At 42.8% G+C, this 72089-nt stretch overlaps 2 protein-coding genes across 3 annotated transcripts; both read left to right on the forward strand.

The window, feature by feature from the left end:
- The first annotated feature begins 27212 nt into the window (after positions 1 to 27212).
- On the forward strand, positions 27213 to 47546 carry MFSD1 (major facilitator superfamily domain containing 1). 2 transcript variants are annotated; one of them, XM_042459428.1, is made up of 12 exons: positions 27213 to 27324; positions 31912 to 32014; positions 33808 to 33906; positions 34716 to 34827; positions 37574 to 37630; positions 38896 to 39052; positions 39541 to 39638; positions 40025 to 40137; positions 41229 to 41276; positions 43066 to 43126; positions 45506 to 45617; positions 46707 to 47546. In XM_042459428.1, the coding sequence occupies exons 2-12, from the start codon at positions 31927 to 31929 to the stop codon at positions 46764 to 46766; spliced, it is 1005 nt and encodes a 334-aa protein (XP_042315362.1). In that variant the 5' UTR covers positions 27213 to 27324; positions 31912 to 31926; the 3' UTR covers positions 46767 to 47546. The 2 variants fall into 2 exon arrangements, with proteins under 2 accessions (XP_042315362.1, XP_042315363.1); XM_042459429.1 differs by lacking the exons at positions 45506 to 45617; positions 46707 to 47546 and adding an exon at positions 44621 to 45369.
- Positions 47547 to 58490: 10944 nt separating this feature from the next.
- Positions 58491 to 58949, forward strand: LOC121926515 (60S ribosomal protein L11-like). Its single transcript, XM_042459544.1, has one exon. The coding sequence runs from the start codon at positions 58491 to 58493 to the stop codon at positions 58932 to 58934; it is 444 nt and encodes a 147-aa protein (XP_042315478.1). The 3' UTR covers positions 58935 to 58949.
- Positions 58950 to 72089: the final 13140 nt, after the last annotated feature.

Here is a 72089-nt window from a genome sequence, read left to right on the forward strand (position 1 = left end):
AAATTTAAAAACAAACAAACCAACAAACAAAAAACATACAAGTTAAAAACTGACCAGAAGGTCAACAACATCACTCAGCAATCAATCAATGGGAGTGGCAGTATCTTATTCCCAGACATTTTTCTGAGGCCAGGTTCTCTATTCTGGGAAGGTCTGCTGGAAGAGATCCGTCTTAACAGCCTTTTTAAAGCTGTCTAAGGATGTAAGTAGACGGATCTCATCCGGCAGGCCGTTCCACAGTCTGGGGGCGACGATGGAAAATGCCCTCTGGCAATGACAAATCTCCTCTGATGAAACATGTCAGGAAAACCCCATGATGGGTTTACGGTAGGGTTGCCAGAAGTGGGGAATTCCTTCAAGGCACAGAAGAACAGCAACAACCTACCATGCTCATCCATTTTAGGTCACATGTAAGATCTATCATAGATTTCCTTGCCTTCTAATTTGGATCCTTTCATAGAACTATCCATGCTCTATTATTGCTCCTACACCCATGAAAGGGGTTAAATAGACATAGAATTGCAGCCTTACTGTTTAAAAATCCAAACCAAGTATGGCCACTCCAAATATGGCAAAATTACCCACATGCCTGAGGATTTTAGGGTTCAAAAACAGCACTTGGGGCTGTTTTTGGTCAATGGACCACATTTTTCTCACCTCTGCCCTATAGTGATGTCTTCAAGGAGAGTTGACAGACAGACAGACAAACAAAAACACCAGCAGGTGTATTGTAAAGCTAATGGGTCTTGCCCACTCAAGACCAAGCTACCTCCAAATTCTTTCGATTACAACAGGGATACCTTATCATAATACACTGTTATTGGGAAAATCAACTTCAGTCAAACACACAGAAAACAGGAGAATATAAGGGGGGGGGGGTGTTGCTGGGGCAAGTGACCTTGTAGTCACTGCTAATCCAAGCCTCCTGGGCTTTGACTTTGCATCCCCTGGTTCCCTTATGCCACTGTACCTAACATTTCATCTGGTAACTCTGCAGCCTAATTTTTAATAGAGATATATGGAATGGTATAAATATGAAGCTGCACAGTTTCTTTTTGCATTGTTCATGAAGAAAGAAATGTTTTGCTTAGATTAGAAGAGGAGTCACTCAGCTGCTTTCATTTCGGCTGAAGCCCAACAGAAGCCAAAACAACAGAAATGATAGGAAGGGAGGGAATTTCCTGTGGTTAAACTGGGAGGAATTGTCTTCTGAATTGCACCACAGGTCAGTGTTGAAATGGATTTTAACTCAACCTCATTTAGTCAGGGATGTCCTGTGACATTTCCACATCTGTAGTGGTATAATTTAGAAGACAGACAAATGTATCTTTTAAAAACAATGTAACAAGGTCAAAATGGTCTGACCTAGAAAGCTTGAAGCCGTCCAAGTTACATTGTGCTTTGTTAGCTGAACAGCTCTATCCTTCTGCCTTGCCTTTCCCTGCAACTTTTACTCATCTCATCTGATGCAAAAAATGATTATGTATCAGAAAAGCCTGTTTTCTGATGGTTTGTGTAGTTTTGTTGTGTATATTTGTGTGAATGCTTGGCATAGAATCATAGAATCCAGACCCTTCACTAATTTTGGTCACCCTCCTCTAGACACATTAGAATACATTTTAAGTAGTTCTAATACATCCAGTCTATTTATTCAAGTTTAGTTAGATGAGTTATAAGTGACACTTGAGTTTCCATTTTCTTAGGACTTTATCACATGGGGGAAAATCAGTGGTTTAAAAAGGTATATTCCTGGGACAGTTGCGTGATCGCAGCAAAGATTTTCCCACGTATCACGCTTAGAGAGGACTTATCCCAGGAAGAACCAGGAATGCTCCAGCAACTAATCAAGGTTTGAGGAGGGGCACAACATTGATTGAAGTACAATATATAACTGATCATTATACATAAGTTAAAAGTATAAATATAAAATTAAAATTAGCATCTCACATTAAAACCATTTAGATTAAAATATACCAATTTAAAATTTATAGTTTAAAATCGGCTGCCAGAACAGAGAGGTCTTTAATATTGTTTTAAATTAGTACTGTTTTATATTTAAACATCTAGACCAGGAATGTGTTGCATGGAAATGAGTTTATATTTTCAGCCGGGGAACTGCTGTAGTTGGGCTGACTTGCAAGTAAACACGCATAAGACTGAGTTGTGCTTTGTATGGCTGGTGGGAAAATGTCCACACTACTAAGGAGGACACCTTGTCCCACCCATTTTACCTCAGTGTTCTCAGTCCCACCTGCTTCTCAGTCCCCAAGTAGTGCTGGCTGGTGGCTCCTGTGTTAATGGGACAATGAATCCACTCAGGGGTTTAACATGAATTTTATATGCGCTATCCAGGGTGCTGAACCTGTTTTGGGGGAAGGTCTCAACACTTGGGAGAGTTCCATAGTACAGTGGACCCTTATTATACACTGGGGTTTGGTTCCAAGATCCCCTGTGGATAACAAAATCCGTGGATGCTCAAGTCCCATTAAATATAAAGACTTAGCAAAATGGTGTCCCTTATAAAAAATGGAAAATCAAGGTTTGATATTTGAAATTTATCCTTTTTTTGAACATTTTCAAACTGTGGATGCTTGACTCTGTGTATAAGAAATCTGTGTATAAGAAGGACCAACTGTACACGGTAAACTCCAAAGGAAATTCACCATTGTATTGACTTGGGACCTGCCTTTACCCCTGGGGATCCATCCCAAATTGAAATTCTGTTCTTTGACCAAGATTCTTTTCCCTGTTGCAGGCATTTGCACTAAAAGCCTGATGGTTTGGAAAAGGCCAGTTAAAAAGGTATGCTTTCTCTTGAGTTGCCAGTTACTTCTTGCCATAATCTTATGGGGTATTTGATTATGACGATGACCACGACCACGATGATGATAATTATTTCATATCTCCCTCACTCCATTGATTGAGGCAGGAAACACCAGCAGATTAACAAAGGCACAATACCAATTAAAACACAAACATCAATTAAAAAAAACAACAAATAAGACACATACATATTAAAACAGTTCACATTAAAAATAATAATTTAAAATAATTTGGATAGGCCTGTCTGGAGAGTCTGGATTCCTATTTGGTTCCAGACCGGTCTTGAACACAGTCAAGGATAAAAGTGTGAAGCAAATAGAAAAGTAACTGACAGATGAGAGGTTAAGTATTTCCTACTGACTCATCCCTTCTCCCATGTAAGCTGTCCTCTCCAGAAGAGTATTTGAAATTCAGTGTGTGTGTGTGTGTGTGTGTGTGTGTGTGTGCGCGCGCACACACACGCACACATGCATGCACACACCTTCAAATTGCCTCTGAACTTATGGCAGCCCATGAATTTTATAGAGTTTTCTTTAAAAAGGAATATTTACAGGTGGTTTTCCATTGACTTTTTCTGAAATATGGCTTACAGCACCTGGTTTTCCTTGACAGTCCCCCATCCAGTCCTGTTCCTGCTTCGCTTCCAGGATTAATGGGATCTGGTGCCTTCAGGTTATTCAGGCTTGCTGAAACTCATTATATATGGCCTTAGTGTAAGCAAAGCTTGGAAAAGCTACTTTTTGGACAGTCATAAAAGTTACATGGCTTGGAAGATTCTGGGACTGATAATAATAATAATAAAAAAAGGAATTTATGTAACTTCTCAATGTGCTATAAATGTGCTTGGACTTAATTACACGTGGCTTTACTGTAAAGTTTAGCTTGATCTTCAAACAGACAGACTGTATGTAGCACAATAGAATCTTATACACTGTATATTTGCTCAGAAGCAAAACTCACTGAGATCAATATGATTTTGTCCCAGAGGTGTGCAGGTCTTATAAACCGTGACACTTCGATTTGGCAGCAAAATGGCATCAGGCAACTTTTTAAAAGTCAGTGCCTCATTGGAGTCGTGTCATATTTTGCAACACCTTTGCTAGAGGCTATAATAATTTTTTAAAAAGAGTAACTCTGAAAGCTAATAGTTGTTTTGCCTGAATATTTATTATCTGGAATGCTCAGCAAACTTTGATTGATCAAGGCGATGCAAAAATGTGCGACTGGAAGCCCACGAATTTTATGGCCCCTATAAAGTGCTGTATACAGTTTTTGCTCAATTTTATGCCGTTAAACCTAACATTTGGTATCATATGGCACTTTGAGTGCTTTGATTTATGTAAAGACAGCAATTGCTTCAGTAATAAACTTTCTAAAGTGTGGGCTTAAGAGCAGTCTACTGTATTTATTTGTGACATAAACACTTACCTGCAATGCATTTGAGAATCGTCTCAGATTTAACTCATATCGTACATTAAAAACATTAAGCTTCAGACATTACAAGGTCATCTCCAAGGTAAAAGCAACTGTGATGGAAAACCAGGCAAGGATAAAGTGGTAACTATTTTGAATTTATACTGATAGGGAAAAGCATTCAATTTCTCCAGATAGATATTCTCAGTTGAATCGAAAATTCACAGTAAGGTATTATACTTAATTTAGTTTTTAACCTAAGGAGATAATTTCCTCCCCAGAACAAATTAATTGCATCTGAAAACCACTTTTAATCATGTGGAAAGAAGCATATATATCACTTTAATTCAGGTATGCTACATCACTTCTTCTTTGTTTGGCTCAGTATTGATCCCAATAAACATTAAAGGTAAATCTACAATACAGTCTCAGAATCAGTTCATTGCCATTCATTTGTTCCTGGGAATTTTAGGAAGTAGGTGAGAAGAGAGTCCTTATGAAATTACATTACCTAAAACAAAATTATGCAATAGGGAAAGATATGACAGTTGAATCAGTGCCAATGTGCATCATAGATAAACCAATGGTAGGCAGTATAGTACCTATTACTATTACTATTACTATTATTGTTATTATTTTATTTATTTGTATCCAGCTCTTTTCCCAGAACTGGAACCATGAGCAGCTCACAATATTAAAAGAACAGTACAATTAAAAACATAGAAAAGTGGTACATTAAAATAGAATTAAATTATTATAATATTAAGATAGATTGCTTGTTAAAAGAATAAAATACAGTTAAAAAGATAAAACTATTTAAAACACTTTAAAACAATAAAACACCCTACCTATCAGATAATTTGAACTATAAGTCCCATAATCACTGCCCATGCTGGCTGATGCTTACGTGAATTGTAGCCCACAACAACTAGAGGGCCCCAGGAATATTGCATCCTGAAGTAGTCTTTTAAATTGAATTTGAAGCATCAAAATGCCAAGAGAGACAAAATACATTATGGGGCAGAAAGGCCATTGATACTTAGTTTTTCAAGAATACAGGTGAATACAGATCTTTTAAAGTGTAGCTGAAATAAAACAATGTTCAGATCCAGTGGTATCACAACATGTGTATCCAATCCATTAACCTTTAAGTATGTTCCAGAGATCTTGGAACAGAGGAACGAAACTCTGTTCCTGTCACGCAGGATTTACAGTAACTTCCTCTCCATTTGGAACCCCAGGAATTGTAATCTTGAGGAAAGGCAGGTTAGAGATGTCTAGTGGGGAATTCTTAGTATGCATACAAAACTACAGTATTTTAAAAAATGTCTACAGTGTGAGTGCATCCCTTAAAAATGTTGCAGAGATCTTGGAAGAGAGGACCATAATTTCTTAGTCTAGACCTTGGAAGTGTAAAGAGGATGACGTGCTCTTTCAATCCGTGCCCATCATGGTTGACCGTTAAGGGGAGATGTAATAAAAACTTTGTTACATTTCATAATTAACACACCCCTTAATTGAATTGAAACAAGTGATATCAAACCGCTATTAAAAAAAAACTCCTTAGATCCCCTGATAAGAAACAATTACAGACTGGTCTCCCTTTTACCATTCTTAGGCAAAGTGATTGAGAGGGCAATCACCCTCAAACTCCAAGCAGTATTGGATGAAACTGATTATCTGGACCCATTTCAAACCAGCTTTAGGACAAGATATGGAGTTGAGGCAGCCATGGTCGATGAGGGAAGTGTGACCTTGGTGCTATTGGACATCTCAGAGGCTTTCGATACCATTGACCACGGTATCCTTCTGGAATGCCTGAGGGAGTTAGGTATTGGGGGCACTGAGCTTCAGTGGTTACATTCCTACCTCTCGGGCAGATTCCAGATGGTAAAGCTGGGGAAGACTTGCTCTTCTAAAAGAGAGCTGACATCTGGTGTCCCTCAGGGTGCCATCCTGTCCCCGTACTGTTCAACATTTACATGAAACTGCTGGGAGAGATCATCTGGAGACATGGGGCGCTGTGTTATCAATACGCTGATGACACCCAATTCTACTTCTCTATGTCTCTGACTGATGCAGTGACTAAGAATGGCATCTTTCCTCTGGACGCTTGTCTTAAATTGGTAATGGGCTGGATGAGGGAAAACAAACTCAAGCTGAATCCAGAGAAAACGAAGGTACTTGCGATAGATACCCCAAGTCCAGGTATGAAGATTGGTGAACCAGTCCTGGACGGGATCGCACTTCCCCTAAAGGACGAACTTTGCAATTTGGGGGTACTTCTGGATCCATCTCTACAGTTATCATCTCAAGTAGATGCAATGGCCAGAAGTGACTGGTATCAACTTCGGTTGATATGCCAACTGCGTCCCTACCTGGGCCGAAAGGACCTTGAAGCAATGGTACTTGTACTGGTAATCTCTCGTCTTGATTTCTGTAATGCACTTTACATGGGGCTACCTTTGTACCAATTTCGGAAACTTCAACTGGTGCAAAGCGCGGCAGCCAGACTGGTCACCGGAACACCTAGGTTAGACCACATAACACCGGTTCATTGGTTGCCAATTAGCTTTCGGGCGCAATACAAAGTGTGGGTTATTACCTTTAAGGCCCTACATGGCTTGGGCCCAAGTTACTTGAAGGAACGCCTCTCCCTACCCAATCCACCCCACACTCTCAGAACAACTGGGAAGAAGCTATTGGATTATCCAAAAACTAGACTAAAATCAACTTCCCACAGGGCATTTACTGCTATAGTTCCCAAATTGCGGAATGGCTTGCCGGAGGAAATCCGTCTTACTACCACCTTAGACGCCTTCAAGAAGGCACTCAAGAAGGATCTCGTCCAGCGAGCCTATCCCCCCTGACCTGCTATAACAATTATAAAAAGACACTTCATTTTGAGCATGTACTGGAAGTTAGATGTTGATATGGAATTTTTATAGGACTGATTTATTGTTGTGTTTTTATGGATTTTATGTTATATAAATGAATTTTAACTGAACTGTAATTTTAAATTTACTGTTGTACTCCCACCTCGATCTGCAGGGAGAGGCGGGAAATATATAAATAAAAACTATTATTATTATTATGCACAGATCTGTCTCCTGCAAACATTAGAAACAGAACAAATTCCTAATAGTGCCCTTTAAAATTCTCAAAGGCCTCATGCCATGTTAGAACAGAGATCCTCTTGTCAGGGAAAGTGCAACAAATCCATGGGCCAATTTTCCATCCTTGGTTCCATAGGTAGGATTTCGAATTTTTGGCAATTCATACCTTCCAACAGTTCTCATTTGGCAGGAGAAGTCCCAATTAATTTTCTGTCATCCCCTTTTCAGCTGCTTTTTAAATGTTCCAGCTTCTCTCTCTCCTTCCCACTTTTCCACTCATCTTCAGCTTACCTCAGTAGCTGCAAAGGAGTTCAAAGTTCAAAAATAGTTTGTCCACAGTTTAACTCAGCAGGAAGGAGAGGAAGGGCCAGACGTGTGCCCTTCCTGGTAAACTCAAGCAAAAGCAAACTGTTCCAACCCCTCCTAGCTCGCATATTTCCCTCATTAATAACTTTGGCTACCTTGAACACATTCTGATGTTGCTTGGCTGCATTTGTCCCAGTTTTCATCTGTGAAATGTTGACCGCTGTGAAAGGCTTGTGTTTAAATAATTTAGCTTGCAATATCATAATGATGATTATTCAGTTTATTCAGGGATTTGACAACAGATCTGTTGTACTGAGATCTGTCAGAGAGATGTGTCCCAGTGGAGAAGCAAGATGATCCTTTCAATGTATTTTTTAATTTCCTGAACTTTAGATTGTTTATAACCAATGTTTTACAGTGATAGATTGTTAACATTGGTCCTAGTGGGTTTTTAGGTATGAAAGGCCCTGCCTCAGTAAAGGTATGTTGAATTTGAGTTCAAATCAGATGAAAAAATACACAATATGGAAGAAGCAACTGAGTCAGAATAGGGAAGGTGTTCAAAGGGATCTTGTAGCACCTTGAGAGTTTCTCCAGACAAGAAAAAAATCTTTGGATGTCTCAAGTACTGCTTCTGGATAATTTTATTTTGGAGATCTATGTGACATTTTGGTAGTATTCCCAGGGAACTCCCAGCATTATCAAAGACTTTTGATTCCTACATCTTATGTCAGTTTAAATTAACACACTATTTCCGGACATGAAATGTACCTCTCCATGGCTTTCTGTTTTATCCCAGATAATTAGATATCTGTGTTATCCCAGATAACTAGATAGGTTGGCCACCACCAAGAAATATAGCAACTCTATGATTCTGTTATTCTAATTCTGTCCACCCCCCAACCTCAGATTCAACAGAGATCAAGTAAGGAAAAGCGGGATGCTAGCAATGAAAGAAAATGATCCTAATGCTTAACAAGTAAAATATTGTTAAACCCCTTTAACACTTATATTGTAACTCCCGAATAATCATTAAAAAGGGCGCATTGGAAGGGGGAGGTGGAAAAAGACAAGAGAGGAGGGAATGAGGGAAAGCTGGGATATTTCAAGAAAGAATTTGAATGCATAACCATGGACATGCAGGTGAAATCTAAACAAAAAGAACTGGAAAATGTTGATACTTCCAGGGACTTTTTCCCTTTCTGGATAAACCCAACGAGAAAGAGGTCTGTAGGATAAGGTATGTAGCATCTACTTCATTAAGTGCATGGGTAGGTACTGTCATCTTGGAAGAGTCTGGTGGCTGTTTTCCACCTCATGGCTTGCACCAGTCCCTTGTAGCAAAGCCAGACATGATGAGTCAGTAATTTCCATTTTAAAAATACTTAAAAAAAAACCAGAACATTGTACCAGAATGAAGGAACAACACCTTATTCCAGAGGACAACCATTCCTTTGGAGGCTTCTCAAAGCATGCTTTTTCCCCTTCTCCCCCCTTTTTTTTTTTTTTGCAAAAATAAGAGGGGTGATGGAAGGTGAACCACCATGGTGTAGCCGTTTGAGTGTTGGGACCTTATCACACATTGGGGGGGGGGGTTGCAGCTCAGATCCACAGTCACTCCTGTTCTAGCAATGCAAAGCGTGATGTTTTTCCACACCAGATCCAGAGTCACTTCTCTCTAGCAATTCGGATTGAGGTTAAAACATGATGTTTTTCCACACCTGGTTGCCTTTCTGTTGTCCTTCTGAAGTGAGGGAGAAGAGAAGTCAGTTCGATTCCAAGCAAGTCACGTGATGCGGACTCAAGCAAAGGGGAGTGAATGCACATTGTATTACCACACCAGAGCATACTGTGAGAGGTCAACGATTCGAATCGGCCCCCTTGCACATGCTCAGTGGGACTCTGGACGCTGTCCTCCTTCCCTGCCCCCTCCTTAGCTGTCATCCTTCATCGGGGTCTAGGAGAAGGCAGGGGATGATGAAATAGGTCGCTGGGGGTTGCTGGGGCCAGGATCAAGATGCAGGAGCAGTCAGGGGATGATGGGATAGGTCACTGGGGGTTGCTGGGGCCAGGATCAGGATGCAGGAGCAGTCAGGGGATGATGGGATAGGTGGCTGGGGTTGCTGGGGCCAGGATCAGGATGCAGGAGCAGCAGGGATGATGGGTTAGGTGACAGAGGGGGTGAGATGGGGATGCAGGAGCAGTCAGGGGATGATGGGTTAGGTGGAGGGGGGCGAGATGGGGATGCAGGAGCAGTCGGGATGATGGGTTAGGTGTGAGGGTGAAGGAGAGGAGCAGATGGGGGTCTAGGAGCAATCAGGGGATGATGGGACTGGTGGGAGGCTGAAGGAGGGGAGCAGATCAGGGTCTAGGAGAAGGCAGGGGATGATGGGATTGGTGGCAGGCTGAAGGAGGGGAGCAGGTCAGGGTCTAGGAGAAGGCAGGGATGATGGGATTGGTGGCAGGCTGAAGGAGGGGAGCAGATCGGGGCCTAGGAGGATGCAGGGGATGCAGGGGATGATGGGATTGGCTGGTTGGCAGAGAGGAGGAGATGGCATGAAGGAGGAGGAGGAGAATGACAGAGCAGGACGCAGGGGCCAAGGGGGGTGGCATCGGAGTGCTTTCCCACACCAGGCCAAATTGCAGTGCAATCGAAGGCAGCCACGAAGTGAATTCTCTGAAGCCACTTTTTCCCATTTTAACCAAAATGAGGGATGACTTCAGAAACGCTGCTGAAGCAATTCGCAAGCAGCTCCCATAGAAATCAATGGTGTCCGATAAAACAGTCCGACAATGACTCTGGACCCCTGAGTTCGATTCCCTCCTTGGTCATGACACCCCCATCACATTGTCTCAGCCTCAGGAGAAGGCAATGGCAAACCTCCTCCGAACAAATCTTGTCAAGAAAACCCCATGATAGGATCTTCATAAGTCAGAAATGACGTGAAGACACACAACAAAAACTGGGACGGCACTAGTGTCTCTGAAGGCCCAGTGAGGTGCTAAATGCATCCAAAATCTGTGCAACTTCTACTCTGATCTGGGGGATCAATTCATAAATGATGGATAAGAAAGAGTTACATTGATGTAATCTTGTTCATAGACTCCCTATAACTAAGCGCTAAATTATGAAGCACTATGCTCAATTAATAAGATAAATATTTTTCCGCCAACTTCTATCACCACAGTGGATTATTGAAATCATGGTACAGAGGGTAGCAAGAGATTGAGCATGCAGCTTTTCAGTCATCAAAATGATGGCCTTTCCAAGCCCTAGGTCATGCTTGTTTGCTCAGCTCAATGTTATGTTTCCCTGACGAACCCATTGGGTGGGTCTTGGTACCTCTCAAGCTTTCCCATATTCAGCTGAGATGAAAAAGGAAATGAAAGCACACACAAACACAATATGACATCTAGAAAACCACAAGATGACTGCAGCACACACAGACAACTCAATGTGACAGTTGGAGAGATATGTGTATAATAGATTCTCATGGTAAAACACTATCTTCCTGTCAATAAAGTAGTTTATTTTTCTGGAGAATACATTTCTTTCTTCTTTTTTTAAAAAGCATAAACAGATAACACAGTAGGGACAACACAAAGCAGTTACATATACACTATACTAATACTGGGCTGTCATAGAACCCCCTTCAGGATAGATTCATTGATTTAATTAAACCACCAGCTACGTGATAATCCTTTACTCACTTAACAAAAGTTCAAAACACACTGCAGAAATAATCCAGTTTGAGACTGCTTTAACTGCCCTGGCTCAGTGCTAGGGAATTCTTTTTTTGTGAGACATTTAGCCTTCTCTGTCAGCAATAGTAATAGCAGCTTCATTTATATACCGCTTCATACTGCCTTATATACTGCTTCATACTTAAGAGACTAAGCAGTCTCTAAGGAGTTTATCAGACAAGGAAAATTGGAAGTATAATCCAATGGCAATCCGAACGCAATCATGGGGTTTAACTTTATTGCATGATAGACTACCACATGCAATTTCAGGCAATGGGAAGTCAGTTCGAACGCAATTCGAATTCATGTAAATTCGCTGAACTAGCGAATTCACGTGAATGTGTTCTGGCCCCACTTTCTTTTCATTCAAAATTAAGAGAAATTCCTCACATGTGATAAACTCCTAAGTGGTTTACAACTGTAAGCTAATTGCCTCCAACAAGCTGGGTACTCATTTTAGCGACCTTGGAAGGATACAAGCCTGAGTCGATCCTGGCTGGTATTAAGATAGGTTTGCCTTAGGGTCAGCAGAAATGACTGGAAGGCACACAACAAATAATATTCTAAAATCCATGTCATGCGTTAATCTTTGTTTGGATGTTAGAAAGAATCTGCATGAATGGTTAAACTAGCTCTGTTACTGATGCTTCTGATACAACATTTGAAAAGCTCTTTCTGTAGTATAAGCAGTTTCTACATCTGAAGTAGATACATTCCCTCAATCCACTGTTATGCAAACAATTATCTGAAGGCACACAAAATTACAATTGATTAGGTGTCAGTTTCGCCCATAGGTAGATAGAAAAGTATTAAGCCGTCCAAAAGAAGAGTAGGGATAAGCAGAATAAATAAATAAAGCAGAATACCTACAGCTGCTCTAACAGTGGCTGTAATTCCCAACCTACTATACTAGCAGAGGCCCATTTATTCACCAAGGGGTTGCTAGCAGAGTACTGTCATGACAAGGCTACTAGCTTTTATTTCTCAGAAGATATATTTCATATTTTTAATAATATTATATTTCACTCATGTATAAACATGGAAAGAAAATACAGAACTCTTTGCCAGATTTTTCTTCAACTACTTCACAGGTATAATACAGCTCCAGAGTGCCACCATCTGCTAAAATACCAGTATTAGCCTCTTAGAAATAAATGATATGCAGAATAATCCTATGTATGTGTGCTTGGAAGTAACTCTCAGTGTGCACACTCAAATATGTATACAATTGCAGCCACGCTCAAGTCAGGCTGACCAATACTGATTTCTGCTTTTCCACAGGGCAGATAATGAGATTGCTTTGAATAAGATATATTCACCTTGTTTAGTCTGAGACACTGAAGATACTGAAAAAAATGCAGACACCCTCCTCCCCGAAACTTCAGAACCAGGTTCTGTCAGATTCAGTTGAACTTTACTAGGCTGGTACATGTAGTAAGGCAGATTTTCTACCTCTGCACATGCAAAATCTCTTATATGGTCTTTGAATATGAAAGGGGAAAAAATACAATTTTTGCTGCACCCAATTAGGAGTACGACCCATTCAGTTCACTTGCACTTATTCATTACTTACATTCAAGTTTTTATTTGATTTATACCTACCAAGGGACCTAAGACTCGATCCGTAGGGAGGGGTGGGATATAAATAAATAAATAAATAAATTATTATTATTATTATTAGATGGCTCCATAATTATACACAGAGGTTTAGGCTGTTGCATGACAGATGTTTTCAGATTATACAATTATGGTACTTTGATACCACTTTAACTGCCATGGCTCCATCCTGCAAAAACCTTGTAGTTTTGTAGATGCATAGAATTCGCTGTCAGTTAGCTCTAGTGCCTCACCAAACTACAAATTCCAGGATTCTGTAGGATGCAGCCTGACAGTTAAAGTGGTATTAAAATGCTATCATTGGCTAGTGTGAAAGAGTCTAAGTACCCAGCTTCAGCGCATTAACCCCCCCCCCCCCACAAACACCCACACTTCTTACCATTGTACTATTTTTCCATCCCAGTACTCATTCAGCCAATACAGCTTTCCTAGACTGGTAACCTTTAGTTTCTCCATCTTGTGCCTTTTTTCATCCCTTCGGCTCAATCCTGTTTTTTATCCAGACTATCCCCCCAACCCTTGTTTAGTCTTCTCCATCCTGTAGATACTAATTCACCCTTATGTCTTGTCTTCCCTGTCCGTATCATAGACTACAAGAAAATCAGACAATCTACCTGTCAGGGCTGTCAGTTATTGGTTTATTATACAAATTATGTGGTTGGTCATGAAAGGGTTGTCTAGTGCACATATGTAAGCCACCAGTTTCTCAGAAGATTTATAGATAGAAAACAGAAGTTCGGGTTTTTGTTGGAGATCATCGTACTTCCTTTCCTCCCAGCCTCAGCGCGGACTGAAACTTTTGAAAACTTTTTAAAATGGCTGTTATAGCTAGTCTCTGTGCCAGTCGAGAGGCATCATGTACCCGATTTTAGCATCCCATCCCCAATTCGTATTTCTTTGACACTTTTTGAAAGAACGAGAATTCCCTTTCTTTCAAAAAGTCCCTGAGAAGTACAGATCGGGGATGGGATGCCTCCAGCCTGGGCATGGAGATGTGCAATAACACCTGTTTAAAAACATTTTTTTTTCAAAACTTTCAGCCTGAGCTGAGGCTGGGAGGAAAGGAAATGTGATAATCTCCTATTTTTGCATGAAATGCAAGAAAGCACAGCTGGTATGCCAAGGGGCTCTGTGCATTCTCATGACCCTTTCCTTTGCCAAGGTTTTAGTACTATCTCCTTAGAAAGTACCTGTTTCCTCCTGAGCTGTAGTAATATCGCCAGGAGAACAAGTGTACAGCTTTTTCAGAAATGGGGATTATACAAAACGTGGGACCCCAATGGTACCTATGTTTAGTGTCATCAGCATTATGCTTAGTGATGCACCACTGTTCCATAGCAAAACCAAACTCCTGTTGTCTTATAGCAGTGGTCCCCAAACTGTGTGCTTTAAGGGCTTTTGGACTCCAGTTCCCAGAATCCCAGACAATTGGCTGATATGGATGAGGCTTCTGGGAGCTGAAGTCCAAAATCTCTTAAAGAGCACAGTTTGGGGATCACTGGCTTATAGTAACATCAGTAAAAAAGACATAATATAAACAACATTTTCAGGTAATTTAATAGTGATTATAACTCAAGATTTAAATTATCACATGATAGTCTAAATCTATCCTCATAACAGTAATTGCCAATTTGTCTGCATACATCTCTATTAGCAGACAAAGGAGCTCCTTTTTCCAAAGTCTTTTTCTGTTGTCCTAGTGCCCCTTTCCTCCTCATTTTCTGTATAGCTGGAAGTTTCTTTTAAACAGCATCATTATTAGGAAAATGATGAAGGATGATTGTAGAAACAGAGACTTTTGTATCTGACTGCAACGGTATGTTGTACAATAAAGCTGGAGCTGGGAAAGAATTAGATACTACTCTAGCTAATTCTACGTGTGCGCCCTGCCCCAACAGGCAAGGTAAGCTTCCTCTAGAATAATGAAGCATGGCATACAGCAAAACATAAAGAAAAATCCCCATTTTGGTTTACAGCTACCATAACATTTTATATATTGATAAAATACAAAAATAAATTCCCTGAAAGAAGTATCAAAGACCCTGCTAATTTCTCATGAAATATCCTGAATTCCAATATTTAAGAATGCTGAAGTTGCTGTTAATTCTGATTTTCTCAGTTTAACTAACATCATAACTTGGGTACTCAGGTGGTGATGACAGTGACCTCAACAGAATCCAGATTATCTAGAATAGCAAGGACCCTCAATCCCTCAGTTTTAAGAGATAGGGGTGGGGAACCATGACTATTCAAGGTTTAGGTGAGGGAGTTTCATCCCTCTCTATAAGGGTAAAGTGAGAATATTCAGGGCAAAATGTATCTGTGAGACGGCAGCTTGTCCACCAATAGAAAACCACACTACAGTAAAAAACAGAATTTGCAATTTTGGGGAGTTATAGTTAGACAAGTAATGCATCTACATGCAACCAACAGATCACAAAGCATTGAATGCAATTGGTTTGGGTTGAAATGGGCAAGGTGGGAAAGATGAATAACTGACCTTCACAGCAGAAGCCTTCTTTTCTATGGGGATTATCACACAGAGGCACCTGTGTGGGCGAAACGTTGCAGAACTGTTTCAGAAGTGTGAGTGGGATGTCTGTCACGCTTCTAAAATAATTGAGGCTTCCCGCTTTCCTTCTGCTGACGAAGGAAGGAAAGCGGGAAGCCTCAATTACGTTTTTAGAAGCTGACGGACGATCCCACCTTCATGCTTCTGAAACGTTCTGAAACGTTTCACCCACACAGGTGCCTCCGTGTGATAATCCCCAATGATAGTTTTTCTGGATTCGGGCTGGAACATCAGTTATACTTCAAACCTGAGATAGTAATTGTAATTGACACTGAAAGGCTGTTGTTTCTCCGAGATGCAAACCATCTTAGCAATAGCAATGTTTCCTAAATTATGGAATGGTCTCCGGAGGAGAGCAGGGAGGCATTCAAGAAGGCAGTTAAGACAGATCTCTTCTGGCAACTTATCCACTTGACCTTGTGGAGATATTGTTCCACCTCTTTGATTACTATATGATTGCATTGTTATTGTAATTAACGATAGTGTAAGTTTTAACATAATTACTACTGTATGTATTTTATCAATATTTTTGTATGCATTTTATGGGCTGTAATCTGCTCGCTCCCACCTGGGAGAGGTGGGAAATACAAATAATAATAATAATAATATAATAAAATAGCAAGTACATTTCTATACCGCTCATCAGTGAACTAGCACTCCCTAAGCGGTTTACATCTCTAAGCCAATGCCTTCAATATGCTGGGTATCATTTTACCAACCTATGAAAGGATGGAAGGCTGAGTGGACCTGGAGCCTGCCGAGACCAAACTCACAACCTTGTGGCTGCAGTACCTGGCATTTAAAAACTGTGTCACCAGGCTCTCTTTGGAGTACAGCTTGTGGTGGATGGGTTGCACCCCCTGAAATCTCAGGTTCACAGCTTGGATGTACTCATGGACTTGGATCTAAGCCTGGAAGCCCAGGTTCCAGCTGTGGTCAGGACTGCATTTGTGCAGTCTGCCCATTCCTTGAGAAATCAGATCTGCCTACAGTGACCATGCCTTGTTTACATCCCATTTGAACTACTGTCACGTGCTCTACATGGGCTGCCTTTGGAAAAATTCAGAAAATCCATCATGTGTATGCTGTGGCCAGGCTGTTGACTGGGGCTTGTACAAGGATGCTGTTACTTGTCCACTGAAATGTTTCACTAGCTACTGAATACATCTGGACAGAATTCAAAGTGCTGGTTTTGATCTCTAAAGTCCTATATAGCTGTGTTCCACGACTACCGATCAGAATCAAGAGTTGAAAGAGACCACAAGGGCATCCAGTCCAACCCCCTGCCATGCAAGAAGCTGGACTTCAGGAAGCATGCATATATATAATATTCTTTTCTCTCATGGCTCTCTCTCTCTCTCATATATAATATCTCATCTCATAGGCAATAACTATATAAATTATATATATCCCTCTTATAGGCAATAACCAATATATATGTATCCTCTCATAGGCAATAACTACACACACACACACACACACATATATATATAATAGGCAATAACTTTATGAGGATCAAATACAATGCTGTGAAAATATGCTGTGTGTGTGTGTGGTGTATATATATAATCTAATCGAGTGTGTGTGTGTGTGTATAGGGGCTGTCAGAATTGGAGAAATAATCCACTTTGACACCCACTTTAACTGTCTTGCCTCAAGCTATGGAATTCTGGGAACTGAAAATCTTGTGTGAGGCATTTAGCCTTCTCTGCCAGAGAGCTCTGGCGCCACAACAAACTACAGTTCCCAGATTCCCTAGGAATTGTGAGCCAGGGCAGTTAAAACGGTGTCAAACTGGGTTATTCCCACCGCACCCCAACAGTTCAGCTCTCATGCGACCATCGGGGGAGAGGGGAAGGGCGTGGAGCAATGGTCACATACCACGCTCTCGCCGGCGCGTGGGCAAGGGTCACGTGGGCTTGCTGTCACGTGAGAGCCGGTTTGGGTCCAAGTCCCGTCAAGATGGCGGCCATGGAGGAGGAGGAGGAAGAACAGGCTCTGCTGGAGGGAGACTCGGCGCGGAGGGGACCAGGCGTCCTGCAGGGAAGAAGCCGATGGCGGCGCTGTGCGACCCGCAGCGCCTGGCCCACAGGCTGCTGGTCCTGGCCCTGATGTGCTTCCTGGGCTTCGGTGAGGAGAGAGCTGGGAAGGGGCCAGAGGGAGGGAAGGCAGGCAGGGAAGGAGTCTCACCTCTGTGGCTGCCTCCGCACTGCAGAAACAACCCAGTTTGACACCGCTTTAACAGGCATACCTCAGTGTGTGATCCTGGGAACTGTAGTTGGTAGCTGTGGCCCCAGACAGAGAGGAAGCTGGAATGTTGTGCTGTTTAAATTCCTAAGGTTTGTATTGTAATATATATATAACCCGTATATATATATATACCATAACGTTTTAACTTTTTAGCCCCTTTGTAGCCCGCTGCTCCCTTACGAATGCGGTTGCAGCAGACCACTCTGTACTAAATTTTTTCAAGGATTTGTTTCTTAATTTTTGTGTCAATTTGTCCATTTCGATCATATCTAATAAACAGTTTACAAATTTAAATGGTATTGTTTTCAATCTGCTGTTCTCCGCTTGAGTCCTAGATTGGCAGAAAGGCGGGATATAAAATATATAATACTACCTATTAATAAATAAAATAACTGCAGGTCCCCAAATTCCATAGCATTGGATCCAGGCAGTTAAAGTGGTGCCAAACTTCGCTGAGTCATTATTTGGCTTCAAGTCATTACCATGGCTTCCCCTGAGGCGGAAGAGAGTGTGACTTGTCAAAAATGGGTTTTATGGCTGAGCAGGGAATGAAATGAAATTATTACAGTCGATGACCAGCAAAAACAATAAAAAAAGTAAAAGACTAGTAACATGCCCAAGAGGGAACCCCCCCAATGCAACCGGTATAGTACAAAACATAGGAATACAGCTTGTAGGTCTAAATTCAGATAACATACAGAGTGAAATCCCTTCAAAACAAATACAGGAGTGGGACCCTTGTCTCCAGAGTCGTAATCAATGCTGAACCACACCGTGTTTTGGCTCTTCCCACAAAACTACAGATCCCAGAATTCCATAGCATTGAGTCACAGAAGTTAAGTGTCGTCGACCTGGATTATTTCTGCAGCATGGGCACAGCTTCTGTTTGTGTAGTCAAAGGAGTGGGGAATTATTTTATTTATTATTCATTATAGGAAGGAATTGTTACTGTTACCTTTAAAGAATTTTTTATTTTATTATAAGTATCCTGCCTTTCCTTCAAATGGGTCTCAAGGCAGTTAAACAACTGCAACTATAGAGATCGGGGTTTGTTTCTCCACTTGAGAGGGAAAAAACCCTTCACTGTGTGACTTGGGCAAGTCACACCTCTCAGCCTCAGAGGATGGCAGTGGCAATCCTCTAAGGAACTTGCCAAGAAAACCCTATGAGAGTCGTCATAACAACTACAAAACAGATTAAAACACTCCAAAATGTTAAGTAATAAAAATACACAATCAAACCATCATATATTAAAGCAATTAAAATATTAAAATGTATAAAACAAACGACTATATACACGACCCTTAAAGAAACTTTAAAGACCCTTACGAATAACAGGCCTGTGTGAAAAAAAAAAACCTTTTTTCAAATCTAGCTGTGTTTTTAATGTATTCTTGGGTGCTGAATTAGATAACACTAAAATGTCAATCACCACAGTTCTTTCACAAATTCATATTTTAGTTGTTACTCACTGTGATTAAGTGCAGATGCATGATTCCAGCGTGATTTAGTGATTTGAACAGCAAATTACAGTGGTTTGAAAATCTATAGAAATTTTAGGCCTTTCGTACACTTTGCAGGATAGTTTTTTTTACAGGATCATCTCATCAGTCATATGTTACAACATAGAAAAGTTAAACCGAGGCGGGATACAAACTGCCCTTGGGCGGCCTGCACCCACCCCTTTCCTCGACAGATTGGGGCCTCAGTGGCACCCAGAGGCCCCAATCCATCGCTTTTCCAGGCCGCAGGAAGTGCATAACGCTGCTTCACCGCGGCCTGGAAAGGGTGTCCTTGGGGATTCATGCCCCAAGGACACCCCGACAACGCAGGGAAAGGGAGAAAGGGGCCGCTCAGCCCTTTCCTTGTATCACTGGCACGGACGTTTAAAGCGCAACAGCGCATAGCCCCCAAAAGGAGCTCCTTCTGGAGCTGCTGAAAGGGCGTCACAAGCACTCTACAGTAGGGCCATGATGTAATGGCCGCAACTGGGCCATTGGACGCGATGTGGCCTTACGTCAAAATGGTGGTCCCGGTGAACAGGGCACGCCATTTCGTATGTACTCCATACGTACTAGGTTGCGGCATTAAAAGAGACACCCCCCCACCCAGGCAACCCAGTACGTACGAAATGCCCATCGGACAGGCCCTAGATGTGAAAAAACTATGCGAAGAAGCAATTCTGAGGTCATTTTTGGATCAGGATGCCAAAATTCCTATAAAACCAGCATACATTTTTTAAAAAAGTTTTTATGATCATCAATTGTGGACCCACCTAATTGATCTGGCTTGCCTCTCGAGAGTATTTGCCTCCCATGGTTTTGAAATGTCTTGGAGGAAAGACTGCAAGGAGATGCTTGCAGTCTAAATAGGGCCATTTCTCTCTAGTTTGATTGTTGGTCCTTGTTTTTCTTTTTTAAAAATCGCTATATAACCACAACATTAAAGGGGGGGGGAATAATGCAAATCTGGGAGCTGGGAAATAAAAACTCACTGATTTAAGGCCTTGCTGAGTGCAATTTTAATCCTCGTCCCTTACTGAGTAGATGTTGTTAAATCTTTTATTTTAATTGCTCATAAACTAAATTCTAATTTCTGTGGAATCACTGAGGAAAGTGTATGTATTGGGGTTTTGGATAAAGGGTTGGGGTTTTATGTTGGGGGAAATATGATGTGGGTTTGATTGTTAGTTGGTAATATGTAGTGTATTGTTTTATGTGTGTTATATGGTGGGTGTTGGGGGTGTTGGTTGGTGTGTGGTGTTTTTTTGTTTGGGGGTTTGTGGTTTGTTTGTTTTTGAGTGAGGTTTAAGTGTGTGGGGTTTTTGTATGAAAAAAAAAAAAAAAATTTTTTTTTTGTTTTAATGATATGAATTTGGGGGGGGGGGGGGTGGGGGGCCCCCCAACACCCCACCCCACCCACCCAACACACCCCACCAAACCCAACCCAACAACCCCCACCCAACCACACCCCACCCACCCCCCCCCAAGAACCCCACCCCCACCCCCATACATCCAAAACCACCCCACACCAATATGTGGATCCAGAGGTTATGCTGAACCATACTGATGGTGCATTATAGGTAACACTGCCTAGTCCTATTCTGTTTCAATTTACTACTGGCTGTTTTCGACGTCAGAGAAGGCTTTGCTCAGTTTCTACCCAAAATGTGGAGAGTGAGCCATGAACGTCTGTAAGCAAAGCATAAGCTGTCCTTTAATCTTTGAAATGGGTGGATATAAAATAAAACAAAGCAATACTATGTCACTGTGCATACCTTTTGCTGAGGAACATGAGGTGTTTCGTAACAGAGTGATAAGGAGACCGCAATAGTGGTGGAAAGGGGTGTGCAATGTTAAATATTCACACAGAAGTGGCAAATAACTTTAAGCCTCTGTTCTTGCTGGATATGAGATACGAGACTTCTGTTCAAATATTCTTTTAAGCTCAAGATTCTTCTGTGCCTGGGACCTTTGCTTCTAGATCTACCAAAAACTGAGGGTGTCCCTTCTCCCTCTCTCTTTTCCTCTTCATGTTATGATGCATTTGGGGGATCCAAGTTGTTTATCAACATTGTTGTTCAAAGCACTTTCAGTATACGTTATTGAAAAATGCTTTTGTTTCTAATTTTTCTGTTTAGCAGCTATTTTTGCTATGACAACCCGCAGCTCTTCAGACCAAGTTCAAAGGTGAGTGAAGAATGTACCTCTTTGCTAAAGTTATAACTTTAATTGTAGTTTTGTGTAACATCAACCCCCCTATACATAAACTCAAGAAGTTTTGTATTTTTCCAGATATTTTGTTAGTTTAACATTTGTCAAATACGGAAAGCTTTTACCGAATTAAATTAATATGATGGATACAGCAACGAGACGAAGATAGAGGTATTCGCGCAAAAGAACGTACTTGTGTAGATAGTTGTCAAGAGGTAGAAGACCTTGTTCATTACAGGTTATTTTGCCCTCTCTACCAAGAACAAGAGAAAGGTTCATTATACCTATAATAGAAACCATCCCAGTCAAACCCACAGATATGTTTTTTTATCTTCTATTGAACCTGAATAAATATGTAACCTGAAAAGAGCTTTGGCCTGTTACAGACAGCCAAAATAAGCTCTTCGAGTCACAGTTGGAGTTATGGTGTTTCAATGATGCATGCATCCTAAGAGGTCCAGAAGTCACAACCAAAGCCACCCTCCGCCCAAAGGACTTGAGTGTGGCTTTGGTGTGGGCTTCTGGACCTAGGATGCATGCATCATGAACCACATACCTCCCGGTGACTCGAGCAGCTTTATTTTGGCTGTCTGTAACAGCCGTTGTTTGCCTTAGCAGCTAAAAAAATCAGGAATAAGTATATGACAGGGATAGCCATAAACTGTAACGGTGATGACTATTTTGACAAATTTTAATGCATAATGACAATTGTTGCTGTTCGTTTAGAAATTCTATACCAGTATGGAGATACCCGTATTTTAGATATACGTAATTTTCATGTTTTTATAGTGTTATATTGTTTAATGTATGTTATATTGTTGTGCTGTCAATGACCTGTGTCAAAGCATAAAGTTTTGATTGGATTTAGTAACATAGGATAAACTTACATTGTGTTGAGCCGTCTATTTTTTTTTTAAGGGACGTGTGATTATAAGGCTTACTAGTTCAAACTCTTATATCAACATGTTTAATGAGAATATAATGTAAATGTTAATTTGGGAAGTTGGCTTGTTCTGTAGATACTTGAGAGGGAAACCTAGAACTGTCCAAGATGTGTGTACTTCCCATTGAGGTATCATGGATACAGTCTAATCTTCACTTTTATACAAGTAAATTTAGTTTTTGTGAAAATCCTTCACAATCAATCTTGGAATTAAACAAGTCAGGCTGGTCAGTACTTGGATGGGAAAACAGCCAGGAAATACCAGGTGCTGTAGGCTAAGTTTTCAGAAGAAGGCATGGGCAAACCGTTTTATCTTGCCCAAGAAAGCCCTATGAAATTGATGGGGTTCCCAAAGTCAAAAAGTAACTTGAAGGCACCCTACATAATAATCTAAAGAGATTGATAGGGAATAGCCTCATATAATACACAGATTTACTTTTGATCAGTATGCATAGGTGTGCATTGCTCAGTGAGTTTAGAAAAGTACTAATTGGTTATAAAAACAAACAAACAGCTTCCTTATATACCGCTTCAACTGAACTAACAGTGCCTAATCGAATTGCCCCCAACAGCTGGGTACTCATTTAACAACCTCGGAAGGGCAAGTCTGAGTCAACGCTTAGCTCCTTAGTTGGATTGAACTCACAACCTATGGTTTTGAGTGAAGGCTGCAAGCAAGCATTAACCACGCGCGCACCAGGGCTCCTAGCTGGATTAGATGCTATAGATCCAAGCCTCTGAGATACATTTTTTCTTTTCCCCAGAACATGATTGTCCTTAAGACAGCTTAAAGATAACTGTCAGGCCTTTCCAACAGCCTGGATATGACAGAAGAATGTGACTGAACAGAAATGTGCTCAGATTCACTGTGTTCTGACTTTAAATGTCTACAAAAAGATTTCCTCCTAGCTCTCCCAAAAGAGAGTGTATTCAACCATACTTGACAACTGTGGTAGTTAAAGGGGGCACTCCTAAAACTGGAGACTGGGAAGCAGCACATTATTTGTAAAGTTTTCGTCAAACAGTTGCTTTGGTAGTAAAATGCTGTTCGGAGACTTTGGAGGAAAAGTAATGTATATACTCAACTATAAGTCAAAAATTTATGCCCCAGAATTGACCCTAAAAATAATGGGACAACTTTATAAAGGTCAATACAGTAATACTGCTTAGAAAGGTCCTGAAAGAAGCACTGCTCCCATACCCCACTATCCGTGCTTCTGAAGAGCTGATTACCTGCTCAATCCAATATTAAAACCTTCTCTCCAATAGTTCTTCTTTCTTTCTGGATCTCTTCTACCTACATTTCCCTTCCCAATCTGATGTTAAATCCTTCTCTCCCATCCTTCTCCCTCTCTGACAGCAACACCCCACTTCCCTCCAGTTCCTTTGCAATTTGATGTTAAAATCTCTGCTCAGGACCAGGGAAGTGGTGTTCCCCCCTTATTGCCTTCCTTACTTGCCATAAGTTTTACCCTCGACTTATCCACAGGGTCAAAAAATCTATGATTTTTGCCCCCAAAACCTGCCTCGATTTATTATGAAGGTTGGACTGTACACAAGTATATAGTTATGTTATTAACGCATACCATTACCAGTTGAGGCACACAGGCCTTTCTAGCAAGGGTCAGTTTTTGTGGAAAACCTGCTTCCATATTCATACCACCCTGGTTTTCTTCTCTTCTTTCCTGAGTTGGCTGATGTTCCCTACAACCAGCTGCCGTGATCTTCTGCTGGATCCCATATGTGGAGCACTTAAACCTCTTCTAAGCAGTGAAGAAAAGTGATGTGCCAGAATCACCCCCCCCCCCGATGTTACTGTTAATCTTTTCAGGGTAACTGGGACAAGGGCCGCAGCTCTTTGTGGTTGGTTGCATGATGCACAGTGGAAGACATTACATTGGATGGATGTTTCTGTTACATATTATAACTAAAGTTAAGTTAAAACATGGTCAATTTGAGTGTTTGCTCTTCTTAGGAATAAAGAGGACACTGGCTCATTCATGGCACTGTATGCTGGTATTCCTGGCCAATGTGGTTCTCTGTTTCTTTGGAGCTTTGAAGACAGATATTTGGAATAAGGTAGGTAACTTACCCATTATTTAGAAGATTTTAATGGCTGAACAATTGTGAGTGTTTTATGGGTCTTGTCAAGGACTAATAATATTTAATATTTCCCCAGTGTTTCATTACCTTTTCAAAAGATTTTCTAAGGAGTGGAGCCCTTCCTGTCAAGTTACTGGCTATTCCATTTTTCTTTTCCTTCTCCAGATTTCTATGTTTAACCTACCACAGTCAGATAGCATTTTTTAACCTGCTGCCTTGTCTTTTCTTTGGGCTGGATTTATTGAAGTACTATGAGATGGGGTCATTTAATCCCGGCTGCATAAAACAATAAATTTCTCCATTAAGTTTGGTGAGAACCTTTACTTTTGTCCTTCAGGGTATTTCACAATAGCTGCTTAACTGTAGACAGGAAATGATCCATAAGGCAGTGAGATGTTTTTCTCTAGCCTTTATACAGTGTGCCCGCACTATGGTGGGCGCCCTGTGCGCTGCTTCCAGCTTATGAGGAGAACCACGCAATGGGAGAGTGAATATGGCGCTGCACCCATGGTGCACACAATCTGGCGCACCTCGAGCACCAGCTGCATTCATTCGAATGGGACGGAGCTTACATTTTTTGGCTTACGCGGGTGTTATGTTCAGAACGATCCCCCGCGTAAGCCAAGGGACCACGGTAAAACTTTTATAATCTCTCTTTATCTCCCTCCTTTCCAACCAATCATTCTATCGTATTCTCCAGCAATGTTGTTTCTTGTTTTTCTCTCAGCCAGCATGGATTTCCATTGAGCATGCCCGTCATAATTAGCTGTCAGTGGTAGCTCGGCCCCTTAGAGCAGGGGTAGGCAACCTTTTTGATCCGGGCCGGTTGCTGTCCCTCAACAACTGGGGGCCAACCGGGGGGGGGGAACTTCACCCTCCGGGGGCAGTGCCGTGTGCGCGGGGTGGAGCTTCCACCCTCCGGGGCAGAGCCCATGCCGGGGGGCGACTTCCACCTTCCGAGGCCAGGCCTCCTCCTCTTTGCCGCGCCTGACGGGGCCGCCAGGCCCATCAGAGGTTGGGAAAGAGCCGGCGGGGCCGCCAGCACTGGAGGCCTCCCCTCTTGGCTGGCCCCGACGGGGCCCCAGGCCCCATCAGAGGGCCGGCAAAAAAGCTAGCGGGGCCACAGCGCTGGAGGCCTCCTCCTCTTTGCCGGCCCCTGACAGGGCCCCAGAGGCCGCAAAAAGTCCTAGAGGCCTGCCTGCCGCCGCGGAGCCCTATTGGAGGGCCCCAGTGACGGCAACGGGCCCTCCCAGAGGCCCGATGCCGCACTGGAGCCCTGTAGCAGGGCCTCGTGACCAACACGGGCCTCCAGAGGCCCACTGCCGCCACATGCAGCCCTGTAGCAGGGCCTTGGCAACTGCAAACGGGCCTTCCAGAGGGCCGCTGCCCCGCCGCCGCAGACATGTTGCAGGGCCCTGGACCACGCAATGGGCCTCCCAGAGGCCACTGCCACCGCTGCAGCCCTGTACAGGGCCCCGGCAACCGCAGCGGGCCTCCCAGAGGCCCAGGCCATTTTGTTTGAAAATGGCGGTGAAGTCTCACGCGACTTTCCTTCGTCGCGTGAGACTTCACCTTTTCAAAAACAAAATGGTGTCTGGAGCGGCATGAGGGCGGGGCAGCAATCGGTGGCAGGGACCGCGCTGGGGCTGGTAGGAAGGCCCGCGGGCCGCATCCGCCCGTGGGCCAAGGTTGCCGACCCTGCCTAGAATTTAAAAAAATATTCTTGTGCAAACTTTGGGTTCCACACCCATCGCTAGTGTCTCACCTTATTTCTGCACCTTGGTGCGTATTGTTTGACGTGTAAAACAGTGACAATCAGGAAAGAACAGAAAACAGAAAATTTCTTTGTTTCAGTCCAATATGTTGAGCTCTGAAAGTGAATTTTAGTACAGGTGAATTGAAATAAGAAGTTCTTTCATGTGTCACTCTTTATTACAATGACTTAAATGATTTACAACTTCCTTGCGGTGGGGCACAATAATATTCAGCGTTTTGTCGGTATTGGACAGGTAAGTGGAATAGATAAGGCAGTTGCAAATATGGATCAATAGATGTCATAGATCATTCCAATGATCTCTGGACCATTAGATTACTTTGTTCTAAAATTAAAAATATAAGTGAAAATACATACCAGCTTTAGATGTTAAATAAAAATAATAAATAAATAGTAAACTTATTTATATCCCGCTTTTTTGTGACAAGACAACAAAGCGGCTTACAACACGTTAAAATGCACATTTACAATTTTCACACATTAACATTTCCACATTTACAAGGTTCTTGTTTCTTAGGTAATATTTGCTGTGGGAGCGATAAGTATGCTTTTTGGCTGATGGAAGCGGGCAGATTTGTATTGGGTAAGTTCTTTGTATCACACTCGTACCTCTTTCAGTGTTTAACTCCCCCCCCAGACAATTAGAGAAACTTTATTTAAAAAAATCTTATAAAGCATTTCAGTTCTATCTTGAAACAGAAGCATTATCATTTCCCTTTTGATCCAGATAACTTAGGTGAAACTTGTTATACTAACATGAATGCATAACTCTAAATCACAAGATAGTTGTGTCATGCATGTTGTTTTTTAAACATTTATTCTTAAACTCTCTTTCCTCATTTAGGATTGGTGGAGAGTCCTTAGCAGTGGCGCAAAATACCTATCTGTCAGTTGGTTTAGAGAAAAGAATTAAACCTTGTGTTTGGACTACAGCTCAGCATGGCTGAATTGTAAGTCTAAAACTCCTTTTTTGTTTCTGTTATCATCATAGTACTACAAATACTCCCACCATTTATCCTCCCTGTGATATTAGAGTGAAAAATACTTCAATTAAGAACATAGATTTTAAAAAAGAAGTTTCAGATTAGATCAGAGAATTCTAGGGTAAAGATTCTTAATGATAATCCTTAAAATTCATAGTTTCAATGACCACGGGTCAGTGAGCAAATTTAAAACCGTGCCACAAACCCGGTCGCTGCTCCGTGCAATGCAGGTCTATTAAATAACACCCACATCCTCCAGGATCTCCTGGAGGCTCTAAGTGTGACCTGGTTGCATACCGAGACATGGCTGGGGCCTGAAGGGGATGCTGTGTGGGCTCAGGCCTCCTGCCTGCCGGGTACTCGGTGAAGGACCAGCGCAGGTTAGGTGGGCGGGGGGTGTGGCCTGGTACATAGGAACACCGTGTCCCTCACGCAGAAACCACCTCCGGCACACACCTATATCGAGTGTATTTACCTGACCCAAAGGCTAGGGACAGTCTGGGGATTCTGTTAGTGTATCGGCCACCCGTGCATTAGCGGACCCTTAACGAGTGACAACAGCTGGTTGCTGAGCTGATGTTGGGACGCCCAGGCTTCTTGTCCTGGTGACTTCAACATCTCCCTCACGGCCTGTTCTGTTCCATCTGGTGCGGCTCGGGAATTCAGGAGACCATGACGGCCATGGGCCTGTCCCATCTTAGTGGTCCACGCATTGGGTGCGTGTAATACTCTCGATTTGGTCTTCTGTTCGGGGCGGAATATCCTGGGTGGATAGCTTAATTCCCCCTTGTCATGGACGGATATTTCCTGGTAGAGGTGAAAAACAAGGCCTCTACCCAGATCCCCCCGGGTGGTGGGACCGGTTTAGAATGTCCACCCTCGTAGGCTGATGGAACCTGAGAGGTTCCAAGAAGCCTAGAGGGCTCACGTTGGAAATGACGGCGACTCTGTGATGCCCATCACCGGTATCTGGAATACCGGTTCTCTGGGGCTATACACAGAATCTACCCAAGCGCCCTACTCAGCCAGCTTCCAAACGTAGCACTGGTATACGGAAGATCTCCGGCGAGAAGCGGGTTTCCTGCGACGGCTAAGAGTACCTTGGCGGAAACACCTTTGCTCCAAAGACAAGACTCCCTAGACCGATGTTAAAGGACTACGGAGAGCATACGAGCAACAAGAACTGTTCTATGGTGCTCGTATTGCGTCCGTCGGAGTGCGTCCGGCAGAGTTGTTCAGGGTGGTCAGGGAGCTAACTCAGCCCCTCCTGCCTGAACCAGATCCTTGAACCTTCTAAGGCCTGCTGTGACTGTTTAACGACTTTTTCGTGGATAAAACTTCTCGTATAACAAGGTCTGAACGCCGACATTATGGCAGAACCTGGGTAGAAGCGTCCAGCCCTCCGTGGACTGTGTATATTGGATCAGTTTGAGTCGGTGAGTAACCGAGGATGTGGACAAATCCTCGGAATGTTCGGAAGACACCTGCTTCTCTTGATCCCGTCCCTCGTGGTTAGCAGCCCGGGGGGACCGGCGGTAACACTTTTGTTCTACCGGATAATAATACATCTTTCAGGGATGGGCGATTTCCATCGGATCTTAAATTGGCCATATAAGACCGATCCTAAAAAAGCCCTCACTTGACCCCCTGGTTCATAATAATTATCGGCCTGTTTCGCTGCTACCATTTTTGGGAAGGTGATCGAGAAGGGCGGTTGCGATCAGCTTCAGGCGGTCTTGGATGAAACGGATTATCTGGACCCATTTCAAACTGGCTCCGTGGGGGTCATGGGGTTGAGGACGCCATGGTCCCGCTTGGTCATGACTTCCGTCTGGGCATTGACAGGGGAAGCGTGTCCCTGTTGGTTGCTTCTGGACTCTCTCGACTTCGATACCATAGACCATGGTATCCTTCTGGGAGTCGCCTGGCTGAGGTGGGGAATCGGGGGCACTGGCGCTCCAATGGTTCCGCTCCACCTCTCTGGGAGCGGGTCCAGTGGTTCAGCTGGGAGACGTGTGCTCCCAGCGAGCGGGCCCTTAAACCGGGTCCCTCAAGGAGCCATTCTGGTCTCCCATGCTATTTAACATTTACATGAAACCGCGGGAGAGATCAGCCGGAGACATGGGGCGCGGGTTATCAGTACGCTGATGACACCCAAATCATTTTTCTCTATGTCTCGACTGATGCAGTGCTGGGATGGCGTTCTCCTCTCGTGGCCTGTCGAGTCATTAATGGGCTGGATGAGGAAAACAGACATCAAACATTAATCCAGAGAAAAACGGAGGGACAGTGAGGTTCCCTGGTCCAGGAATGGAGGGGGTTCCACCCTGTCCAATGGGGTCACGCTCCCCGTGAAGGACCTCCGGCGCAGTCTGGGGTGCTTCTTGACTCGTCCTCACCTGACGCTCAGGTGAATGCGACGGTACAAGAGTACCTGTTATCAGCTTCGCTGATTCGCCAGCTGCGCCCATACCTGGCCCAGAGGGACCTTGAAACTGTTTTGTACACGCTATGGTAACTTCGAGACGGATTTTGTAATGTCTCCATGGGCAACCCTTAACCAAACTCGGAAGCTGCAAATGGTGGCAAAATGAGGCGCGCGGCTGTCACTGGTGCCTCCCAGTGACCAGCACATAACCACACCTGTGCTTAAAGATCTCCATTGGCTGCCCATCCGCTTCCGAGCTCAATTAAAGGCGTTGGTATTACCTATAAAGCCCTAAATGGCTTGGGCCCAGATTCCTGAAGGACCCTCTCCCGTACATTCGCCTCGCACCCTCAGAACATCTGGGCAGAACTGCCTAAGGTGCAAGGGGCTAGTTGGGCTGTCACTGCCAGAAGATCTTTTTCCACAGCGCCCCGCACCCTTGGACTACGCTGCCACGGAGCTCCGCTCATCTCCACCCTGGCCCATTTAGGAAGGGTCTTAAAACCTTCTATTTAATCAGGCATTCCCCGACTAAATACCTGTGGGCCTCCCTCCTCTCTGGTGGCCGTGAGAGGGCTAAGGGGCTTTTTATTGTTTTATGGATTGTGTTTTATATGGTTGTTTTTAATCTTGTATATGTCTGCACTTCGGTGCATTTTGTTAGCCGCCTGACTTTGGAAGGCGGGTGGCAAATAAAAATTTTATATTATTATTATATATTTAAAATTGGTGATAGATGTTAAACAAGCAACCTCAAATTGCACCCAAAAGCCTCTTTTGCAAAGAATGCCAGCCTGCATATGTTTGTACTTGGAATCAGAAGGATATCTTTGAGTCTGGTTTCTGGTGAGTGCTGTCCTATAATAACTTAGGAGCAGACCAGATTAAGAATGTTATCAGAATGACAGTTCAGACTGAAAATCCTTCTAGTTCAGCACTATGGCCAGTCAGATTCCATAGAAGATTCTCCGTAGGGCAGCCTTCCTCACTGACGTGTTTGAGAGTACAACTCTCTCAGTGGTCAGTAATGGGAGGAGTTATTGGTTGCAAATGGCTACCTAGGGCATGTTGTTGCTAACTATTCCCTGTTAAATATCTGTAAGATCTGATTACCTAGAGGCACTATTTTTGCCTGTTGCAACCAATAGCTACAGCAGCTCATCACCTTGCCTGTATTTTCTTCGGTGTGTCTGTATGGTTGTGCTGTATTAAATATGGGAATATAATTAGAAATAAGCCAAACCTTGAGTAAAATGTGCCTCAGTTAAATATAGAGCTGGTACAGACAGGCACTAAAAGCTGTCTTCTGGGTGGCTTGGGGGCATGGCCTGCACATGCTACACACTCCCATGATGCTCCAAAGGCACCCAGAGTGGCTGCACATCAGCTGGCTTCCAGACGCTCTGGAGGCACAGCATTTAGATGCCACATGCTGCTGAAGTGGCTTAAAACAGAGGCAGCATGGAAAAGCCGGGTTTTTTGCCGGTGCAGAAAGGAGCAGCTCTATGCCACTTCTTTTTGGGCCAGCAAAAAGGCAAATTGGGGCTGCAGCATGCAGTTGCTGTGGCCCCATTCTGGCTTTCTCAGGGGCAGCTTCAAGGCACCCTTTCTGGGTGATCTGTCCTGCCCCATAGTCTACTAAGTCAGCTCTCCAAGTGCAACATAAAGGATACAGGGCATTTGCTGCTGATAGAGAGATCTCAGAGTCAACTCTCCCCCCAACATATTTTATTTATGAATTTTGGATTCTTGATGGCAGACAGTTGTTCAACCTGGTAATATTTTAAGTCTTGGGTTCTCTCTCTTTCTAAACTGGGCCAGGATGGTGTAGTGTTTTGAATGTTGGACTGTGACTTTTGAGCCCAGGGTTCAAATCCTGTCTTGGCCATGTAAACCATTGAGTGACTTTGACAAATCACACTCTTTCAGCGTCAGAGGATGGCAATGGCAAACCCCCTCTGAAGAAACTTAACAAGAAAACCCTGTGATCGGTTCACCTATTGGAAATGACTTGAAGGCATGCAACAGCAATAACAGCAATACACTGAATATTCAGATGTAAATTCTTGTGTCATGTTATTTCTTATCATGTTGAATATATTATTACAATTCATCTTTCTTCCTAGGGGAGCACTGTGAATATGAATATTATGGGATGGGTGTACTCCAGAGTTCAAGACCTGCTAGGTTCTACAGGTCATACCACTCTTGGTGTAGCACTTTTTATAGGTTAGTAAATTATTCCATTATTTACTCTTAACATTTTGGGACTTGCTCCAGTATGGATGAATTGGAAGGTACTGGTTACAGTTTAATTTATAAACTATTGTAACCTCCAGGTACTTGATACAATGTGTGAAACAGAGGTGTAAAGCAAAGAAAGCAAACTTGATGGTTCACGATGATGTCAAAAATTTAAGTGGTATATGTTGAAATAGAGAATTAATTTTTCTTGCTTCCCCACAATGGTACTTTCTGTTGTTCCAATGGAGAAGGAGAAAATTAGAATCACTTTCACATAGCTATATATGAGACTGCATTATCATGTTCTGCTCTCCATTAATGCACAACCTGAGTGCCTGATCCCATTAGAACAAAGCAGCTGTAGTCTTGAACCATAGTCCTACCATAGATAATTCTGATGCTCATTGTGACTGTTTTTAGAACTATTGGGAGTGAATTGATAAACATTAAATACATAAGCTGGAAAAAGAAGTGATGCAGCCACTTAAACTGGTGAATAATGAACTGAGAATCTGTCAGATTCTGAGCTAGGCATTTATTTAATAGATCATTGTTTCTCACAGCTTTGCATATATTATTTAGGCCATGGGTAAGGAAATTGGCTTTCCATAGTTTTAGACTATACATCCCATAATCCAGTAGCAAAGGGTGTACTAGCTAGGGGCTTTGGGACTCAAAATCTAGGTTATCTCCCCACTTGTTTTTAGGTAATCTCTTCCCAGTCAAGTCCCTCTGTGTTTTGAACATACTGTATATACTCATGTATAAGTCTAGAAATTTAGGTTAAAAACTGTCCCAAAAAACCTGAGTCGACTTATCCATGGGTTGATGTAAGTACTGTATTTTAACGTGTGTGTGTATATGGTGAAAGACAAGAGTTTAATCTGCCCTGGAAGCACTGACTCCCTTTTGCTCTCTCTCTCAGCCATCCAGCCTTTAGTATGTGCACAAATACAGTAGTTATGTCTGCTGGAATTTTGTAACTTTTTGGCATTGTTTTCCATTACTTCGTCCTTTACATCCTTCATTACATGCATTTACGTTTTACCCTCAACTTATCCAGGGGTCATATCAAAATCCAGAATTTTGGGCCCAAAATTTGCCCTTGACTTATATATGAAGTTGACTTATAGTCGAGTATATACGGTAACTCCTACCACTCTTGAACAGCATTGCTAATGGCCACGAATAATAAGGATTGTAGGCCAAAACATCTGGAGGGATCAATCTGTAGAAAATTGCATTTGGCTCTCTCTAGTTCCATATCTAATAACATACCACTGCTGTCAGATTGGAACATTTATTAAATGACAGCAAACAAAAGCCTGGATTGCCCATTATCATGCTACCTTGAAATTGACAAAAGTCCTCTATGTTATGTATGATACTGCCCATTCTTGGTCTGGATTTCTTCTGAGCTGTCTCTGTTCTCGCATTACAACTGCTATGCGGTGCAATGCTAATTGAATTCAAAAGGTGGTGACTCCTGTCTTTAGCCCTGTTGTTTTATGGAAAGACTAATTCACACAAACTTGAATATTAGTGACAAATTCTGTAACAACTGTCTGTGAGCAGACCATCTTTTCTGTAAACCATATACTCTTTTTGGAGGAAAGATAGTACATAGACTTAGTAAATATGTCTTCTGGAGGTGATAATTCATTCTGTTTGATACTAGATGCTTCACGTATTCATTTATTACTTCTGTGGTTAGATAGTAGGTTGCCATTTTGGTATAAAATTTTGCTGATATACAGTACATTTTCTCTTAATTGCAGGTGGTGTGACGTGTATCTTTTCATTAGTCTGTGCTCTCATTCTTGCCTATCTGGATAAAAGAGCTGAGAAAATTCTTTGCAAAGAGCAAGGGAAGACTGGTGAGTGAGTGTTGGTGTATAGTAATAGAATTTTTGTTTTTAAAAAGATGTTTGCTACAGAGTGAATAGACAAAAATGTTGAACCTATTCCTTCCTTCATCATCTTCATTTGGCAAGCATAATTTGTGAAGGCATCACATACATGGCAGTGAACTCTACTTATTTTGAAATGACATAACTTTGGGCCTGAACAGACTAGCCGGAAAAGCCATCTTCTGGGCAGCTTGGGGGCATGGCATTTTGATGGCACACTCCCCCAAGCCACCTGGAAGCCACCCAGCTGATCAGACGGAGGTGACCAAGCTGCTCCAGGGGTGTGGTATTTTGGCAATACATTCCCCCCCCCCCCCCCGGGAGTGCCCAAAAGCTGCCAAGGGTTGCTTCAGGACAGCCTAAAGTGGCCCAAATAGGAGCTGATCTTTTCTGCTCCTATTTAGGCTGGTGGTGGAGTGCACCTTCAGGACTGCGGCGTGTGTTTGGTGGGGGTGGTTTCAAGCCACCCCTTCGTGATTATGTGTTTCACCCATTTGTCTCTTTCATGATGCTGTTTGCTGTTAGCTTGGGAAATGGAAGGCTCTCCTTTACTTCTGTAAGACACAGCTAGAATGTCAGTAACAGCAGGCAGGCAGAACAAGTTAAGGCAACTCTTAAAACAGGTCAAGGCAACTCTTAAAAAAACAGCAGTAGGAATATGTCTCTTCTTAATGTAGAAACATTTTCATGAAATCCAGTGTTACAAAATGCTTCTGAATCTGTCTTTTAAAAATGTAGTTTTGTTGTTCTGATGCTGATGTTTCTGTTTTCTCAAGGTGAAGTGATTAAATTAACTGATGTGAAAGACTTTTCATTGTCCTTATGGCTCATATTTATTGTCTGTGTTTGTTATTATGTGGCCGTCTTCCCATTCATTGGACTTGGAAAGTAAGTATATGTTTAATATGACATTAGGCTTCTCACTATTAAAGAAAGTATGATGGACTTGATCTTTTGAAAACTGACCTGTATTTTCCATTGGTTTAATATAGACTTTTTTGCACAAGCATTACATGTATTGATAACATTTTCATGTAGGAAATACAATATGTATCATGTGTGTTTTGCTAAATCTATATTTAATGGGATGGCCTCATATTGGTCTAAATACCCTAAAGGAACCAGATCCCATCAGATTTTGGAAGCTAAGTAGGATCAGCTCTGGTTAGTACTTGGAAGGGAGAGCACCAACAAATACCAGGTGCTGTAGGTTATATTTCAGAGGAAGGAACTGACTAAACCACCTCTGAGTATTCTCTGTCTAAGAAAACCCTGTGCAATTTGTGGGGTTACCATAAGTTGATTGATGACTTGAAGCCTCTCTTTCTTTCTCTTTTTCTCTTCGTAAACCTTTGGGAAAATAGCATGGTGTTTTCCAATTGAAAATACCCCCCCCCCCCCAATGGTGTTTATGCAGTTTAGCTAGAAGTGTACTCTTTAACTAACTTCAATTTTGAACATAGATGATAGTGATTTACAATAGATATTAAAGTTTTTTTAAATTTATGTTGTGTTTAGAGGTTTTTGCATTCATGTTAAGTGACCAGCCGTAGCATAATTCAAACACTAAAATGTGAGCAAGGAAAGGAAGAGAACAGAGCATGGGTCAGTAATTTATTAGCCAGTGAAGATCTACAAATGTAGAAAACTCCAAATTGCTAAGTAGATAGTGTGGTTTGTTTTAAAAAAATAATTAAGAGTGAAGTTCACATGCTCATGTTTCTCAAGCATCCTGTCTAGTTGGCATGCATACAACAGAGAATCCGTGGGTATGGGCAGGGTGAAACATTTCCTATTTATCTATTGATTCTCCCTTGCAGATATTCTACTGTTATTACCAATTTTAGTCTTGTGATGAAAATGTTGAGTTGGGAAATCTATGCTTGCTTTATAGCTTGTAGCATAGTGTTCAGTTGCATGCCAGTATCTTTTCTGAGGTCCGCAATGCTCTACTCCATTGTCCGGTGAATTTAGAAACTGCACCATATCAGATATTTGAGTAGTGTACAATGGATAAAAAATTATAAATATTATAATAAAAGCAAAATGCACTGATAGAAAAGATGAATTGTATTTACTAGTCAAGAAAACCTTGCTCAAAAAGAAGGTGACATGCAGGTACATATATAACCTCTTTCAGGAGGGTATTCCAAGGGATGGAAGCCAACACACTAAAGGCCCTAACACATGGTTGATTCCCAAGAGGATGTCAGACCCATGTGCAACCATCAAGAGCACCACCTCAAAAGATCTAATATAATAGCTTGAATTTAGCTGGACTGTCACATGTTACCAGTACTTACTCTAAAAAGAGTAAACATTGTAAGTCAGACCAGAGGCTGTGTGTATATCCTTATTAATCTCATCTCTCTTTTAATGGAAGACTTACTGTTACTAAGACTGCATAATTTACTTGCAAATATTTTTATGTACACTTAATGCTATTCTTAAAACCCAAGATTTTTTTCAGCCTCCCTCCCCATCTGATACCCATATATTAATAATAATAATAATAATAATAATAATAATAATGTTTATTTATATACCGCTTTTCCAAATTAGATCAAAGCGGTGTACAGCAGGAAGTACAATACAAAGTAAAAAAACAAAAACAAAAATAAAACATAACAGGCCTCTCTCCCCCCAAGATGGTGGCTGAAGGGAGGCCTTGTCTTCATACAGGCAGGCAGTTGGAGCTTGCCTGCCTCTCTCCCCTCAAGATGGTGGCTGAAGGGAGGCCTTGTCTTCATACAGGCAGGCAGTTGGAGCTTGCCTGCCTCTCTCCCCCCAAGATGGTGGCTGAAGGGAGGGCTTCTCTTCTTACAGGCAGGCAGTTGGAGCTTGCCTGCCTCTCTCCCCCCCAAGATGGTGGCTGAAGGGAGGGCTTCTCTTCTTACAGGCAGGCAGTTGGAGCTTGCCTGCCTCTCTCCCCCCCAAGATGGTGGCTGAAGGGAGGGCTTCTCTTCTTACAGGCAGGCAGTTGGAGCTTGCCTGCCTCTCTCCCCCCAAGATGGTGGCTGAAGGGAGGCCTTGTCTTCATACAGGCAGGCAGTTGGAGCTTGCCTGCCTCTCTCCCCCCAAGAATGATCATGTAGCCCAACCAAGATTACTATTTGGCTAGAATGTCTCTTTCTGGTGTAGTTTCATGAGCCAACTCATGCCTAGACTACTTTCTTGCTCCATGAAACAGAGAAAGGAAGAGAGAGAAAAAAAGAAAGGTGGCAGCACCTGTAAGACTATTTTTATTATTATAGCATAAGCTTTTTAATAATATAAACCCATTTCTTCAGATACAGTACAGAGTGTTATTAAAGCTTCAGGTATGAAGAATATTTATACAGTTGTGGGAGTGGAATAGAATTAGGATCCATTGACCTGATTTTTCAAAAGGCTGTGGGAAGTGATACAGTGTCTTGTGCTGGCCCTGTTTCTTGTTACTCATTATTCATAAATAAAGGAAATTGCTAAATATTCAGTTAGCAGTTCTCTTTAAGAGAACTTCTCTTATGTGGCTTTGACCTTGTGGGCTGCTGATAAGCTACTCCTATTGTAATTGTAAGTTAGTTACTTTGAGTTGTTCATTTTTTCTCTAAGCTGGCATGGTAATAAAATGTCCATGGCATTTTTTCAACAGAGTTTTCTTCATTGAGAAGTTCAAATTTTCCTCTCAAGAAGCAAGTGCGATCAACAGGTAAATATCGTACTGCTTTAAAAAATAAGATACTGTATTTAATTAGTTTTTATCATGCCTTTCTCTTAGTTTGGAACTCAAGGTGGCTTACAACAGTTAAAACATAGTTAAAAAGTAATAGCGTACAAAAGTTAAAAAGCAATTACATCATTGTAACATTAAAACAAATTAAGAAAAGAACAAGTAATGGATCTTCAGTAAATTATACAAGGCCTGTTTTCCCTTACAAATCACTTCTCAAAGACCTGCCAGCATCAAAAGCCTTTTATCTGCTTGCAGAGAGTAAGGAGGGTGATGATTTAGCCTCTGGGAGTCTGAGAGCCTGGGAACAGCCACCAGGAAGGCCTTCTCCTGTGTTACCACTAAATGTACCTGTGAGGGTGATGAGGCAGAGAGCAGGGCCTCCCCAAAAGATCTCAAAATCCAGGCAGGTTCATCCTTCAAATAACCTGGCCTGAACCAGATAGGGCTTTATAGGTCATCAACAGTCCCTTGAATTATGCCTGGAAATAGATGGAGATCCAGTGGAACTGTTCCAACAAGGGACTTGTTTGCTCCCCATAGTCAATCCAAGTTAACAGTCTGGCTGATTGTATCATCGTGTGCATTGTTTCAGCCTGGTACTTCTCTGAGAGCAGCGTGCCAAATGCACACACCCTTCTGCTAATTCTGAAGTTTAATACAGTGGAGCCTTGCCTTATGTTGGGATCCGTTCCGGACCCCCCACGTAAGGCAAATCCAGCTTAAGCTTGAGCCCCATTCAATATAATGGGGCTTGTGATCGTGGCGGCGCGTTGCGGGTATGTTGCGGGCGCTGCACCATTCATTTAATGGCGACGCGACTTCACGTAAACAGGAAGCCATGTATGATGTGCCTGCGTATGGAGCGGGTGCACTGTAGCAAGATCTATAAGGAAAGAAGGGGGGAGTTTAAAACTCAACAGACTAGTACCCAGACTAGAGTACAGTTGATTCACTAATTTACTGACTTGTAAAAATGCCAAAGACAAGACAGAACAGAACACTATAGAGTCTAGTCTTACCTTCCCACACAGTAAGTGGATAAAATCTACTCTTTTATTTCTGTTACAAAAATAGTCCCAGATGATATGGTTTATTGTATAATGAACCCTCATTCGGAGGAGGGGAAGTAAGTAAGTAAGGTTTTATATCACAAATTAAACTCTAAAGGAGTTAGCCTTATTTCTTTACTGTTTTTTGCATCTTGAATTCTTAATCTGGAAGTAATTTTGTTTCTTTTACAGTATTGTGTATGTCATATCAGCACCCATGTCCCCTGTCTTCGGATTCCTAGTAGACAAAGTTGGAAAGAATATTACTTGGGTTATATGTGCTGTAGTGACTACTTTGGCTTCTCACATCATGTTGGCCTTTACTTTCTGGAACCCTTGGGTTGCCATGGTAGGCATTTCTTTAGATTTTATTTTATTCAAATGTAGGTGTGTGTGTGCCTAATTGTCATTTTGCATAGGGACCATGTTTCATACATTGTGCTCTAAATACTTTTGTGTGAACGAATATAGGATTCCAACAGTAAATGCTTATATACAGTCTTCATTCCTTCCACATGTATAACAAAAACAAAATTCTAAAGCAGCTTTTTTTAGAATAGCAATTTAGATTACTAAAGGACATGTCCATAGTATGAATGCTATTGTTTATCAATTGTGCTACTATGAGAGATGCTGTTAGTAAATGTTTGCATTGGTCATACATATTTATTATTTTAACTGGTTTAAGTAACCTCAGTAACAGAATAAACAAATAGAAGCAGCCTATTATAACTGGAGAACTATGCAGAAATACAGTGTATGATTTTTAAACCCATATAAATAGCTCCCTTTGGTGTTCTTAAATGATAATGTCATTTTTATAAATCTCTTCCACAGTGTTTGCTGGGAGTAGCTTATTCCCTACTTGCTTGTGCCTTATGGCCTATGGTTGCTTTTGTTGTCCCTGAACATCAGCTGGGAACAGCTTATGGCTTGTAAGTAATAGTTATTTATATTCTGACATTTGGGGGAGGGTGTGAACATTTGTTTTTAAAAGGTAAACCATCCTGATGGTTTACGTGTGGTGTTTTGTAGGCTTCAAAGTGTAATTACTGCTAGGCAAAAAGTACAGTGTCTTGAAAATGCATTTGAAATGTCTGTGGAGATGTGTCCCTCATCTTACTTGCAGTTTACTGTATTGAGCAGCAGTTCTGCTGTCTGTGTCATTCATATTTCATTATTTATTAGATTATTGTAGATTTTTGTTTCCTTGTAAGTTCAAATATTGTAGAGAAGTTAAGATGATAATTTTAAGCAGCTTTAAAAAAGTAATTGAAGAAAAAAAAGGCCTCTGTAAACCAATTGCCTTAATTCTTTTCAGCATGCAATCAATCCAGAATTTGGGTCTAGCCATCATTGCCATTGCAGCTGGTATGATACTGGATTCTCGAGGGTATCTGTTCCTAGAAATATTCTTCAGTGCTTGTGTGTGTTGTAAGTATGATATCATCTGAAGGTGCAAAATGCCTTTCCAAAAAATAAGTAATTGGCATAAAAGGAGATTTCAATAAGAGCTATGGTAGAGAGGTTCCAGGAGGAAATTGGGCTAGGACTAAAGTTTTTCTCCTTACCGACTGTGTACTCCAAAAAGATATAGACTAGTTAGAGATGTTGACTTCATTTTTAGTGATTTGTCTGTTGTGTTTTAAAAGAACATTGCTAGTGTAGAAAAGTACACAGATACATGCGCACTCTGTTTTTCCAGTATGGAGGCTAATGTGATCTTGAAGCCCTCACAGTGTTTGGACCTCAGAGATGTTAGACAATTCAGCCTGTGTTGTGGCCTAACTATTGCACTGCAAAATAAGAAGGCATTCTGGCATAGAAAACTCTTGGACATAGGTAGGCCAAAGCAGTTGCCTATGATATATTTCCCATCAGACTAGTAATCTGACCAGAGCAACCTGGGAACTTTATTATTCTGATCTTTGCCAGAGACTGACTGATGTACTCCACTTTTACTTTATCTCATTCTCTTTGTCCCTTGCTAATTTCTGTTCTACCTGCGCAGTGCACTCAGCCTCATTCTAAAGACCTTGTTTCCCCAATAATGGGATCTGGCTCATATATTTGTGATACTGTGCAAGAGCATTTACCATCTATATTGCTGTAGTTGCATTTGTTTGGAGTTAAAGTATTCCTGTATGGTTCTGCACATGATGGCCACCTTTGCTGTTTACATGAAAACCACTGTAGTACTAGAGGAATGCCCTATTTGAAAATCTTTGGTTTGCGAAATCATTTACAATAAAGCAGCATCTGTATTGCAAAACTACTTCAGTTTGACGCCACTTTAACTGCTATGATTCGATGCTATGGAATCCAGGGATTTGTAGTTTGTTGTGGCATTAGAGCTTTCTGATAAGAGAAGATTAAATGCCTAACAAAACTACAATTCCCAGAATTCCATGGCACTGAGTCATGGTAGTTAACGCAGTGTCAGACTGGATTATTTCTGCAGATGCAGCCTAAGGCTATTTTCCTTAAATCTGAGCTTCATATAGTTTCTTTCTTTTGGCTTTTAGTGTCACTCATTGCTGTAGTTATGCTGTACTTTGTGAATTATCTTAGAGGTAAGTGCCTTTTTTGTTACTTAATTTGTGTGCACTTATATTTTAGTCAGCTGTGTGTACAGATGATGATCTTAACTTGAATTAATGTTAACATAGTGGCAAAACCTTGTAGCTGAAACAATTTTGTTACCACAGTATTTATACTTCTTAATGGTCTGACTGTGAATCTCTTTTGCTGTCACATACTACTCTCACAGATATTTCACAGTAACTATAAACATATTTATCTCCCATGTACCACTTTGTATCCAATTACAGTCAGCCCTTCTTATACACAGATTTTTTATACACGGATTCAAGCATACATGGTTTGAAAATGTTCCAAAAAGTATAAATTTCAAATATCAAACTTGGATTTTCCATTATTTATAAGGGACACCATTTTGCTGTGTCATTATATGTAATGGGACTTGAGCATACACGGATTTTGTTATCCACGGGGGATCTTGGAACCAAATCCTAGCGTATAACAAGGGTCCACTGTATAAACCTAACATATTACATTTGCAATTGTTTCTTTCTCCTGGCACTGTCACTTTGTTTTCTTTTTGTTGTAAGTACATTACATCTAGCAGTTTTCCAATAATCATGTTTAACACACACACACACACACACACTACATTTTACACTACTGAAGTGGGTCTTTGAAGTAGTTTATACTGTAGTCTTAAAATGCTACAGCATTTCAGTAGTCAAAAACATCTGACTAAATTTTTAAAAAGTGCACCTAAATTGAATGCAGACAAGGAATCAACAGAGCGAAATAGCTCTGTGGCTACTAAATTTCGCTGATGGTTTTCAAGACTCTAAAAAGTCAGCCATGAAATAACCAAGCATGCCTGGTTTGGCAGGGTTCTTCACAGTGCTACCATTGAGAAAACACAGCCTGAAGCTCTTGTCTGAGTTTTGCTTTGCATGGCACCTGGATCAGTGAATTTCCATGAACCTGTTGGTTTGGGAGAGGTAATAGGAAAGGGGAGAGTCCCATTGCTCCATGGCCCTCAGAAGCACTGTAGTTTGAAAGACCAGCATTTGTACATTGATTTGGGTCTGCAAGCTAGTGGAAAATAAATGCAGCTGGACCAAAATTGGCAAAATAGGGCCCCTGCAACCTAGCTGCACTGAAGTAGTAAACAGTTTAGGTTACTGAAGTGTGGGTATATCCAGTAAGAAGATACATGCTACCTATTTTTTATGGATATATTGTTGCTGGTTTTTTTTAATGAAGTTGTAATGGCTTTTAGTCAAATACAATAAATGATGGACTGACTGACAATAAGAAAGTATGTTAGGCCCATTAACTTATATGTATGGAAGAAAAAACTGCTTCCACTGAGAAGCAGTTTTTTCAGTAGTATTCTATTGATTTCACCCATCAGTAGCAGTAAAACTTGTTTCTAGGTATGATTGTTTAGAATTGAAATGTGTGTTCCTCAGGCTTCAGTGGGAAGGAAAAGAATTTGGATGCTACAGAGACAATCATGATGGATTGTCATCATGGTTGTCTAGTAGGAGTAAGAGATCGGTCATTATAGCAAAAATCTGGGATTGACATGTCCAGAATTGTGCAAGTCACATTCTTTTTCATTAACCATTCTTGATGTAGTGAAATTTCCTTTCTACAAATGAACTGGAGTTGTTTTTCCCAAATTTTAAAAAATATACATTGAAGTAATCTTTGGCCCCCATAAGCTTATGACGCAATACACATCTTTAGGGTAGGAAGGGACTTCTTGTAAAACAAGTGTTCAAGTTCTCTGTTAAAACGTGGGTATCTCTTCTGCCATAGGAGGTGACCTTAACTGGTCTGCAAAGAAAAGGGAAAAACTACAGAAGCAAGCTGTGGCTGAGTAAGTATGTAGGTGGGGTTCAAACCTAAATCATCTGCAAAACAGAACAGAAACAAAGCAGTGGGTAGGTGGGTAAATGGGTAATGAATATAGACATGACTGCACACTTTCAAATGTTTTAGTTATTTCTCTATAGTTTTATGGTTACTTGATATAATGTACAGTAAACATTTATGACCTCTTGGAGAGGAGTTGAGAAAATTTGTTGATAGAGTGGAAGATTCTGATACTGAAATGTATTATAATGATACATATTGATACTATAACAAGTAATTCCATAACAGATAGTATACTGAAATGTGACCTGAGTCTTCATTTAACACAGAGTGGGCTCACTGGCCCCCAGGGAATGTTGGGTGGCCTCCTCCCTCCCTGGGTCTCCCATCCTTAAATGTTTTAAAAATGTTCATTTTATTTTATTGCTAAAAGTAGTCCCTTACACTAGCAGTTTCACTCTGTTTCCCCTGTCCCAACCTGAGCTTTTTTATCATTAAGCAGTAAACCAGAGGCTGATTGAAATCAAATTAGGTGGTGTGTGGTCTTTCTTGCCTAAAGTCAATAAACAGCAGAGTTTTGGGAGGCCCTGGGGCTTCAGAAACAAGTGTGGGGTTGTATGCAGCTGGTAGGTCATATTCTCCCCACTCCATTCTAATTCAGAGTGTTGTGAACAAACCAACCTTTGCCATGACAAACTACCAATTCCAAAGTTTGTTTTGCACAATGTTAAAAGTAGGCTGTAGCCATATAGATCTGGCAATTGTGCTATAAATAATTTGATATCGTCATTAATTTTGGAATGGACAGAGTAACCCTGTAGACATTACTGAAGCACATCTGCCAGTATTTCTTGCAATTGACTGTACTGGCTAGGATTGATGGAATTTGCAGTTCAGGAACATCTGGATGACTACCTTTTGACTACTCCTGCCTTAAACAATTTGTTTTATGGCTAAGAAAATGCAGATTTTCATTCAGAAACTTATTCAGCAGCTTTTAAAAATTCTAAAAAAATAAAGTCATACTATTTTCTCTATCAGCCTTAACAAGTTAGAGATAATTTTTATGAGCCTTTACATTTGTCAAGGTACCCTAAAAATTCAGGGGACACAGCTTATTGTTTATCCTACTGAAGTTGTTTCTGTCGCCAAAGAGACTGTTGCTGTCTATAATACAGTTGTCAAGCATATCAGTATTTGTCTGTGTGCAGTCTGGTTTGTGGGTAAAAATAAATGTCTGATGTGAATTGACACTGTATTAGATAGTACATGCAAGCCATTTTTGGCTTAAGAAAATTCTCATCAGTTCCACTCAACATGACCAATGGTCAGGTATGATGCAGGTTTTAGTCTTCTAGCTTCTAGCAGGTTCAGAGGCTGGTCTCATAAGTCAAAATAACAATTTATCTCTCTGTAGAGATAAATTACAGCTTTTTCTTCAGCTCCTTCAAGGTGTAATAGTGGTAACAATAACCTGTCACTACAATATTTTTTGCAGAAAAGAAATTTGAATAGGAAATCTTCCAGAAGTAGGAATGATTTGATCAGCAACGTGTCCAGTTGAAGAGTGTTGTAGTGTATTTGTCTTGAGGGCTAAACACCAAGCTCTTTGAAATAATTGATTCAGTGCATTGAATTTTTTAATCACTTGATTTGTATCGGTGCTCAAACTGACATCATTATCGAAGCACTTAAACTGGAGTCAGACAAAACTTTCATGTTTATCACCTGTAGTTGAAGACTACTATTCAACTGAAGCTTATGTGGAGCCAGTGTTTTAGTCTATTGGCAGCTCTTTGGATGACTTTATCTTTCTACTGTGGAATAATGATGGTTCAAATAATAGTGGTGTATTGTTACTCAGTAATTGCATTTTTATTGCCTTACAAAATGCAGGTTAATGTTTCTTGGTTTCTTGTTGCAAATTGTGGTTTCATAATAAAACTATCATATGAATTCCTGGATCATGAGAGTTTAAATGACATATGTGTGGTAGAACGATTGGAGAAATTATGTTAAATCAAATGCCTGTCTCTGGGAGAACAAAATATTGGACCTTTTTCTAGCATCCTGCTAAGCAGTCTTGTGCTTGGGGAAGTTTCTGTCCTTGTGTTTGTACTGGAACTGTATTCTGTTTAAATGTACTTCTTTTGTTAAAGGTAAAGCTTATCCTTTGACTAACCATGTTGAAAATTGCACTTTTGCACAGGAATTTTGACCTTTATAAATAAATATTGAAGAAAAGAGTGTCTGCCTATCAAATGTGTTTGATTTAACCTACCTTCCCAGCTGTTTTATTGTTCTAGGAATAACACCCAACAGATGTTCTATCACATCTTCTGAATACACATGTGCATTAATAGCATTCCCTTTGTCTTCACAGAGCAAAAAGACGGGAAAAAATCAGACGTCAGAATGAAGATGACTTAGCCAAATTACAGCCAAAGAATGACTTTAGTTTGAGGAATAGGTATCTCTCCAGATTAGGTGCTCAGGTACTGATAACTAAAAAATGTATATATACATATATATTAAAAACTGCAATAGTTATTGCTTTGAAAAGGGTTGGTCTTATCAAACTACTTTGACTCAACATCCCAGCAGCATGATTAAACAGAACCTGGGTTTTAATATTGCAACACATGCATTGCATGTTGAAAATCCAGTGAAAAGATATTTTAGCTGCAAGGGCCCCCTTTGCCTGAGACATTGACTGTAACTAGTCAAAATAGAAAGTACTGGCCTAGATGGATTGGTATCTCACCTGCTGCAAGGAAAAATTGGTACATTCGGAATTTAGGGAAATATGCCAGTACACACTTGGCAGGCTTGCGGGGTTTTTTTTTTCTGAGACTTTTTGAATATCATGGCAACATTGTGTATCAGTGGATGGGTTTTCTTTGAGGGTTACTTAAAAGGTTAAGCTAACACAGCACCACAGGTAGCCCTAAGGATGTTATTTACAATACCTGGCCCCCACAACTATGCTTTTCCTTGGGGGAAAAACTCAAGAAAGTTACCAGAGCAGTAATTCACCTTTTAATGGAGTCAAACACCTGTCACCACCAGCTTAACATCAAAACTTTTCAAAACTGAAATTAGGCTTCCAGTTCTGTTCCCCCCCCCCCTTTTCTCCATTTTTGGCAATCTTTTCAGGTATGACAACAGGAAGTTAAGACAAAAGTGTTCTTAGTGTAGAAGCTATGGCTTGATTCTTTACGCCAAGGATGGAGAATATGTGGCCCTCTTGATGTTGCTGGACTGTAGTTCTTATTAGTACTAGTCAGATTAACCAGTGATATGAGGGATGATGAGAGTTGGAATCCAATAGATTGTGGAGGTCAACACATGCCTCATCCTTACTCTATAGTCACGGCTAGCAACTGTGAACAGGCATCATTGAAAAGCATCACATATGAAGGGGTTTAAAAGATCTGTGATAGTGTTTTGGCTCATTCTTGCATGCACATTGCTGCTCTGTGTTGTAGTTTTCAGGTGGCACTTGCATCCTTTGTTTATTTAATTTAGCAGATAAGTTGAAAATGCTTGTTGATGAGACAACTTGCCTTTTCTTACTTTTGCAGCTGCCTGACAACTGTGTTTGTCACTTACCTGCACTGGCTCACAGAAGTGTGTTGAAATAACAGAGTTGTGTCAAGACATGGGAATGCAATACATGAACCTTTTATGCCACACATGACCTCAGTCTTCCATAGAGCTGCCTAGATAATGAAAAATACAACAATATTCAGTAATCTTCTACAAACAAAACAGTAGCTGATCTCTTGGAGTTGTTACATTGAACTCTGTGCCAAAGTATATAGGGTAGGGATGCTTTTTAGAAATCATGAGTGGTGTGCTGCTACTGATAGATTTCTGTGTTTCCTCAAGTTCTTTATCTGTTCATACTATAAGCTGGTTGAACAGTTTTTGGGTTTGGAAAATAGAACACTGTAACTTCAGCCCATTAAAAGTGATGCTTGTTTCAGCTCCTGTAACTACAGTCTTTCTAAAACAGACATTTTTGTTCATGTTCTAGATTTCTTTCTAATGAAGGGAAACAATGGAATTTAATTCACTAGACTATTAATTTCTGTGAAATTTTAATTTTGTATCAGAAATGAATTAAACTTTTAAACATACTGTTACTTAAAAGTAGCTGTCTTGAAAATAGCATTAATGTCAATGTTTTCATTGTTTGTATTGATGAAAAGCAGAAGTTTGACATTTCCTATGGAAATAGCTCAGTATGTATCTTTATTACTGAGGCAATGCAGCAGTTTTGTAGAAGGATGGTAGAAATCACTGGTCACATTTCATTGAAATAAAAGCTGATTACGTTTGCTACCATAAGTGAAACAAGTTAAAATACAGTGAGAAAATAAGTCTCGGGGCCTGCCTTAGGTTTACATTACATTAGGAACTCACTACACTCGTCCCCCGGGTTACGAAATTAATTCGTTCCGGCGCCATTTTCGTAACCCGGAAGTCTTTCGTTAGGCGAATCCCCATAGGCGCTAATGGGGAAAAGCCGCGGCTCCGCCGCGGCTCCATTTAAAATAGCGCCGGCTTTTTTTCGCAACCCGGGGAAACCTTCGTAACCCGGAAATAATTAATTAAATGTTTTTTCTTCGTAACCCGAAAAATTCGTAACGCGGCGCGTTCGTATCCCGGGGTACCAGTGTATTATGATGTAGTCACACCTACATCGGGTTGGACTCTGACTTGCCTTTCAACCAAATTCTGTCTGTTGACGGGACAACCGACCAGTAGAGACTCCACTGGAGGGAAATCAAAGGAGATTTTTAATGATTTCCCACTGGAACATCCACATTCTGTTCTTTAGGGTTCTTTAATTTTCTGGAACAGGTTTATAGAGAGCACAGAGCTTATTGAGCAAGAAGAATGTGCACAAATTCGGAAGCCCAGATCCAGCCTGTAATTGTACACTTTCAGTTTTGTAATTTGCATTCTTTTAACCCTGATTCTTCTGGTGGTTCCTGTTAGCTGGTGCTCCTTTTAGTTTTGGTTGTACTTTGAGCTAAGAATATTGTACAAATGCTCTTCTGGAGATTTCTTAAATGTTTGTTATTTGAGGATTTTAATGCCCACATTGTAGATAAGCAATGCCATATACAATGTCTTGACCTTGTGATTGTTAAAGGCACCTGAACACAGAAATGTCCTTGTCCCAAACAATAAACATTTTAAGGACTGTTTATATTTGCTGAAAAGTTGGTAATATAGAAACTTAATCTATTCCTAAGCTAATTGAATACATTTTTGGAACTTGTAAGAATTTCATAGGAGAAATGAAATTATATTTTGGGGGGAGGGTGATGACTACAAATTACAAATGTTTTTTCATTATTTCTAAATAAAGCCAATAAGCACAGCAGTATGCCATTTCACCTTTATTGATAACCATCATTATGTGGCTGCCATTAGGTTTAAGAGAAACACTTGGGTGAATGAAAGAAGTGTTGTAAACCAGTTTGATTATATGCCAAGATTTCATGTGAAGATTGCATGAAATATTGCCAAGTCAGTGTGTATTTCTTGTTTGAAAAAATCAAACCCCCATATTAGTGGTTCTAGTACGAAAGAATTTGCAAAGGTCTACTTTTGCACAGACACATTTTTAAAAATATTCTGTACTTTTCCCAGGTGTATTTCTCTTTGTTTCAAAGTTTCTATAGTAACATTTCCTTTATCTGATAATTAAGATGGATAACTAAGGCGATCCGTGCTTTTATGAACATTCACTTAAGTCATACTTCAAATGGCCCAAGCATTACTCTTTAACTTGCATTGCAAAATGTAGAATTTCACTTTCACATCCTCCAGTAGATTTTTCTAGGCCTGATGTTGTCTGTTAAGCTAAAGCAATACCTTTAAGCTACAGGTATGCATAACTTCCACCTCCATAGAGCCTTACTTTATACAGTGTGGTTGCTGTAACAAATGGGTTGGCTGTAAGTTTGCCCAGTACAAATGAGTTTTTATTAGATTTTCCCAAACATACCTCTGTTGACCATATGGTGTGTATGTGTATGTTTGTTTTCAATATGGGGATTAGAGCCAGAGCTTTTTAAAGTGGGGGAAGATAGGGTGATCGCATGGTTGTTTAGAACTGGCAACAAGGATTGTAAAATGTCAAGACCAAAGTGGGTTGCATTAAGTGCATTAGGAATACATGCTTGAACTGCAGATTGGTGTATGTGCATATATAAACATCTTCTGGTTTGATGGGCTGTGTGGACAATATTCCCCTTCTCCCCTCATATATTTATCAGTTCCTGCTATTTCAGTAGTATACAATTATAGAGTCAACTGTTAAGATTACCCTGTTGAACATAGATATCCAGTGCAGTTAATGGTTTCAATGTTGGATTAAGACTCCTGGAGACCAGGGTTCAAATCCTTGCTCAGCCATGGAGACCCACTGGGTGACTTTAGACAAGTCACACTCTCTCAGCCTGAGGAAGTCAGTGGCAAATCTTTGCATAAACCTTGCCAAGAAAGTTGGTTACAGATTTGCCTTAGGATTGCCATAAATCAGAAAGGATCTGAAGGCACACAACAACAGAATGGTACCAGAAGCAAATGGGAAACATTCTGTTCAGTGTAATTTGTCCAGGAGGTCAGTTATTTTGCTGTTGTTTTCTCAGTCTGAACAAGTTACCTTTACATGTTGGCACTTAAAAACTTGGTACTCTTTTTGTTGCCCAACAAAACCGATCTGCAGACATCTCAAGAGCAAAGTGGCATAATGACCCACTCACAGAAACATTAGTGATCTTGTTACCTTGAACCAGTATTTGATTCACAAAACTAGTGTAAGAGATTCACATAACTAATGTACCAGATAGAAAAATCATAAATTGAACATGGAGATGTTTTTATGTCTACTCATCCATATGTCATAAAGCTGCCATTGAGGTGTAGCGATTTGAGCATTGGACTTTGATTCTGGAGACCAGGATTCAAATCTCTGCTCAGCCATGGAAACCCATGATCAAGTCATGCTCAGCCTTAGAGGAAGACAAAGGTGAAACCCCCTGTGAACAAATCTTGCCAAGAAGCTCCTGTGGTAGGTTCATCAAAATTTGGCACTGACTTGCATATGTCATTTCCCAACTAACGTTCATGCATATATCATTTCAACAATGCACTCCCATAACACTCATTCTGTCTGGTTTGAAATGGGGCATTTGAATGAGCTGAAATAGATGGTATCTGCCCTTAATTGCAGGATGCTGGGAGCAACCAGCATGGTATTCTGCCACACCCTTCCAATGCACTTCCTAAGGCCTATGGCTGGACTGGATGAGTCTTTCAATTGATTCCCGCTGTCTTTAGATAACAGTTACAGTTTCTGGACTGGCATTTGGCTCATTGTTGTAAATGAGGCAGTTTGGATAAAACCCAATCCCTCTAAGCAATCTATTGCTGTATTACGCTTGGTTAAAGCTTGAAAACATAGCTGTTAGGTGATCTGAATATCAAGAAAGGTTACTATATAAAATCCAGCAGGCTTGCATATCTAAGAAGTTTTTAAAATTTGGATAAATGGTGTTAGGAGGCTAGTTCTGTGTTCTAGAGTAGATATTATAGTTCATTGCAGTCATTGTCCTTTACTCAAAGATACCAAAACTACTCAAATCAAATGAACTGTATCTGTATAAAACAGTGGCTTTATACACATCTGTATAAAGTTCTGGCATTCCTATTGCTTTAATAAATCATTTGTGTTTTGTACAAGAGTCCCCTAACACAGGCTAGTATCATGGTGATGCTGTAGGCAAGAGAGTATTGGCTTGCTCAAGAAACTTTCTGGGTTGCTATAAGTCAGAAACAACTTGAAGACAACAATAGATAGCTATGCATGTGTCTGGAAGAAAATGTGCACATTTGAAAAATGCACATAAAATGCACCATTTTCACTGCATGCAAAGCACTGCATAAATGCACTTTAGTTTTTCTCTGCTTCTCTAAAATACATTCAAGTAACGTAAAACATGTATATATTTGCACAAACCAGATAGCATTGGGCACAAACCATGTGTGGAGGAGGTAAAGGGAGGATGTCCATGGAACCACCTTTATGGGTGTGCCACCTCCCTAACCTTGGGAACAAGACTCCTGATTGTGCAATGGAGTTGATGCATGTGCTTATGGTTCCCCTTCAGACCTTCACTGGATGTGTGGAATGCAAGGAACTGAGCTGGATGGAAAAGCCTCCTCCGGAGGGCTAACAAGTGAATCAGAATATAAAAGCATGTTTCACAGAACGTAGAGAGATCTTGTAGCATCTCAGACTAAATGGAAGATGTTGGGTGCATGAACTTTCTTAGACTTACTACTACTACTATTATTATTATTATTATTATTATTAACCTTTATTTATAAAGCACTGTAAATTTACACAGCGCTGTACATACAATCTTTTTAACTGGACGGTTCCCTGCCCTCAGGCTTACAATCTAAAAAGACACGACACAAAAGGAGAAGGGAGTGGTGGTGGGGCAATGCATGTTCATCTTGTTCCTCAGATGCATTTGAGGAAGTAGACTTAAATCTGTAAAAGCTCATATTGCCAACATGTTTTTTTCAGTTAGTCTCAAAAGTGCTACATGATCTGTACATACTCATTCCACCAACTAATATAACTATATCTTTGAAAATTTCACAGAAGAAACTCAAGAGTCATCTTTGTTCAAGTGTGTCGGAATAATTCTTATTTCCATAGAGCTTTTCTTGAAATTCTTGATCTATGTCATTTTTTGCTTATTTTGAAAGAGAGAAATGCATTGAGACCCAAGCTGCTGTTTAGTTTAGAAACAACAAAGAGTTGATGCGGTAACTTTGTGTGGCAATACTTCTAGGTCTATAAATAGGTAAAGGGTGTTGGGTGCAGATGGGAATTTCATTATGGCTCAGAGGTAAGTGTTTGTTGCAGCCTATGGAGAGGAAGCTCTTGGTGAGCATTGTATGTACAAACTAGGGAAAGTGCTGAACATTTCTGTTCTCTAATTTTGTTTCCACGTATCTCTCAAAATATTCACATCTAATTAGAGAAGATTATGAAGCCAGTTTTTTGATATTTAACACTCTGGGCCTTTGTTTAATACCACAGGGAGTAGGAATTCTAATCACCCAGGAAACAAAAGATGTTAATCTGCTTCCCACTTCAAAGATGCTTTTTTAAAACAAACAACAGCAACCCAGCCTATAACACAGAGAATGAATCATGTGGGAAATTAATCTTGGTAAATTTAGAGAAACAGCTGTGAACTTCAGATACACTATAACTCCTTAAAAATGGCTATATCATCTACTTGTATGGAAGGAGAGATGAAAATGGGGAAAAAATCACCCCAGAATGAATCCAGAAGTGTTAGGATCTGTACAACAGTCTTGGCAATATGTACATGTGCATGTGTAAAATGGAATCACTTTTGCTTGTCTAGCTAAAGACATGTAAGGATTAGCTGAAACACATCTCCAATCCTATTGTTAGCACCTATACTGAATTCCATTAATGCCAACCTAGATGTATCAGGATTACTGATTAAACTATTGGTACACACCTGAACACTGATCCTTAGTTTTCCCACCTGAAATGCTTTCAAATGCTTGCAAAGGTAGTTCATTTGCATGTGTATGTGGGTAGGGGGATACTTGAAGCTTCACCCAAGAGCCATAGGAGGAAGCTTTTGGAGGTATCTTTGCTGAAATCACTGGCTAAGATCATTTCCCTCAAAATTCTTGTTAGTTTTTCCACCTTTTTCTTTGCACTATTCCAGCAAGAGGTTCCAACATTCCATGGCTTCCCATAAAAAAGATCCAACCAAGTACTGTAGAGGTAAATTTTGTCATCTGTGAAATCTGTCTTTCAGGGAGTACTTGCTTTACACTTTGCAGCTCCCCCAAATTACCCCCCCCCTTTGGTGTGTGTGTATTAGAAGTACTACTATATTGTTCTTAGTTTTGATCCTCTTTTCCTCCCTCACATTTCATCTCCTCATAGCAAACTCTAGAGCTTCACATTTCATAATTCCAAACCCTTGCAGCCTTGCAAGTTTACTCATTTTTGAGTTAATATCTTCCTGCCCTAAAGCAATTCCTATTAGGCATTCATTTATAATTTGCATGTGCTGTTTGTCATTTATCAAGCTCTACCATAACGTTTGGTATTCCCCAATGCAACTATAGCATATATTTCATTCTGTGTGTGTTCAGTAAAATTCTCCTTTTAGAGCCCTCTGTGAATATGGTTTATTGAGTCCAATTTGCATAAGACATACTATTGGCCAAGCTCCCGAGATTTCTGATTATATGCATGTGCTCAAAGCATGAGAGAGTTCATTCATTCTGCCATCTTAAATGGCAGAAAGGCAGGATATAAATCCAATAAATGGAGCCGTGTTCATGTGCTCAGAGGGCATTTTGTTGCTGTTGTGTGTCTGTAAGTTGTTTCCAATTTATGGAGACCCTAAGATGACACTTTCATTGGGCAAGATTTGTTCAGAGGAGGTTTGCCATTGTCTTCCTCTAGGCTGAGAGCATGTGACTTACTCAGGATCATCCTAGTAGGTTTCATGGCTGAGCTGGGAATCAAACCCTGGTCTCCAGGGTTGTCGAGCCAAAGTAGAGTCAAGCCACTACTACAAGTTGGTAACAAAAGGAGGTGAGGGATGATGCAATGTCACCTTCAGTTGCTCCAAATGGCAGCTGCAGCATTGCACTTTGTTCCTTCAGAACAGCCCAGTCCTGATTATAAGATGATGATAATAATAATAATAATAATTTTATTATTTTATTTATAAACTGCTATTCCGTGTTGATCATAGCGGTATACAGGTAAAAATTGCAATATCAAATACAAAATACAGGATAAAAATTGCAATACATAAATAAAACTTCAATAAAAACATTTCAAAATACAGACTAAAACCATACATCAAATCCAGGCCAGCTAAATGTGCTCGATAATGCTGTACATATAGGGGGGAGTCATATATCATCAAGGAGCATTGGGGAAGCCTTGCCGAAACAGGAAGGTCTTAAGTCTCTTTTTAAAGAGATCCAGGGAAGTGTCGGAGCAGAGTTCCTCAGGAAGGGTGTTCCAGATCCCAGGGGCCGAGATAGAAAAGGCCCTTTGTGAGGTTGATACATATCTCGTTATCGGGATCCTCAACAGATTCTTCCCAGCTGACCTGAGGTGTGCGGGGCAGACTATATGGGGAGAGGCGGTCCTCCAAGTACCCTGGGCCCAAGCCATTTAGGGCTTTATAGGTTATAACCAATACCTTGTATTGTGCCCGGAAGCGAACAGGCAGCCAATGGAGATCATGCAGAGTCGGTGTTGTATGGTCAGCCCTGGGACATCCAGTGACCAACCTAGCTGCCATATTCTGCACTAGCTGAAGCTTCCGGGTTTGGTACAAGGGTTGCCCCATGTAGAGCGCATTACAGAAATCCAACCAAGAGGTTACCAGAGCATGTACCACTGTTTCAAGGTCCTCCTGGCCTAGGTAGGGTCACAGCTGGTGTATCAGCTGAAGCTGGTAACAGGTGCTTCTGACCTTCGCATCCACCTGAGAAGTCAGCTGGAGCGACAAGTCCAAAAGCACCCCCAAACTGCGAACTGAGTCCTTCAGGGGGAGCATGACCCCATTCAGGACAGGTGGACAAATTTCACCACCCGGACCGGGCGAGCCTATCACTAGTACTTCTGGATTCAAGCTGAGTTTGTTTTTCCTCATCCAGCCCATTACCGACTCCAAGCAGGAATTTAGAGGAGAGATGCCATCCCTAGTTACTGCATCAGTAGGGGACACAGAGAAGCATATTTGGGTGTCATCAGCATACTGATAACACCGCGCCCCATGTCTCCGGATGATATCTCCCAGCGGTTTCATGTAAATGTTAAATAGCATGGGGGACAGAATAGCTCCTTGAGGAACACCAGATGTAAGTGCCCTCTTATTGGAGCAAACGTGCCCCAGCTGCACCATCTGGAATCTACCCGAGAGATAGGAACGGAACCACTGTAGCGCAGTGCCCCCGATACCTAACTCCCTCAGGCGTCCCAGAAGGATACCATGGTCAATGGTATCGAAAGCCGCTGAGATGTCCAAAAGCACTAACGGGCACGCTTCCCCTGTCCATGCCCAGACGGAGATCATCAACTAAGGCGACCATGGCAATCTCAACTCCATAGCCTGCCCAGAAGCCGGTTTGAAATGGGTCTAGAAAATCTGTTTCCTCCAAGATCCCTTGAAGCTGGAAAGCAACTGCTCTCTCGATCACCTTCCCTAAAAATGATAGTCGAAAGGCTGGGACTTTCCCTCCTCAGGAGATCAAGAAGAGATAACAAATTCATAAACTTCTGCTTCATGGCAATTTACTCATACTGAATATTTTTGTTCATGAATCTAATAAATTAGAAGGCTTTCATGGCCGGCATCCATAGTTTTTTGTGCCAGATGCCAGCCACAGATGCTGGCGAAATGTCAGGAAGAAACCCTTCTAGAACATGGCCACACAGCCCGAAAAACCCACAAAAATAAATAAATAAAAACAATCTAATAAATTGGGGTGATTTTTAGCCAGCTATTTTGATTTGCCAGTAAAGTGCTATTTGTCCCCCACCTCATCCCGATCCATTTGTTGGTATTTATTCTTGCTCCATTAGTTGCTAGTACTTCAAAGTACTTCCACAGTTGCTGGACTTTAAAAATAACACGGACTTCCAACAGGCTATTTGTATTTGGTAATGACCTGCCTATTCAAACTGAGTGTGGTATTTGATTCTTTGCAATACAACGCAGCTACTTCGCAATCATGGGGAATCATAGAATCATAGAGTTGGAAGAGACCACTAGGGCCATCCAGTCCACTGGTGTGTTAGTGTGTCAAATTACTGTTCTGTGATATGTTTATCAGTGTGTTATTTAGGAAGCTTTTCCTGTTCCCATTGCGCTTTTCTTTAATCTTATCCCTAGAAAAAGACAACATCTCTGGTTCCTTGCAATTTATCATGCATTGCAAATGGGGAAGAATTTCCTTCCAAAATACTCAGTTAAGGATTTTTTAGCCTCAGGTTTTGGGGGCAGGAGTCTGTGCCAACCTTGATAAGAGCCTGTGCCTTGTTTCTGCCACAGCAGGAAGCTTACACAAGCTTTCAAATTGTCCATATAACTCACTGCTGAAGATGGTTATAGCCTGCAAAAATGTGTTTTACTGCTAACAGGTTTAGTCTCTTACTTGTTGAAATGGATGCAAATTCCGTTTCAGCTTACAATGTACCCAAGATTATTCCCAGCATCTGATGTTAGTGGTGTGTGTCTATATAATAAAAGAACAGCATGATCTAGGTAGTGCTGAGCACATTTCTTGCGTTTTAATATGAGAGAACAAATTGAAAGTACTTTACTTCTGCTGGATCAAACCCAGTATAATCTGAGTGCTCATGCTTTCAGGGAGTATTCTCTCGGTTGAAAAGAAGAGGTAGCAATTTGAGTTAAAATCACAGAAGTTGGTGCACTGTGAGTGCATCCTTTCTAAACCCAAGTCTCACATTTGAGATTACAACAAACAGCCATAACCAGCATGGGTCAAGGCAAGGGCTGATGGGAAATGTAGCCCAAAAGATATGGAGGGAGTTGCCTGGTTTGACGAAGCTGAAGCAAGCCAAGGGCATAAGGAATTGTATTTTAAGTCATCTTAAACATAGGCAGGAGTTGCAATATTAAGATTGCCAGCTTTCCCCCTTCAGACAGGCTCCTGGCAACCTTTTCACAGTAGTCTGCCAGGAGCAAATCTAGCAGGTGCAGTATTCTCTCAGCAGCTGTGAGTTGAACAAATTTTCATCTGCCGAATTGCTCATCACTTGGCAGTTAAGAATACAGTAACAGTCCTAGGAGGAGTTGGACCCCTATAAATAGTATGGTTTTATACACTAGAGCAATAAAGACAGCTATCATATTTGCTTTGCAAGAAACAGTATTGTTACCATCTGTGTGGCTTAATACCCTGATAAACAGATGGCCACACAGTAAAGAAGATAATGGGAATCAATACTACATACTCCAGTTCTGATGGCCTCATGAGAGTCCTATCAAACTTGTTTCAATAATCCCTGAGACAGAAACCATATGTACCGCCTCATCTTTCATCTCCTGGATCAATCTTTTCCAGTGGCTACTCCTAAGAGCTTGATCCATCATGAAATACTTTCTGGATAATTGCAAATTCCCTTGCTAGCATCTCTGTTGACACACCACCAAATGTTTTATTAGGGCTACACAAAAACCAGAGCATGTTATCTTCCATTTCATAATGATTCTCTTCATCCACTAGTAGATTTTAAAAGTTCAGAAGTCTTTAAGTAGCCTCATGTTTTATATGGACTGTTGTAATCCTCTTGGTGTATAATTATCACCCTGGGAATAGTTCCCCTGTGGTACTGGCATATGTGGCTTTGGCATGTGTTTAAATATCAGTTGTATGGACACAACTAGATCCTTTTCACCAACCTGCCACCCTGCTTGATCAACTGTGACATTAGGCAGAGTGAGGCAACCACCTTGGCTAGCTGTTGCTGACATGTAGGGAGCAGATAGACTGCTGTGTGCCAAGTAGCTGACTATTCTGTCACCAGTCCTGGTGCAAGATTTGACATCCAGCCTGGGAAAGCTTTCACACATGAAATGGGGAAACCTCTTATTTTAACTCTTATTAACATTTATTTTGCACTAGCCCTGGAGAAAAGACAGATGTGGCCAGGCAAGCAGCTACATTCCTGGTATATGAGCATCAGTGGAATCTTTCACATGACAACAGATATACTACCCTTTAACAAAAATCAATTTCAGATTAGTGAGTGAACATCATTGAAGAAAATTCATAACTCATTAAAAGAGGTAAGAAACATTCTGTCAGTCTGTTACCATACAAAACTCTGAAAGTGTGTGTGCTGAGAAGTGATTGCTTTGGCAAGCTATGTGCATGCTAGGGCATCCATTTGAATTCATTATCTAGTTATTACAAAAATGTACATATTGTCTTTTAATATTAATTTCTAAAACAGAGACATAAAAGGAGAACACCCTCCAACACATGAGAGCTAGTGTAGGGGAGTGTTGACTTTGGAGACCAGGGGTCGATTTCCCCACTCAGCCATGAAAAACCAATAGGTTACCTTAGTCATGTCACATGCCCTCAGCCTCAGGGGATATCTGTGGCAAACCACCTTTGAACAAATCTTGCCAAGAAAGTCCCATGATAGGTTCACCTTAGGATTGCCGTACCAATTTGATGTCACACAACAAACGCTCTTGCTTTTCCACACCTCCAAGATGACACAACAAGACCAGGGTAAGAAGGAGAACCCCATGTGGGAGCTGCGCATCCGCAAGCTCTGTCTGAATATCTGCATTGGGAAGAGTGGAGACAGGCTCACCTGGGCAGCCAAAGTGCTGGAACAGCTCACAGGACAGACTCCTGTTTTCTCTAAAGCTCGATGCACTGTCCACTCCTTTTGGATCAGGAGAAATGAAAAGATTGTCATTCACTGCACTGTATATGGGGCAAAAGCTGACGAGATCTTGGACAAAGGCTTGAAGGTGCGAGAATACAAGCTAAGGAAGAATAACTTCTCTGGCGCATGCAACTTTGGCTTTGGAATCCAGGAACACATTGATTTGGGCATAAAATACGATCCCATTATTGGTATCTACGGATTGGACTTCTATGTGGTTCTGGGCAGGCCCGGTTTTAGCATTGCTGACAAGAAGGGCTAAACTGGCAGCATTGGGGCCAAGCACAGAATCATAGAATCATAGAATCGTAGAGTTGGAAGAGGGCACAAGGGCCATCCAGTCCAACCCTCTGCCAAGCAGGAAATCTCAATCAAAGCATCCCTGACAGATGGCCATCAAGCCTCTGTTTAAAGACCTCCAGGGAAGGAGACTCCACTACACTCTGAGGGACTCCACTGTTGAACAGCAAGGAGGAAGTCATGGGCTGGTTCCAGCAGAAGTATGATGGCATCATCTTTCCTGGTAAATAAATGGTTTCCACTATAAAAAAAGCTAATAAAACAAACCATCCAGCACAATTAAAATACAGTACAAGGCTGGCATCCTGATAGGTAATTACATCATTGTAAATTGACTTACGATCATAAATAGTCGAATTGCACCATTGTGTGATGTTCGTATTCTGAAGAAGCGTGCAGAGGTATAGCTAGAACTTTGGTATCATTGTGCAAGTAGAGCCATCCTAATGCCTTAGATTCCATTGTGCAATGGACATCATGAGTCCCACTGTGCAGTAGGCCCTGTATTGTGTATTGCAGTGTCTTGCATTGCTCCAGTTAGTCCAAAACTATCTATGGTGTAGGAGAAAAGCCAGGGTATAAATGCATGCAGTGAATAAATAAAAATAACCCTTGTTGCCATGGGTTTGGGAGACAATGACAGGACAGCATGACCTCACAAGGGAACTGCAGTTGAAGTAAGTGTAAAGTCCAGAGTGTTTATCCAGTCGCCTTTGGCAGCCCACCATGGCAGACTATACTGGTCTGAAGGTCATCCTTTTGCTATGGCTCTGGTCATTTGCAACAGGTCAGAGCCCAATCCATGTACTTCATGTGCTATGGTTCAGTGGTGAATCATTCATGGAATCAACGGCCAATTCCAGTCTCCTGATGCTCATGCTTGGATTGGCCTATCTGCTGTGTGCCAACATAGAAGCCGGCATCCATTTCCAGCTTGAATTTTTCGATGCCCTGGAGGAGGTAAGCATTGCAATTTCGTCTGGTGGGAGGGAAGGGGACAGTGCTTTGTTGATTTTGGTTTTATTGCTGTATATACATTCATGTATAAGTCTAGAATATTTAGTTAAATAATTGACCTAAAAATCTGACTTGACTTATTCACGGGTCAATGTAATTACTGGGCTTTAACATGATATACCAAATGACCACTCCTTAGCTCAGAAGGTTGCCTCTTAGCTCAGAAGGTTGGCATATCTGAATATCTGTTGAGTTTGCAGGGCCTCTCTTCCAGTGGATAAACCCACCATAAGAGATCCGTTTTGAGTGCCTTCTTAAAGGCCTCAAAGGTAGTAATGTCGGATCTGTTCTGGTGGGTCATTCCATAATCTTGGAGCCGTGGCAGTGAATGCCTGATGTGAAGTTGTCATTAGCCTGGTATTATAATATTCTAGTAAGAACTTCCCAGATGTTCTGAGAGAGCGGGGTGGATTATGTAGGGAGAAGCGCTCCGGCAAATAACCAAGACCTTGTATTGCACCCAGAAGCTAATTGGCAGCCAGTGAAGAGATTTCAGTATTGGTGTTATATGGTCAAACCTAGACCAATATCACGCAAGCAAAATTTGAAGTCATCCCAGGGTCAATGTGAAGGCAATGCAGGGGTTTCAATCAGGAGCCATCTTAAACCCAATCGGTTTAACCATTCCAGGGTTAGGTAAATCCTCTTTTCCCTTGAATTTACCTAACCCTGGAATGACCCCCGATTGCGTTTAGGATGGCTCCTGATTGAAACCCCATGATTGCTCCTGCATTGCCTTCACATTGTCTTTGACTGACCCTGGGATAACTTCAAATTCTGCTTGTGTGATAAGGGCCAGAGAGAATTTAAAGATTCTGGTTTTGGTAGGTCAGAAAGGAAAGGAAAGGGGGAGAGATAGAAGCACTTTCGAAATGAAAGGGAAGCAAAATCAGCAAGTGGAGGGAAAGGTAGAAGGATGAGGAGGTGCTCCCTTTCTCAGTCCCATTGCCTTTGAGCAGACTGAGTTGATCCAGCCGTATGGCCATGGGGCTAAGAGACAGAGCTGGGTGGGGGGTCTGCTTTCTCTATGAGCCCCATTGCCTTGGAATAGCTAACCCAGCCCCACTGCGAAGGGGAGAGAAGGGAGGTGAACAGGTGGCTGCTGGCTGTGGCAAAGGAGTGTGGGGCACACATCCAGTGGGAAAGGAGGCTGTCATGACATCTTGCTGGCAGGGACCGAGTTCCAGATCCTGGCAGCCACTGCCTGGACCCCATCTCAGAGCCCAAGGACTGGGGAATGACCCCTATTAGCTCTCAGGGCAAAGCTGGGGGGGGGGGGGAGGAAAAGGGGGGGGAAAAAGGAAGGGGGGGGGGGGAATGGAAAGGAGCATGGGAGGATGAGAGGGAGATGGCAAGCGCACGGATAGTCAACACCACGAGTCCCAAAACCGTGACTCCGAAGGGACGACTCTATATTATATTAGAAATAAAGCATGTATTAACTTTGAAATGGAATCCTGCCTCCAATTTGTGCCTATGTCTCTTTTTATGGGTTTCCATCCCTGAATGCTGGCCGACCTCACTTAACAAACAAACCCTCGGCCAAAGTAGGTTCTCTTTACAAATAAGGTGCTCTTTCCAGAGTGTTTTTTATATCCTGGCATATAGTCCTGGGATTTTGCCATGTTTGCACCGTTCAACATCAGGTGACATTGCCAGCCTTTTCCCAGCTCCCTCTCATCTTCCTGCTGCTGTGAGGCCTGTTTGCAAGAAGAGGAGGAGGCAGTTGTGGGGAGAAAGAGGTTTTTCTGTTCCTTTGGAGATGAAAGATGAAAGCAGAAATCCACGTACATGAAAATCAGGAACACATTGATTTGCAAATGGTGTTTCCCAGAAGCTGAGCTCTTTGGTGAGCAAGAGTGGGAAGCGACTGAGCAAGACCCCACATGCGTGCGTCATTGGGGCCAAGCGCACCTGGAGGAGGGTCCATGAAAGACATACCCTAAAAACATCAATTAGCTCTTGGCTAACTGGTCCTCCCATGTAGCGTTCAAGGGGAGGCCCCACAAGGACATCCAAACGCCCACTGGTGCTCCCCAAAAGGCCTCTCTAACAACATTCCCAAATTTCAGAGCCCCAAATCTTTCCTCTAGTTCTCAGGGAGAAGAGGAAGTATCTCAGCGCAGGAGTGCGGTCTTGAAAAAGTGTGCGTGTGTTTGTCTGTATTATCATTACATACTTCTGCAGAGCCATCGAATAAAGGACCAGGCTTATTTCGCTCAGCAACCTCCATTCTCTGCCCCTTTTCTTTGGGTGCCTCTGCTCTGTCCCTAAATGCTCCATTTTTCCATGGCCACATTCCCATTTACAAATAAATCGCTTTGCGATCCAAATTGATGGATCAGTTCAGCAGCAGAGCGTGGTTCACACTACATTTGCCCCGATCGCATTTTCTTGCTGCAAAATAAAACAAAACGACCCTCTTGTGGTTCACATTGACAAACAAATCGATTCAAAATGGACCCGCTCCAGCCACCCAAAGGGCAAATTTAAACCAATTCTTGTCCACATTTGGTTCACACGTGCGCAGAATTGATTTATCTAAAAAGATGTGGCTTAAATGGGTCTAGCGCATGGCTGCCCCTCTCCGAATTGCTTCAGTGATTCAGTTCAAGTGCAAACCAGGGTCATTAAAACCGGTTCAAACCGATTTAGAATCCGGTTTAAACAATAGTGGGAATGAGGCCCATGACTGCAATTACTACTACTCCATCAACGAGTTCATGGCTGCAAGCCTGCAAGACCTGAGCAGCGGAGGAGAGAGGAGCTTGCGGGTGCCTCAACCATGAGTTCAAGGCAACGGACAACAGCAATGCTAGGAATTTGGCGACCAAAGGAAGATTTAATGGAGAAAGGGGCACAATTCCTGTTTGGGGGAACATTCCCCCATTGCTACAGCCTTGGTCCCTGTCCAAGGAGCCTTCGCCAACCATTTTGAACCATCCTTGCTACACTCATTATCAGCAACCATAATCCCGCATGGTGTGGCAACTAGATCACGATGGGTAGCACTGGGACTGTACCACTTTCCCCCTTTGCACCTTGCATTCCCCATTTATTTGTACACTCCCTTCCTCCTTTCCTCCTCCTTTTTTATAAACTCATGGCTGGCTTGGCCCTAAAACAAATGTCTTCTTTGAATGATTCCTCCCTCCTCTCTGCTCTCCAGGCCTTATTCCTCCTCCTTAAATAGAAGAGTCAGCATATTGCAAAAGACTATAATTTAAAAGATTGAGAGACATATATACAGGGGTAGGCAACCTTTTTGAGCCGGGGGCCGGGTTGCTGTCCCTCAGACAACTGGGGGGCTGAAGCCAAAAAATAAATAATTAAATAATTTTTTAAAAATTTAAATAAATAAATAAAAAATAAAAAATAATTCCTACATACACTGCACACATCATATTTTGGAGTAAAAAACAAAATGGGAAAATATACAATATTTAAAATGAAGAACAAGAACAAGTAAAGTTAAATAAACAAACTTTATTCGGTATTAAATAACTGTGTATTTTAATGAAGAACAAATTAAATAAACAAACTTAATTCTGTATTAAATAACAATGTTTAATGGGAACTCTGCACCTACTTCTGGCTAATGAGATGGTCATTGTCTGCTTCCATATTTGTCACTGCTATTCGTAGCAAGTGATGCAAGTGTTCATCAGTTAGTCTGGATCTGGCTGGCGCTTTCAGATGTTTCATCCGGGAAAAAGTCTGTTCACAGACATAAGTGCTGCCAAAGATGGTTGCCATTTTGAGTGCATGGTTCCTGATATTAGGGTATTTCTCAGAGGGGAGAGATGCATAGAAATTTAGAAGGCTGCTTGACTTGAATGCATCTTTCAGAGAGTTACAACTATGCAGGTCACACAGTTCCATTTGGTAAATTGAATCCACATTTTCAATGTCAATACAAAATGGATTTCGGAAAAGCTGTATGTCCTGTTCTTGGAGATGAAGCTCTTTAAATCTAGCTTGGAACTCGCTTTGTAACTTTTCCAGTGACTCCACACATGTTTTTGTTGGGAATGCAACTGATGGTTTTTCTGCTGACAGATTTTGAGTAGTTGGGAAATGGCTGAAATGTCCCTCATTCACCTGTTTGATGAGGAGGCCTAATTTTAGTTCAAATGATTTCACAGATGCATACATATCACAGATGAGCTTCTCCTTTCCTTGAAGTTCCACATTGAGACCATTAAGGAACTCTGTTACATCTGTCAGAAAGGCAAGGTGCCATTTCCATTCTGCATCACTGAGCTCTGGTATTTCTTTGTTTTTGGAAACCAGGAAAGCTGCAATCTCTGGTAGTAAGTCATAGAAACGTCTCAAAACTTTCCCTCGACTCAGCCAACACACATCTGTGTGGTACAGAACATCTTCACAGTCAGCATTTTCCTCAGACAGAAATTCCTGAAATTGTCTGTGGTTCAATGCATTAGCTCTAATGAAGTTAACACAAGATACCACAGTTTTCATAACAGAGTCCCACTTCAGTGATTTACTACACAGCGCCTGTTGGTGGATGAGGCAGTGTATGGCTATTGGCTGAGAATGGTCATGTTTTTCCATCTCTTGGTTAATGCGAGCAACTACTTCTCTCTTAGACCCCACCATGCTAGGAGCGCCATCGGTTGTCACACTGGCTAGTTTAGCCCAGTCCAGCTCCAAACCATTAACGGTCCGGCAAACCATTTCATATATATCTTCTCTTGTTGTGGTCCCTTTGATGCTTTGCAGTGCAGCAAGCTCTTCTGTGACTTCGAAATTGTCATTTATCCCACGAATAAAAATCAGAAGTTGTGCAGAATCACGAATATCATTACTTTAGTTGAGTGCCAAGGAAAAATAGGAAAGGTTTTTTGCAGAGTTTTGCAATTGCTGCTTCATATTGTCTCCCAGTTCTTCAACCCTTCGTGTAATTGTACGTGCCGAAAGACTCACTGTATTAAATACATTGGCCTTTTCTGGACACATCACTTTGGCAACTCTAAGAAGGCAGTCTTTAACAAATTCTCCCTCCGTGAATGATTTGCCAGCGGACGCTATTGCCTGGGCAACTTCATAACTTGCTCGCACGGATGAAATATTTTGCTGCTTCTGCTTCACAAAAATATTTTGCTGGCTTGTCAATGAAGTTTTCAGTTTTGATATTTTATCTTTTCTCACTTGTCCAACGAAACCATCATATGTATCTTTATGACGCGTTTGATAGTGTCGACGCAAATTGTATTCCTTGAACACAGCCACTGTATCCTGGCATATCAAGCACACAGCTTTCTCCTTGTACTCGATGAAAAAGTAATCTTCTGTCCACTGCGGGCTGAATACCCTACATTCCGTGTCGATCTTCCTCTTGGCGGCAGCCTTTTTGGACATCATTGTTACCTAGGAGTACAAAATTGCTCTTAGTAAAATACCAATACACACATACACACACACACAGCGCTACAAAAACAATATACCAGCAATAAAATTGCCCACACAGAGACATACAGATTGCACTGCTCATCAATGCAGTCTGATGAGTGTTCATCAGTGCAGCCTTGCCAGTCCTCACAAACTGAGCCGGTTCCTCCACCACCTTTCTAGTGCACACTACCCTAAAAAAGCATATGGCTGAACTCGCATAGTGAACTCGCACGTGAACCGGTGCTTACACAGCAGACAACATACATACAACATACAATGCTACCTTGAATCCCTGCTTAACCAGAGAAACCCACTGTAAGGCCTTCAGCAAGTCAGCAAGATGGCAAAGGCAAATCCCTTCTGAACAGTGTCTTCTGAATAGTTTGAGAAGCCCTGGGCAAACCTATCATAGGTTGGCAGAATTGGTTCCAAGAAGGGGTTGCCTTTGTCTTCCCCTGAGGCTAAGAGAGTGTGACTTGCCCAAGGCCAACTGGTAGTTTTCCATGGCTAAGCAGGGATTCAAACTTGGGTCTCCTATGTCTGAGACCCAAACCAAACAAAGAAAAAGACACAGTGTATTTATCGAGATATATATCCATATCTATAGATATAGATATAGATATACATATATGGATTTTCCAGATATAATTTTTTATTCATCTCATCATCCAATTAAAAAAAAATGTATTAACTGAAATACAAAAGACTGGCATCTCAGTCAAACACCACAATCCCAAAATGCACCAGCAAGTAATAACAATAATAATAATAATAGTTATTCTTCGTGGTCTCTGCGAATCATACAAATGGGTTTCACTGCGCCTGCGCAGTGCTGCTCAGAACCTACTGGAATCACTGGGCAAAGTTTACTTTGCAACATATAGAACAGGGGTAGGCAACTTTTTTGAGCCAGGGGCCGGGTTGCTGTCCCTCAGACAACTGGGGGGCCGAAGCCAAAAAATAAACAATTAAATAATTTTTTAAAAAATTAAATAAATAAATAAACCGGGACAAATATAGGACAAAATTTTCAAATGGAGGACACTTTTTTAAAAAATGGAGGACATGTGAAAAAATTTGCTGATTTTTAAAAAAATGTTAATATAAATGCATGTTTCTGAGGCTTCTATAGACAATTTCCCCCCTTGCCCGCTGCTTGCCCCCCCTTGCCTGCCTCCTCCTGATAGGCCAAAGGCCCCTCACCCTCACATGAGAGGCCAAAGGCTCCGGTGGCAATCAGCGGCAGGACTGGGCTGGGGCCGGTCCCAAGGCCTTGCCGGGCCGCATTTGGCCCGCGGGCCGCAGGTTGCCTACCCCTGATATAGAAACTTTTTGGCGGTAACTCCGCCCACCCGTTATAAGGCCCCTGCCTTCCCGCTCTTTTCCCCAGTTCCTTTTTTCCGCCGCGCTAGCTGCTTCAGGGAACTTCGCTCGCTTTAGCTTGCATTTGGAATCACTTCTCATCTTGACCTCAGACTGTTTTTGACCACTCTTTGTCTCCCGCCCCCGGTAACTTCGGACTTTTGGACTGTTGACCTCGCTTCGAATTCTCCTCTGGCTCTGACGATTTCGGAAATGCCTGCTCCGTTCAAGAAGTGCGACATTTGTGGGGGCAAGGTGCCCGTCCAGGACCCGCACTCCTCCTGCCTGCTGTGCCTCGGCCAGAGCCATGATACCAAGGCCTGTCCGCTCTGCAGATCCCTCTCTTCTCAGGCCCGGAAAAACCGTGAGTCCCGGCTTACTTCGGCGATTGCCCTGGGCAAGGTGCAAGAGGGAGGTTCGCGTTCGTCTTCCGTCCCGCCTTCCATGCCCCCGGCTTCATCTTCTCGGGCCAGTGTGTCCAGCGTGACATCCGCGAGGGCCGCCGTCTCCAGCGTGGTGTGTGTCCTGGCCGGGACAATTCCTCCCACCACCTCCGATGTGGCCCGTGGCTCGAAACCACCCAGTGCCACCGACAGACCCTCCAAGCGCCCCCACAAGTCTTTGGGGACTGAGGGTACCGTGCCGGCCTCCAAATCGACGAAGAGACCGGAGGGCTCGCACGCGAAGAGAGGTACCGAAGCGGAGGTCCAACTCGCTTCGCCTTCGGCGTCCAAGGCATCTCGCCACGCTTCAAAGCCGAAAGAGCCGGCTGTGCTTTCGGGAGCAACCCACGTCCCGTCACCGGACAGGGAAAGGTCTCCAAGTCCCTCCTCTTCAGGAGCGGTGGCTGTCCTCCTGGATCTTCCGGACAATCCTTTCTTCCCACCGGAAGAGACTCCGAGGCCAGGAAAGAAGAGGCATCAGGACAAGACAGGTCGTGACCCTGCCTCTAAAAGGTCTAAGCCGTCCAAAGATCAGCCCGGTACCGACCCACCGAAGGCTAAGGACAAGAGGCGTTCTCCTTCCAAGAAGGCCCACGCCTTCACTCTGGCGGCTCCCCATGATCCAGAGCCTGCGCCCGAGGCTCGGCTGACTCCGGTACCGGACACGCCACCGCCTCAGCCCACCATGGACTTTGTCCACGGGACGGAGGACACCGTTCCTCCTCTCTCTCCAGAACAATGGTCGCCTCCCCACTCCGGGAACGACGACTACGAGGACCCGCCCCGTAGACAGCAGATACCGGACCTGTTCCTCGACACTCAGACGGGCCAGTACTACATGTCGGTATCGGAGGACAGAGCCATCAGGGAGTTCACCAGACTGAACCCCCATCCAGCAGACCCTCAGCAGGGCACCTCGTCCAGATCGGTCCCGACTGTATCCGTGTACGAGAGGCCGCCATCTCCACCTCGAAGGCACTCGCGCTCCTCGACCGACCTCGTCCCGGTCCGACCAAGATCCCAAGTCAGAGTGATGGATGCCCTCTCCTCTGACTTGGACTCCGAGGAGGAGCCCTTGCCTCCGTCCGAGGCACCATCCGATGAGGATGTTCTCTCCGTGTCGGCCTCGCCTCAGAGGATGCACAATCCTGAGCCGTCTTCCCCGTCGGACGACGTTCGTTCCTTCAGCGAGCACGTTGTGAAGATGGCGAGGGCTCTCGACATCGAGCTCGCTTTCACGGACGATGACGCTCAGGATCCGGTGGAACGTCGGGTGCACGGACGGGTGCCTACTCCACCTTGCCTCCCTCTGCTTCCCTCTCTTCAGACCATCGTTAAGAGGTCTTGGGACTCCCCGGCCACCCTGTCTGCATCCTCTCGCAAGGTAGAATCTCTCTACAGAGTCGCTCCGGTGAGTTGTCCTTGGTTGGCTGACCACCCCAGGCCGAACTCTGCTATTGTGGAGGGAGCCCAGCACAGCTTCGTCCCGAAGCAGGCGACCTCCCCGGTCGACCGGGAGGCGAAGAAAGTGGATGGCCTGGCCAAGAAGGCCTACTCGGCAGCGGCCCTTGCGGTGAAGGCCGTCAACTACACTGCCTGCATGGGGGCCTACATCCAGACCCTCATGGAACGGATCTCCCCCCTCATCCCGGACATCCCGGATGATGTCCAGAGGCAGTTGGTCGAGGTCAAGGACGAGACACACTCCATCAGAAGCTGGCTCATCACCACTTCCAGAAATATGGCTGACTATGCAGGAAGGGCCATGTCTGCATCCATGGCACTCAGACGCCACGCCTGGTTGAGGGCCTCGGACCTCAACCCTACCGTCAAGGCGGCCATCGAGGACATGCCTCTCGACGGGACCGGGCTCTTACATGCCGAGACCGACGACCGCCTGAACAGGAAGTTCAGGATGAAGGCGGCGGCGAAGAAGCATGGCATGTCCTCGACACCGGCTTCTCCATTTTGGAAGCGTCAGCGCCCGTGGCAGCCACAAGGTCAGTCACAGGGGACCTTCTCCCGGGATCGGCAGTCCCAGCAGCAGGGCTCCCAGAGACACCGCTTTCCCTCGCAGTCTTCCTCCTCCTCTGGCCATCGCAACTTCCCGCCTCGGTACCGCAAGTCCCGCCAGCAGGACACCGACCGGGGAAGAAGAGAACCTGAAGGGACGCAGCGCGCTTCGTCCCTTCTTCACCCCTCTTCTTCTTGGACATTTTGAGGCCCTTTGTTAACATCTGGGCCTCCATAACATCGGACTCGTGGGTTCTCAACATCGTCCGTAGGGGTTATGCCCTCGAGTTCCAAGAGCTCCCTCCAACTGGAGCCTTCATGTCCACTCCCCCCTCGGACACCCTTCTCGACGAAGTGCGTGCTTTGCTCGGTAAGGGGGCAATCTCCCCCCTACCGCCGGACCAATGTCCTCGGGCCTTTTTCTCCAGGTACTTCACGGTACCGAAAGCGGATGGGGGCATTAGGCCCATCCTGGACTTGAGACAATTGAATTTGTTCCTGGACTACCGTCGCTTTCGAATGGTAACCTTGGCTTCCATTCTGCCTCTGCTTCACCAGCGCCTGTGGTTTGCGACCGTCGACCTGAAGGACGCCTACTTCTACATCGGGATTCGAGAATCCCACCGGAGATTCCTCGCCTTCGCTGTCGGCTCCACCTCGTACCATTACAATGTTCTTCCCTTCGGCTTGGCCACGGCTCCAAGGGTCTTCACAAAGTGCATGGCACCGGTGGTGGCATACCTTCATCAAAAGGGCTTCATGGTCTTTCCCTACCTGGACGACTGGCTGTTTGCAGCTGAATCCCAACACGAGCTGCAGGAGGCAGTCTCATTCGCCTTGCACCTCTTGGACTCCCTCGGGCTGGTCGTCAACAGGGAAAAGTCCCACTTCACACCGACCAGGCAGGTCAAGTTCATCGGGGCCATCCTTGACTCCGAAAGTTGCTCAGCCTTCCTCCCTCCGGACCGGTTTCAGGCCCTGACAACGTCCCTCAGGCCGTGCATCTCCCACAGAAGGGTGAGAGCCAGAGACGTCCAAGTCGCCCTAGGCCACATGGCATCGACGACATTCGTCACCCCTTGGGCAAGACTTCGTCTTCGGCCTCTCCAATCCTGGTTCCTCTCAATCTTCTCTCCGTTAGAAGACCCCCCCGTCCAAGTGGCTCACGGTACCGAGACCGATAGCCGCCTCCCTGAGATGGTGGTTGGACCGCCGCAACGTCTGTACCGGGATGCCCTTTCATCAGCCCCAGGCACAACTGACTCTGACAACCGATGCATCCTTGGAGGGATGGGGCGCTCACCTGCTCGACTTGGTCGTCAAAGACAGGTGGTCCACACAAGACAAGCTCTTCCACATCAACGCTTTGGAGATGCTGGCAGTGGAAAAGGCATTGAGGGCGTTCGAGTTCGCCGTCTCAGGAAAGGTGGTCCTCCTGAGGACGGACAATACCACCGTGATGTATTACATCAACAAACAAGGTGGTACCAGGTCCAGGACCCTGCTCAACCTCACACTCTGCATCTGGGACTGGTGCATCCAGAGACGCGTCCTCCTCCAGGCTATTCACCTTCCCGGGGAGGACGACGAGCTGGCAGATCGCCTCAGCAGATCTCCCTCGGTGTGCCACGAGTGGAGGCTCCATCCCGAGACGGTCAGCGACCTCTTCGACCGGTGGGGAACCCCCCGGATTGACCTCTTTGCGACCAGATGGAACAGCCACTGTCCCCAGTTCTGCTCCAGGAAGCGAATGGACGGATCCCTCGGAGACGCGTTCGCCTTCCTCTGGACGGGGGAGCTTCTCTACGCCTTCCCTCCGTTCCCTCTCATCATCAGGGTGGTGTCCAAGATGACAGTAGACCACTCGCATGCGATCCTGATCACCCCGTGGTGGCTGAGACAGCCCTGGCTTGCATCCCTTCTTCACCTCTCCAGGAGATGCTTCCTCCGCCTCGACCCTCGCCTGGACCTGCTGTCGATCCAGGACGGACGGATTCTCCACCCGGACATCGAGAGCCTGCCACTGGTAGCCTGGAGGATACAGCCCTGACTGCCCTGCTGGAGGCAGTAAGGACGGTGATCCTGGCTGCAAAGAAACCTTCCACCCAGCGGTCCTATGTCCTGAAATGGAGGAGGTTTAGCCTCTTCCTTGACTGAAAGGGCTTGTCTCCTGCTCAGGTGTCCACTCCAGTGGTGCTGGAGTTTTTGATGGCACTCTTGGATGAGGGGCTGTCCCTTACATCCCTCAGATGCTACCTGTCTGCCATTTGTGCCAAATACCAGTTCGGGGGAGGGTTTCTTTCTTCAAGGACCCTTTGGTGAAGGGGTTCCTTAAGGGATGTGCCAACCTTTATCCTCCTGTGTCGGTACCTACACCGGCTTGGAGTTTGGAGACGGTACTGTGCGCCCTCCAATCCAAGCCCTTTGAGCCGATGGCCACAGCGGACTTGAGACTATTGACTTGGAAAACCGCTTTTCTTGTGGCCATCACCTCTGCCCGCCGTGTGGGCGAACTCTGTGCCTTACGGAGGGACCAGCCATTCTTGAGGTTCCACAAGGACAAGGTGGTCCTCCGGACAGACATTACTTTCTTACCGAAGGTAGTGTCTACTTTCCACATGTGCCAAGACATTGTGTTGCCTACTCTCGCATCCAGCCCGACTTTGGATGCGGAGCGACGCCTGCACTCTCTTGATGTCAGGAGAGCGCTGGCGTTTTATTTGGACAGAACTGCTGCCTCCAGCCGGTCCGAGAGACTTTTCCAATGCTACTCGGAACCGAAGAAAGGGTTGCCTGTGTCTGCGCAGAGGTTTTCCAAATGGGTGGCTGGTACCATCCACCTCTGCTATGAACTGTTGGGCAAACCT

Source organism: Sceloporus undulatus, chromosome 3 (genome assembly GCF_019175285.1).
Source record: "Sceloporus undulatus isolate JIND9_A2432 ecotype Alabama chromosome 3, SceUnd_v1.1, whole genome shotgun sequence".
Classification (NCBI taxonomy): Eukaryota; Metazoa; Chordata; class Lepidosauria; order Squamata; family Phrynosomatidae; genus Sceloporus; species Sceloporus undulatus.

Bases quoted from the DNA above. Each gene is read 5' to 3' on its own strand.
- LOC121926515 (XM_042459544.1), top strand. From the start codon at position 58,491: ATGACACAACAAGACCAGGGTAAGAAGGAGAACCCCATGTGGGAGCTG.
- MFSD1 (XM_042459428.1), top strand. From the start codon at position 31,927: ATGAATATTATGGGATGGGTGTACTCCAGAGTTCAAGACCTGCTAGGT. The intron at 33,907-34,715 runs GTGAGTGAGTGT...TGTTTTCTCAAG, and splicing joins CAAAGAGCAAGGGAAGACTG to GTGAAGTGATTAAATTAACT. The intron at 37,631-38,895 runs GTAAATATCGTA...TTTCTTTTACAG, and splicing joins GAAGCAAGTGCGATCAACAG to TATTGTGTATGTCATATCAG.